We start from the raw sequence: 50,546 nt of genomic DNA, 5'->3' as shown, positions 1-50,546 counted from the left end.
CTTGTAATTTCAATCTATTGGTTTGCGTTCTAGTCTCTGGAGCAACAGAAAACCCTCCATCTTGTTTGTTATGTTCGTGTTTTGTGCCTTCAAGTCATTTCCAATTTATGGCGACCTTAAGGCAACCCTATGATGGGGTTTTCTGGGCAATTTTCTTCAGAGGGGTTTTGCTATTGCTATCCTCTGAGGCTGAGAAAGTGTAACTTGCCCAAGGCTACCCAGTGGGTTTTTATGCTTGAGCAGGGAATCAAACCCTGGCCTCTAGAGTCGTAATCCAAGGCTCAAACCATTGCCCTGGTGAGGAGCTTTGTCACCATTGCTTCCTATGAGGCTGAGAGAGTGGGATATGCTAATACAAAAGTAGAGCTGCATTAACCAAGCATCTGGTATTAGCAAGAATTTGTAGGTGAGACATTGGAGCCAAGAGGTTGGAGCTCCACATCTTGAGGTTGACCATCCCCAAGAGAGGCCTCCATCCATCTGGTTCCAGAACAATCACCAACCTGGGCTCCCTTTTCTCTTTAGTCGGAAACGCTGTGTTTATTTTAGCCGCCTCTCACAAGCCACCACCTGGCTTCTCCTGCTATCAAGCTCTCCCTTCGACATGTTCCAACAGGGCTCTCCGCAGCTTTCCGCCCACCCCAGAATTGGAAGAGGAGGAGGAGGAGGAGGACAAGAAGAAGAAGAAGAAGGCGAGAAACTCTCTGAGCTGAACAAACAACCACAAAAGTGCCACCTCTTTTCCTCTTGTTTATGAATGTTTGAGAACATGGGAGCATCAGAAGATGTTGGAGTAGAAGAGCAAAAAGCCCATCTAGAAACAAGGAGAAGGCGGTCCAAAAGTCCATTTAGGAACAAGAAGAAGACCTAAAAGACCATCTAGGGGAAAGGAGAAGACCCAAAAGGCCATCTAGGAACCATAGCTTGGGAAGTTACTTTCTGAAATATAATTCCTTCCAGTTAAGTAGTTACAGTTTTTGGAAAGTACCAAAATGCATTCAAGATTGAACAGTGGGAGAGAGATAAAGATTTAACCCATGTGGCAGTGAATCTCCTAGGGCATCTTCTTGCAAAAGCCTTGCTGAAGTGCAGCGTGCGCCATATTGCCAAATTATTATGAAAAAGTAACTTGTTCTGGTATGTGTCATGGGAGCAGGGTATGCTCCAAGCCCTTTTGGGAGTGTTTGCAAAGTAATCTGTTAACATAACTCATTGCAGTGTTGAAAAAGTAACTTGCCTCATTACATCACTTGCTGCTTGTCTGTTACTTTCGGCTACTTTTTTGAGTGGTCAACGCAAGGCAGAAAACTTTGGAAATCCCTGTTTATACTCTCTGTGGCATGATTGGCGGTGTCTCCCTGTCATGCGACACAAAGCCACATACCTGGCTCTGTGCCTTACTTATGGGTGATTATATATGCCTTGCTCCTTTGAGCTCTCTGAAGCACTCTGCACATGCTCCATTTCAGCACTTCCAGAATCTCTTTTCCTCTTGTTCATGAACGTTTGAGAACATGAGAACATCAGAAGATGTTGAAGACCAAAAAGCCCATCCAGGGAAAAAGAGAAGACGACCCAAAAGGCCAAGGAATAGAAGACCAAAAAGTGTTTTGGACTTCAGTACCAAGAATCCAAGACTATTGGCCAAGATGGCAAAGGATTATGGGAACTTTAGTCCAAAAAGGCCAGAGTTTGGGAATCACTGCCCTGGATGGACCTTTTTCCTGGCCTGAAAAGAGGATGAATGCTGGTCCAGGAAGACTCCAGATGCAACCATTTTCCAGTTTTGCAAGGCTTCTTTGTACAGTGGTTTAAGATCCAAAAATTTCTATTTTATGACAATGCGATGTGGACTTCCAGCTGCTTTGGGGCATCTTTCCCTCTGTTTCTTCTTCCGTCCCCAAAGTCCCCGAGACACAAAATAGCCATCAGACCCGCCACAGTTGCCCACCTCTGGTACACACATTAGAGTTTTCTTTTCTCCTTTTCTTTTTCCCATAAATGCACACTTCCCTGGAAAAGCGCATGGCTTCCAAAAGCAGGAAATGTGACGCTGGAGTTGGGTTTCTGCCCTTCGGAGGCTGCTCCTGCCAAGTCCTCTCCTCCGTTGCTTTTCCCTTTCTGCAGGAAAACAGAGAAAGCGGACGAAGGAGGGAGACTTGGGGCTCTCTTTCCTTCTGGCTCCTGGAAGGAACTGGAGGCCAAACCATCTGGTTTTTGTTCCTTTGGCTCCTTTGGCTTTGAGGAAGAAAAGAGAGAGGCCAGGGAGGGTTCGGTTCCAAGGCAGGAGATCCATGGCTCCAAAAGCACCAATATATTTGTTCTCTGCTCCTTCAGAAACAGTGGACCCAAATTATAAGAAAAGAGATTCCACCTAAACATCATGAAGAGCTTCTTGACAGTCAGAGCTGTTTGGACAGACTCAGGAGGAGGAGGATGGGCTCTCCATTTCTGGAAGACTTTAAACAGACGTCAGATGGCCAGAAAGAACAATAACATCCATGATCCACAAAACAGTGACACCTTCATTGGGCCAACCAAATGCAACCCCCCCCCCCCCAAACACCCCCTTTTTTCTTTGGAGGCCTAAAATTCTAAATGCCTAAATGCTCTGCTGAAATTTTAAGTGCCTGCTGCAAATGCAATGCTGGGCATTTGGGGTAAAGGATTCCTATTTAGGGGCAATGGCCTGATTTTACCCCTTAGAGGAGAATCCAGACAATTAATCTGGGATTGTGTTTGCCTGACAGTGTTCCCAGCCAAGGTAAAACTGCACCTGGAACATGATCCTCTCCCTTGGAAACGATTCAGATATCTACCATTGGAAATGAAAGGGCAAATCCGGTTTGTTTTTCAGGTGTGTGTTGTTGGAGTTTGTGTTTTTTAAGAGCCTTCTGTTTCTTTGAGAGAGGCTGGTTTGTTTTGCTTTGTTTTCTTATGGCTCCCCATTCACATGAAACACTCAGCAGGCACCTTTCCTTTTCTTCCCAGGTTTTCCTCCCATTTTTGGTCCAAAGAACAACACCAAAGAACTTGGTGCATTAAATGGAGTAGAAGCGTCTCCGCATCAAAGCGAAAAAACATTATTCCTTTTTTAAAATTTCAATCGACTGGTGTCTTCAAAAGATTTCTTGAATCCTGTCCCTGTAAGGATCCCTGTAAGGATCCCTTATGGTGAATGGCATACCCACCAATTGTTCCAGTTTGGCGTTCCCAGTTAATCCCTTGCCATCCCACTTTCTCAGTCGCTTTTAAAAGGTCTCTGTTTTTAAAAATGTCCCGGTTATCCCAAACTTTAAAGGAGTTCTGTTTAAGGTGCAAGGATTGGAGTGGAGACAGGCACTCAAAACAGTATATGAGCGTACGAAATACTACTACTACTACTACTAATAGGTGAAGCCTGGATGGATTCTGCACTGCCACACTGAGATGGAAGTTTCCATTGTCATTCATTGTGATATTTCTGCAGAAGACGTTCAGAAATGTAAGCATTAATCTGTGTGCATTTTTTGTTTGTTTTGGGTGGATTTAGGAGAAAACATCTGACTCAAATAGACAGAAGAATCCAGCGTTAAGTGAATTACGGACTCTTCAGGGGAATCCATGTTCTGGATGGGAACAGAGGGCAACTTGTCTCTATAGAAAACCAATTAGCCGTCGGTTAAATTTAAACATATTTAAGGGGAAGCGCGTGATATCAAGCCTAATAACCCAGTGCATCACCAGGATTATTATTATTATTATTATTTTGACTGTGTTTCCATCCTGTTCTTGAGCCAAGGAATTCAGGAATTCCTCCACCGTCCCATTTTCATAACGTCCCTGTTTCTTTCTAATCCTCCCACTTTCCCTCTTTGTCCTCATCTTACTTCCATTGCTGCAAAAATGAGTTCAAAATGCAAAAGGAGTTTGCACTCCATTTACTTTATGGAGGAGAGAGGAGACGAAGTGGGAAAAAACTTCTTGCTTTTCCCATTTGGCTCAGGCAAAAGCAAACTTCTGCAGCATCTTCCTACTTCTGTGTTCTTCCTTATGAACAGTTTTTGCCATCTTGACCATGTTGTTTGGCCACATGTGGCCCAGTTTTCATCTGTGCAACGTTGGAGGGCTTGCAACCCGGGTCCCTCTTTGCAGATGACCCTGTTGTGCCTTGCAGATGCGACTGAAGCCTCAGCAGAGGAGAAGAAAGCAAACAGCAGCCGCCCTGCCAGAATAAACGAGAGAATTACCTCTGGAAATGTTATTAGCAGACCAGACGAAGCCGATAGCCAAGAACCATGCTCTCATGCCTTAGATATGTCCCTCTCCTCTGATCCCTGGAAGCCGTCTGCAACAGAGAGCACAGCCTTGTGAGTCTGCACACTCTTTCCTCTCTTTTTTTGCACTACAATTTGCACTTTTTCTGCTGAATCACATGCTGGCAGAACATGGGGGCAGGTTTGACTTTCCCACCGATGGATGTAGCTTTCACCTGAGCTTGAAAAAGTTCCTTTTTGGGACCACAACATCCAGGGGAAATCCTGGACCTTTCAACAACATCTGTGCAAAGTCCGGCAGCTGTTTGAGCATGGTGCCAGATGTTTGCACATGATGCTGTGCATTTTTCAGGATTGCACATCTGTCCCTGGGAGGGCTTTGATGGCAAGTTCCTGCATGGCAGAATGGGGTTGGATTGTATGGCCCTTGGGGGTCTCTTCCAGCTCTTTGTTTCAGTGATTCTAGTAGCAGAATTAGCCTTGATTGTCAATGGCATGTTGATTACGCAACACAACCTAAGTGGGGAATGTTCATGTTCTGCAACCTGAATGTGCAAAGAAGCACTATTGCCAATTTCGGCAGGGGCAAATGGATATGCATAGATTGGGAATGCCCATTCTCATGTGCCAATGGCACCACACCCACAACTGGCATCTTTGCCACCTTGCATTGAATGCTGAATCAGCTCCTTGGGCAAAAAACTTCGAAATGCATTTAGCAGGGGAAATCATGCATGCGTAACACAGAGAAAGGATCCCAGCAATCCTGGAAGAAATGCAGTTAGTAGTATGGGGCACTAGGAATGTCATGTTCACAGTTTTCCAGAAGAAAAATGCATGATTCCAGCAGCAGCAGCAGCAGGCATGTAAGTGAAAGGCACAGAAGGCTCACACTTTTGCATGCCAAATTGGCTGTGAACATACCTTCCAGTATTTCAAAACCAGGACATGTGTGGCCAAGCAGCACCATCGGTTAGTCAAGAAGGCAAAAGGAATTGATGAGGAAGAGCCCAGAAGCAAGGAGAGGCTGCAGCGGTTTGTTTGTGTTAATGGAGTTAATCCGAGTTAATAGAACACAAACTACTTTTGCATTTCGAATCCAGTTTGCAGCCATCGAAGAAAGCAGTGTCGACAAGGGGAATGTGGGAGGAAAAGAGAGAATCTGGGACAGTTTTAAAGCTTCTGCAAAAGTGGGAAGGCAGAAGATTAACGGGGACAGTCCCTGCCAAACCAGGACAGTCAGAGGGTAGCATACTTCCACGTGAGGATATTTATGTTATGCTGAGGGGATGCTGGATGTTGCGTTCGGTGTTTGTTTGTGGAAGGTGTGGAGAGGTACTTACTACAATTGCATTTGCCTCCAGAAATTTACCTACATGAGCTTTGTTTTTAAAAAAATGTTTTCATTTTCTTTGAGGTTTTAAAAGTTAATATCTATGGGGTGGGGTCAACTAGATGAAATGCAAACGGAGAAGGTGCCTCTCCCAGGGTTGGGAGTCAGTTTGCAAAAAGGGAGAATCCTGATGGAAAATATTTATAAGATCTTAATGGGTTTTTTGTTAAGATTTCCCTCCCACTTTCCTTTGCTTTTAGCTATCTGACTGGCCTTTAGCCAAGGATCCCTTAAGTTTAAAGAATCCTTTAAATTAAACCCACGAGGACCGACAGCAAGTACATCAGGGCCTGGAAGAGTAGAGGCATTGAATCCAGTTTGCATGGTGAGTTGACACTTGGGTAAATCCTATTGGTTTGCTCTATTGAATTACAGTACAGAGTTGGAAGGGCCATTGAGTTCAAGAAATCTTATTCAAGAGCTGGTCTGGGCTTATAACCATGAACCAGTGGCCTCAAATTACAAGAAAAGAGGTTCTACCTAAACATCTTTCCTTGACTTGAGCCTACTTCTAATCATATATGCATGCTCCCATCTTCTTTCTTTCAATGAGTCTCAAAGGTGCTACAAGGTCCCTTTGCATACCTTTTCCCCAGACTAACACCGCTGTGTCTTTCAATTCTAAATACAACTGTTTTTTTCATTATATCATTATAGAGTGCAAAGGGATCTATCTTGTAGTGCCTTTGAGACTTCAGCTGAAAATATTGTGACCTAAGATTTCCTAGACTTGGTCCAATCCTAAAATGCAAAGAATATTGATCTGCAAAGAGATCTTGCAGCACCCTTGAGATCCACTAAAAGAGAGAAGGTGGGATCAGGAGCTTTCCTTCTACTTCTCAAATGCAAAAGCATGTCAGTTTGCAAAGGAATCTTGTAGCACCTTTGAGACTAACTGAGCTAAAGATATTATAGCTTAAAGCTTTCCTAGACTTGTGGGACTTTATCACACGGGGGACACATTCGTCATTAAATAGATATTAAAGTGTTATTACAGCATCCTGTGAACATAGCATTAATGCCAACTAATTGTGCGAAAGGTTTTCACACACACACACACACACACACCACAAAAGAATACATTGGTCTCCTTCCTCAAATGAAAAAGGACATCAGTTTGCAAAAGGATCTTGCAGCACCTTTGAGAGACTCACCGAAAGACAGAAGATGACCTTTCTTAGACCTGAGCCTATTTGTACATAGGCATGCATGCATGCTACCATCTTTCTTTCAGTTTAGTCTCACAGATGCCACAAAATCCCTGATATTCCAGAGTCGCTCGGCGGCGAGGTCTTTGCATCCTACAAGGCTGACTTTGCTTTGCTATTTTTGTCCTGGTTTTTGGAAGCATTTCCCCCTTTTCTTCTTCTTTCTCTCTCTCTCTGACTGTCTGTCTCTTTCCCTTCCCTTCCCTGGAGTGGCCAGAGAGGCATTTTGGAAAGGAAAGGGGGGGAACCACCCCCTTTTCCCCTCCCTCCCTCCTTCTCCTTTTCCTCCTCCTTTCTTCCACACCCAGCTTGGCTTCTGACATCAGCAGAGGAGGGAACCCAGAGCCAGACCTGCAAAACAAGCCCCACTCTTCTCCTCTCCTTTGGCTACCTCCACTGTGGTCCCAGTGGCCCACCGCACACTACCGGCCTGTGAGTAGCCACAACTGGGAAGGGTGAGAAAGAAAGAAGGAAGGAAGGAAAGAAGGGAGGTGGAGAGGTGGAGGGAAAAAAGAAAAAACTTCTGGAGAACTCCCAGGCGCTCGCACATTCTTTGCAGCAAGAAAGCCAGATGTGAAGTGGAACAGATGGAAGGGGAAAAGGGGGGAATTCGTCCTGGGAAGGCTTGTTGGAGGGCCTTTGCTAACAAAGGATGGAAAGAAGGAAAGGAGTGTGCCATTTGGGAGGACAAACAACTTCAAAGGCAACGCTTCCCTCCCATTTTAGCCCAAAAGAAAGAAAGTATCAGAGAGCTTTTTTGCAGCTGTTGCTCTTCTCTCCCAATCTCACTTTCTCTTTTTTTCCTTTGCAATTTTGTTTCCAGGCCTCAGGAAAACATAAAAGGAAGCAAGAGGTGGCTGGGATTTTAAATGCCATTTTAAATAATAATAATAATAATAATAATAATAATGATAATGTTTCCCTCTCTTCCTCTCCTCCCTTCCTCTGGTCCTGTCTTGAGAAAGAAAGCAGCAGGCTTGGGTTTTTAATTTTTTTACTGTTTTGAATTTGGATTGCAAAAGGTTCCAAAATTGGAGGGAAGGTTACTGCCGTCAGGATTGTATTACTGCCTCTTCCTTGGTTTCTCCTCTTTCCCTTCTCTTTTAATATTTGAGATGCAGAAAGATTTAAAAAAAAATTAGTAGAATTGTAACTTTAATCTTAATTGTATTAATCAGAATTGCCCCGTTTTGCATGGGTTTCTTTCTTTCTTTCTTTCTTTCTTTCTTTCTTTCTTCCTTCCTCTGTGGATTTGTCTTTTGCTGACCTGGCTGCAAATAAACTTCACCCAAAAGTATAGCTAAGGGTGAAATTTGTACCCCAAACAATAAATTTATAAAATTACAGTAACTTAAACTTGAGCATTTAGAGCTAAGAGGTTAGGAGTCCAAGGAAAAAGAGTTGGCAGAGATGTCCGTGGGGAGGCAACAAATGCAAGAGGTCTGGGTGTGAATGATGGGCACTGTCTTTCTCTCTGCAATGCTAGCAGTTTGGGGAGAATGTAATCAGGGCGACAGGGGACTTATTTTTGGGGGACCAAGGCCCTCATTTTGCTCTTCTCAAACCAAGAGCTACTCTTCTGGGTGCATCATTTAAGAGGAGTTAAATCCAGATGGGTGGCACTGATGATTTTTCAAATGCAATTTGGCTGGCTTGCCTTCTAGTGGGCTGACATGGGATTGCCTTTGTGTTTAGCCAAGGTGGATCCTCACCTGTCCTGTTTTTCCCTTTCCTTTCCGCACCCTTTTCGGCACCTTTCTTAGGGTGGGATCAGGCGCAGAAAGGGAATAACCCACGTTGCAAACCGGCTGAGACTGTGTGACTTGTTGTGTCGCTTTATGTGCAAAACCAGACCTTTGAAGGTTTCTGTATGTACCTTCGAGTCACCTTCAAGTTTTGGTGGCCCCATTAATTGCACAGAGTTTGCTTAGGCAAGGAGTATTCAGAGGCGGCTTCACCAGTTCCTTCCTCTGAAATGGAGCCTACAGTATTCAGTATTCATTGGTGGTTTCCCATTAAATAACTTCCATGATCAGATGTAACTTGGTGCCTTTAGGGCATTTGTCTGTCCATCTTCAAGTCTCCTGTTGACTTACACCGACCCCATGGATTTTGTAGGGTTTTCTTAGGCAAGGAGTCCTCAGAGCTGGTTTTGCCAGTTCCTTCCTCTGAAACTGAGCCTCCAGCAACTGATATTCATTAGTGGTCTCCTATCCAAGGATTAACCAGGGCTGAGCCTGCTTTGCTTCCAAGATCAGACTAGATCTGGCCCTTTAGAGTATTTACAACTTGCAATTTTCCTTTCCCGATGACATCGCATTTCACTATAAACCCCACCAGCATTGTCCCTGGCCCCTTTTTCTCCAGTCCTTATAGCGAGGAGGACAAATCTCCATGCAAAAGTGTGTGTCTTTGCATTATTTATTTCTACTTGTTGGCTGACGTCTTGTTCAGCAGTTGCAAGATCTTTTGCAGGAAGTATGGAAGCTGGGGATTCATGTTTATGGGTCAATAACAGCCAAACCTGAGCCCTTAAACCACCCATTGCAACTTGGGAATGCCTCAATAGAAGGCTTTCCAGAATTTTGGAGACGGGAAAGAATGAACTGCAATGCCCTCTGGTTATGGGATTTCTTGAGGCAACTGACTGTGGCAGGATCCTTGGGGAAGGTCTCTGTCCAGTCACATATTCTTAATACACAATGTGCCATGCACACATTTTTGTGTGCATTGCAGACAAGCATTTTTCGAAACACCCCAATCTGCAGCGTTTTGGAAGTGGAGGATGCTACCAGGCTGCGAAAGTAGAGTTTTTATGGGGTTGGCATCATTAGGCACAACTGTGACAACAGATATCTATCTTGAAATATCTTCAGGGCACAAACTGGTGGATTAAAACGGCAAGAAAGAGATTAGGAAGAATGTCTTGACTGTAATTGCTGCTGGAGAGCTCTAGGGTATTTGTTCAAGGTAGTAGCCATTCAAATCTCTGACAGGGGGAATTTTTCTTTTTGGAGAAACCACAACACCCAGAATCCCCCACCCAGCCTTGCTACCTCATGCATCTGAGGAAGTAGACTCAAGTCTATGAAAGCTCATGCTACCAACTTCTCTGTTTTCAGTGAGTTTCAAAGATGCTGCAAGATCCCTTTGCAGATTGGTTTAAACCCTGCTTTCAGCGCCTTAGGTGCATTCCCTTTTAAAGTTCAGGCTGAAACCCAGAGCGGATTCCCTCACCTCATACTGACCTGGGAGACAGGTGTGATCATGGAGGACATGATCCCATTCCCAATTCAACTCCAAATCATAGGACCCTAGAGTTGGAAGGGACCCCAAGGACCATACAGTCTAACCCACTTCTACCATGCAGGAATACATATGATCCTAGAGTTGGAAGAGACCCCAAGGGTAAACCCAACCACCCTCCGCAATGCATGAAGATGCCACCAAAGCACTTCTGACCGATGGCCATCCAGCCTCTGGTTATAAACCTCCAAAGAAGAAGACTCCTCCATCTTCTGAGGCAGCGTCTTCCATTGTCGAATAGCTCTTACCATCAGGAATTCCTTTCTAATGTTTAGGTGGAACCTCTTTCCTCATTATTTGCATCCATTGCTCCATATCCTATTCTCTGGAGCATCAGAAAACAAGGTTGCTCCATCCCCAAAATAACATCCCTTCCAATATTTAAACTGGGCTAACATGCCCCAACAATCCTAGAGTCGAAAGAGACCCCAAAGTCCATCCATTCCAAACTCATTCTGCCATGCAGGAACACACAATCCAAGCTCTCCCTGGGACAGATTGCCATCCAGCTTCTGTTTAAAGACCTTCTTAACCTTCTTTTCTCAGGCGAAACATACCCAGCTCCCATACAGCTTCATGGTTTCCAGACCTTCCACCATTTTGGTCACCTTCCTCTGGACGTGCTCCAGCTTGTCCACATCGTTCTTGAACTGTGGTGCCCAGAACTGGACACAATATTATTCCAGGTGAGGTCTGACCAAAGCAGAAGAGAGAGGGGCTATTGCGTCCCTTAACTCAGAAACTATGCAGCCTAGAATCACCTTTTTAGCTGCTGCATCACACTGTTGGCTCAGGTTTAGTCCCTTCAGCATTTGTCTTTGAGAGAGTGGTAGACATCATAACGTCCTTTGCCTCGGGCAGAAAATTGTCTTGGGATGCCGCATCCCAGGCTTCGTTGGTCAGGTTGCTAGCTTCTGTAAGACCTTGGAGGAACCATGAAGAGGTGGCCGCCTGGTTAATTATAAGCCTGCTTCTAAAAGTTGTTGGAATTGCTGGCAAGGCACTTACAGAGCCGTTCCGAAAACCTGTTCCCCTGCTCCACAACGACACAAAAACACGGACACATATAAATTCCTTTAAAAGCCCTGAACAATCACTTTCCAAAAGGTTTGTGTGAATGAGCAAACAAGTGGGTTCCTTTGCATTGCATACCTGTCTCTTGGAGAGGAATATTGGAGGAAATACTCACAGCTTAGGATAACTTCAAAGCATTCCAAACAACCCTTTCCTCCACCATCAGCCTCTTTTTCCTTTAGTGGCTCCCATACTTGGGTCCTCCACAAGTTTTGGACTTCATCTCCCAGAATTTCTGACTGTTGGCCAAGCTGGCTGGGGCTTCTGGGAGTTGGAGTCCAAAACATCTGGAGGACCAAAGTTTGGGAACCGCTGCTTTAAGGTCATCCTTGCATGGTGTCCCTGGAAAGGATTTGGGTTGCTTTACAGGGGTCTTCTCCACAGTGGGACCCAAACTGTAGGATTTCTTCCTTGTGGGAATGCAACGAGGCTGAATGTTAAAATATGAACAAAATAAATTTGTTATCTAGGCACTGGAGATGTTTAGTACTAGGACCTTAGTGCTTGAAGATTGTGTGGTGTGATTATGACAGCGGGGCCCTTGGTATCCACCAGGGTTTGGGTCCAGGACCTCTATGGATACCAAAATCCATGGATGCTCAAATCCTATTATATACAATGGGACAGTATTATTATTAAGGGCCCTTGGTATCTGCTGGGGTTTGATTCCAGGACCCCCTAAGGATACCAAATTGATGGATGCTCAAGTCCCATGATATATAATGGGGTAATAAAAAGGGTAATCAAATAGTGCCCCTTCTATAAAATGGCAAAATCAACGTTTGCTTTTTGAATTATTTTTTGGGTGGGGGGAATATTTTCAAGTCATGGATGGTTGAATGCATGGATAAGGAATCCATGGACACAAAAGACCGGTTGTATTATTGTTATTAGCTGCTGGAATCCTATATGAGTAGGATACGAAAATCCGACTGTACTATTGATATTAGGCACTGGAATCCTGTATGACCTGTTATGTTACATAACTTTATGTATGTCTAGCTCTGTAGCAGGGGCTCTAAGAAACCCTGTTGTTGTTGTTGCTGTTGTTGTCGTGTGTCTTCCAGTTGTTTCTCACTTTTGGTGACCCTATCATGGGGTTTTCTTGGCAAGATTTGTTTAGAAGAGGTTTACCATTGCCTTCCTCCAAAGCTGAGAGAGTGTGACTTGCCCCAGGTCGCCGAGTGGGGAATTGAACCCAGGTCCCCAGGTCATAGACCAGTGCTCAAGCCACTATGCCATGCTTCACTAACCCTGTAAGTGAATTGCAAAGATGCGTAATGGCAAGAGGTTACCTCTTCTTTATTGCTGATGTTTTAAATGATGGATAAATGGTATTTTTCTATTGTGTCCTGACCTGGATTACTCTGAGAAAGGGAGGGAGGAATGAATGAATGAATGAATGAATGAATGAATGAATGAATGAACACAGCGGCCCCTTTGTGTTTGCTGGTGTTTGGTTGTAGGACTCCCCATGGATACCCAAATCCATGGATGCTCAAGTCCCATTAAATAAAATGGTGTCCTTTATAGAAAATATCAAAACCAAGGTTTGCTTCTTGGAATGTATATATTTAAAAGCCGCTGAAAAAGAGGGATGGCAGGGGATTAATTGGGACAGTCACTGCCAAAATGGGAGAACTAGACAGTAGGAACAAGCAATAGAAAGACGTGGAACTGGACATGCGGAGCACATTGCCTAAAGAATGGCCAGCACATGTGTGATTCACACATGATGTGTTGCGATTTACAACAAAAGTCTCTCTGTTGGTGGACACTGTCCCTTTGCCCCTGAGCCACAGAAGCCTTTCTATTCCCACTTAAAAGATCAAGTGTTTCCATGCAGTGCAATGAAAGGATTGAAGCCAACAAGGGCATTTCCAAGTGTCTCGCTCCGTGGAGTGAATCACGTAAACACTAAGCCGCATGTACCCCATGAATGCAGTCTCTCGCTTCAGTCACGGAGGATGAAACAACAGGCGCCACAAAAGTATTGATTGCTACACAACTTGGAACAGAATTGCAAAGGAACAGGCAGAGAGAGAGAGAGAGAGAAAGATAGATATGGATTGTGCCAAACAGAAGAAACATTTTCCACAATGCAAGCATCTGACTTCTACAGAACCTCATGCAGAAATATGGGCCTAAATCCTATTCTGTCCCCACTAGAGTGGACCTACTGAATCAATGTGGTCTCCCTGTGCGTTGGCTCATCGTTCCACAATACTTCCAGCTTTCCAGGTTTGGCAGGGACAGTCTGGATTAATCTCCTCCTTCCCCATTTTCCCCCAGTTGCTTTTAAAATGTCCCGGTTCCTCTCCATCTCTCTTGTCCTTCTGCTTCCCCCCTTTGTCCTCAGTTTACTTCAATTTCTGCAGATTGAATTCAAAGTACAAAAGTATCAGATGAACATCACAAGTCCCTAATGTACATCAGAAGTTCCTAAATGCACATAAGAAGTGCCCAATGCTCTTCTGAAGTGCCCAATTCACATCAGAAGCACCTAAATGCACATCAGAAGTAACTAATGCACATCAGAAGTCCCTAGTACACCAGATGCAACTCAGAAGTCCCTAATGCATATCAGAAGTCTCTAAAGTGTATGAGAAGTGCCTGGTGCACATCAGAAGTGCCCACTGTGCATCAGAAGTACCTAATGGACATCAGAAGCACCCAGTGAACATCACAAGTCCTTAATGTGCATCAGAAGTTTCTAAATGCACATCAGAAGTGCCCAGTGTGCATCAGAAGTACCTGATGGACATCAGAAGCACCCAATGCACACCAGAAGTGGCTAATGCATATCAAAAGTGGCCAGTGCACACCAGAAGTCCCTAATGTACAAGAGAAAGACCTGATGCGATTGCAGCACACTTGCTGGTGGCAAGTGTGTATTTTTACATTTCCCTAATGGGCTTTTGTCTCTACTATGATTTTATCAAGTTTTGAAATGCAAGCTGTGAATGGAGAAACTTGGAGTAGCTCTCTTGGCTCATGAGCGGTGTCCGCACCATCCTGATCATGAGACTTGCATAGAACCTCAGATTCGCACTCAGCTCCCTACTCCAAACCTAGGAAAACGATCTTTGCGATGTTTGCATTGTCTCCAAAGTTTCAAATTGCCAGCCGTCGCCCTGAGCAAAGCCAGCCCCACCTCTGGGAGGAGAAGGAGGATTTGGTCACCGGAGCTCCCTGTTTGTGTGCATTTCCTGCAAGGAAAACATCCAGGTGTCGAAACAGGTAGAGCTCAAATTGCAATGTATCTTTTGTGTCTTGGGTGTATTAAATCTTTCCTCTCCCTGGATTGGGCCCAAGTAGTGGCCAACTCCCAACCCTCCTTGCCTTCCCCACAAAGATTCGGCTTTCTTTTTTTACGCTCCCAACAAATGTTTGGAACTATTGCTATTTTGAAGCGTTGCAAAAAAGAGACTCCTCAAAACTATTTGGAAAACAGGCTTCCAGCCTACATTCCTCCGTCCGTTTGGTGTTTTGTGTGTTGTTTAGACACTTTCCAAGGCCATTGCACTGTCCCACAGCTGGAAGCAGGATGCTGGGAAGGATGGACTTTCTCACCCCTGGAAGTGACCCAGGGACCCAGGTTCGAGTCCTGACTGAGCCACAAACCCCACCGAGAGACAGTTTTAGCAGACAACCAGTGAGTTTTCCTTAGGGCTTTCCTAGGCAAGGGATCCTTGGAAGTAGTTTTGCCAGTTCTGAAATACAGCCTCCAACACTTGGGAATCTCATTGGTGGTCTCCCATCCGAGGACTGGCCAGGGCTGACTCTGCTTAGCTTCCAAGATCAAAAAGGATCTGGTGCCTTTAGGATGTTTAGACATTTTGTGTGTGTGCCTTCAAGTTGCCCTTTGACTTATGAATTTCAGAGAGTTTTCTTGGGCAAGGAATCCTTGGAGGTGGTTTTGCTCTAAAACAGAGACTACAGCACCTGGGATTCATTGGCGGTCTCCCCTCCAAGGACTAACCAGGGCTAACGCTGCTTGGTTTCCAAAGTCAAATGGGATCTGGTGCTTTTAGGGTTGTGCGGGAGTCAATACAGAGCTGCAAATACATTTATACACATCCACATCCTAGCATAGCATCCTTTACACAAATAATTTGAGATTGCAAAAGGTATGTATTTTCCTCTCTGGTTTGCAATAACTTGCAGAAGGCATATTGCGATGAGTGGGAATCAGAAGTTTAATTGATGAAATAGCTTGCGTTGTATTGTTTCTGAAGGGGGTCCTGAAGCTGGACTAGATGTGACTCTGGCTTTTAAAAATGCCTTGGACAACGCAGTTTGGCTCCATGGCGTCCAGCCGCAGATGTTCCCCTTTCCTCCATTTCTCCTTGGAAGCCCTTCAAGAGGGAGAAGGGATGGAGATCCTTTGGGAACATCGTTCTGGCTAATTGGCTAATGACATCCTTGTGAGAAGCGTCAGGCGCATCATTCCCTGGCGCATGGAAATGCGGCTTAGCGGACAAGGAGCGTTATGTTTGGGGCCCATCATGTGCCACTTTTTGGGTCTGGACCAAATTGGAGATGCCAATGTCCACCTCACAGGACTAGATTGCATGCATCCTCTGTGCCTTTTGATCTTGTACCCTCCACATATGGTTGGACTGCAACTCCCATCATGCCCAGGCATTGCAAACCATTCAAGCTTGACCAAGGGATGGGTCATTTGTGGCCCTCTAGAGACTGCTGGGCTGCAAATCCTTTCTTCCCCAGGCAGTGATGAAGGGAAAGTGGGAGTTGCAGTTAATATATTGGAGATTAACAATTTGCCCATCCTGCTCTGGTTGAAATGCCTGTGCTAAGTGGGGATGATGAGAGCTGCAGTCCAGAAAGACCTGGAGGTACACACTTTGCTCATCCCTGCCCCTAATTCAGCCAGCTGTGTTGGCTGATGGGAATTGTAGTCCACAAATATCTGGAGAAACTACATGTTGCCTGTTCCCAGTTTGGTCGGGGATGATGTTAGCTGCAGTCAATAAATAAACGTTCCCTTTGACTATGCTGGTCAGGGATGATGGGATTCTGGTATTCTATGTTTATTGTTCCTGTTGTGCCACGATGCTCACCAACTTACTCAGACCTGCGCTTACCCTAATCTAGCTATTGCACAGGGTTGTTTTGGGGTAAAACTGAGCTGGAGAACAGCCCAGAAAAGGATGACATGAAGATATAATGAATCACAACTGATAGTTGAACAAGTGGATTAATGTGTTATGGATTGTGGTTTAAACGTCAAGTTGAAAAGGTTGTTAAAATGGGTTTAACCGGTTTTGCAAACTAGTTTAAAAGGCCAATTTGACTAATTTTAAAAAAGGAGAGAAATATGGATTGGGACAATATTGTGCAGAAATAATCCAGAAAATAATCCAAGATCTGATTTGGAAAAACCCTCCTATTCACTTGCATTAGCTGTATATCTTTCTTGCAGCACTCTGAACCCTTCTTCCCCTTTTGTTTCTGAACAGAAGTAACTTCTCCTAGAGGAACTCCATTTTTCCTGCGCAAGAATGCTGATCCTTTTGGCTTTTATCATCATCTTCCACATCACCTCTGCCGCCTTTCTCTTCATCTCTACCATCGACAGCGTAAGTTCAACCCATAAACCTGTGTGAGGTCTGTGTGTGTGTGCGCGCGCGTGCATCACAAAGTTAGGAAAAGATCCTTTTGGGGGAGGACTACAATCCCCAGAATCCCCTAGCCAACCCTTGGAGAAAGAAAGGTTGAGAACTATAGAATTAGGGTGCATGTATAGGTGCATCTAATGTAGTTTGACACCAGTTTAAGTGCTATGGAACCCCTGGGATTTGTAGTTTTGCAAAGGTCTTGAGCCTTCCATGTCTTACCAAACTACAAATCCCAGGATGTAGGACGGAGCCGTGGCAATCAAAGTGGCGTCAAAATTGCATTATTTCTTAGGTTGTAGATTGCACCCTAAGATGGTTTTGGGAGAGCTCTCTGCCTGGAATCCCAATTTTGGTGGAAAAGTGGGATATAAATCCCATAATAAAATAAAAATAAGCTGTTGATCCCATGCAGTTGAAGCCCTGGGGAAGGCTGCCCCTAAACATGGAGGTTCCACTCTTGTGGGAAGATAATGCAATCCGAAACAGCACATGGGACATTTTTATGGAGCGTTGTGTATTTCTGCATGGCAAGGGGTTGGAATAGCTGGCCCTCGGGGGTCCCTTCCAGCAATAAGATTCGCAGTGCATGCTTGTTGCAAGCCCCCCGCGCATGCGTCACGCCATCTTTCTGTGCGTTTTTCTTACGCTCCTTTTGCAGGCCTGGTGGGTTGGAGATGATCTGTATACAGACGTCTGGCATCGCTGCTTCAATGGAACAAACTGTACGACGCTCGATGACAGCTTTCCCGGTAAGTTGCATGCCAAATCTGCCCCACTTGCAGCGACAGTGGACCTCAAATTGCGCATGATGCGCATTGCTCCTCTCCACTCTTCTCCCTTTCGCCTAGGGAGGAAGGTAGATAGCATCCCTTCCAGGTTTCCTGAATTTGGAAGGACAGTTCCCATGAATCCTTTGCAGTCCCACTTTCTCAGTGGTTTTTAACATGTCCCAGTTTCTCTCTCCTTCTCCCACTTTCCCTCTTTATCCTCAGTTTATTTCAGGACGCATCCAGTTTACTCCAAGATGCATGATTGAAAAGTTCTAGATTTTATTGCAGGCCAGCTAAAATAAACTGACCTGGGGAGCTGAAATTAAAAGGTCCTGGGAGCAGACAGAAAAGAAAGAGAGATTTGGAGAGGGAAAAATGGAAAAATGAAATATTAGCACCCTCTACAGGTGGAAAAACGAGTCTTTTTGCACCACACAAATACAACAGTCATAGATTCCACTTTAACTGTCAGTGGCTAAATCCTACGAACTGCTGGGATTTATAGTTTAGGGATGGGCATTTAGGATTCTAGAACATAGGAAGACTTTGCAAAAAGGAGCTTCATTGTCAGGACTTTGCTAACTATTTGCCTGTACCTAATAGACCGGAAAGAGAACGCTCTGCAGACCTTCTCACTTTTGTGCATTCAAGCATCTTTCTTCCCTCCTGCTGCTTTTTCTTAGGGGGAAAAACAGTTTGAATTAAGTCCCTTTGGCTCCCAATTGTGTCAAAAGTTATCCTCCTCCAGCGCTGCCCAAGTTCCCTGCAGGAACAAGAGAAGGAAGGGAGGGTCCCTTCCTCGACCCAAATCCAAGGAGTTCCTCCATCCGGAAGTTGTATTTTAGGGAGGAAATGGTTTTCTGGGGAGTTGGCAAGAGACGGGCGGCCTTTTTGCATTGCACACAAAAGCTACCGGGGAGGTTGGTGGAAATGGCTGGCAGGATGCAGGTGGGCCTTGAGAAGGAAAAGCCAAGTGGAACATAAACCGTGGCAAAGGAAGCAGGCAGAGGGAGAACTTGTAGCACCCCTGAGACCAAAAGAAAGGACGAAGTTGGCAGCATGAGCTTTCGTAGGCTTGGGTCTTCTTCCTCGGATGCATGGAGCGTCCAGGAGAAAAGCAGGATCAACTTCTGGCAGATGTTGACCACAGAATTGCACTGGAGGACCTGAAGATTCCTAGAGAGGTGTCCTCTCCAATAAAAAGAATAGTATTCTTTTATATGTAGTTTTCCCACAGTCTTTTACCCCTGACCCCAGTGAATTTGGAGGGAACATTGTACTTTGCTACAGAGGCAGCAAGAAACCCTGTTAGTAAATTGTAAAGATGTGTAATGGGATACCAACAAGTGTTCCCTGGTTGGTGTCCTGTTGTGCATCAGTCACTTTGCCGGCTCCCCTCTGTACTAAATGCATATGAATATTACGGATTGCCCAATTCTAATCCACACAGGCATCAGTCCATTTAAGAAGACGTAAGTCCCTATAAGATTCCAGCCATCCTCACTATTGTTGATGATGATGATTATTCCTGCAGACTACCAGTCGATCCAGGCCATCCAGGCCACGATGATCCTGTCCACCATCCTCTGCTGCTTGGCCTTTTTCGTCTTCATCCTCCAGCTCTTCCGCCTAAAGCAAGGGGAGAGGTTTGTGCTGACCTCCATCCTGCAACTCCTCTCCTGTGAGTAGTTCCCTTTTTAAAGGAAATGAATACCTTACTTATTGGTCTAGAGCAGCGACCCCCAAACTCCAGATGTTTTAGGCTTCAGCTCCCAGGGGCCTCAGCTGTCTTGGCCAATGCTTCAGGATTCTGGGAGCCGAAGTCCAAGATCTGCTGCAGGGATAGCTACCCAAATATTTCTCAGGCTCCTCATCGTAAGCCCGTTTTTCCCACAGTGAAGGAAGACGCTCAGGGTCTCATTTTTAAAAAACCCTAAATGTCATGTTTTTACATAGAATATTTTTTGTGTGTGTGTTGGGGGAGCAATGCTATGGAGCCTTTGAAACCTGACACAGCTTAGGATGGAGATAAGGATCATGCAGCCCATGGAGTGCTGTTGGATTACAACTCCCAGCATCCTTGGTCAGCAGAGCCAATGCTATGGAAAGCTAGGAGCAGGGACTGGTTTCTGTGATGCCATTTGGGTTGGCAAACCCACTCTGGCTTTTATTTTGGGCATCCTAGGAGCCAAATCCAAGGGGCAGAAGCCTATCGCGGTAGTAGATCTCGAGTAGGTCTGTTAAAAGTTCAGACCACAATCCAGGACGGATGTATTGCCCTATCTATCCCTGGCGTAGGGCCTCAGCTGATCTTGTTTTGTGATGCGTTTTGTGAGGCTTTCCTTCTCTGGGTTTCTCCGCAGGCCTTTGTGTGATGATCGCCGCTTCCATCTACACCGACCGCCAGGAGGAGATCCACAAGGGCAACCATTACGACTTCTTCGAAGTGAAGGGCGGCCAGTACGGCTATTCCTACATCTTGGCATGGATCGCCTTTGCCTTCACTTTCCTCAGCGGGATCATGTACCTAATATTAAGGAAGCGCAAATAAGAACAGACGCAGGTAGTTAAAGAACAACACAACACGACACGACACACATATATGCAGTACTGGAATCCCAGTCACTCTTTTGTATATAGTCAGAAAGTGGTTTTGTAGGAGAAGTTATTGTTTTTATTCTGAAGCGTCCCCGTCTCCCCTGAGCCTCATCCTTGGAATGAAAGGAGGACTATTGGAATAACAAAATGGCGGGCAGATTGGACACATCCCACCCCTTTCCCCGCCTGGGAAAAAGAGCAACCCAGCAACCCAAAATAACCATGGGCAGAATGCACTACCCACATTTTTATGTCTTTTCCTCTTGTCCTGCAGCTTCCAAAGCGACTCTAGGCATTAACAAAATAGGGGAGAGGGGGGTTTGTGGATAACCCTTGAAATAATAAATTACAGGTGGCAGAGTGCAATATATGGAACTCAAGGATTATTAGGGAGGACCATTGCAACCCAAGGGGATTATCTGGGTTCTCTCTTTCGATTTAGGAGTGGAGAGCCTTAGTCCTTAGGTTCAAATGTGGCCCTCTTAGGGTTTCCTCCACTCTTTCCATGACCCCATAGACTCCTTGGAAGGGACCCCAAGGGTCATCTAACTGAAGCCACTTCTGCCATGCAGGGATCCGCCACCAAAGCACTCCTGAGAGATGCCCATCCAACCTCTGTTGAAAGACCTCCAAAGATGGAGAGCCCACCACCCTCCAAGGGAGTTCGCAGCTGGGGGAAATAGCTTTTCTTTAATTAGAAAAATCCCATAGTAAGCATAGGGCATACCTGGGTATGACTCAAGGGTAAGGCATGATGTGTGTAGGGCAACTCTCACCTGCAGCAGGTAGAAGTAAGTCCTTTGGGCAGGTAAAGGCAAGCTCAGCTCCGGAGGGTATGGGCTTCCTCTGTCAGGCAAACACTGCGTCCATTTGCATGACAAATCCAGCTCTTGCTGCTCTTGGCTGGGAAAGGTTTTGCTTTGGAAAAACAGAAACAGAGCAGAGACTCCAAAAGACCAGATTTTTAATTGAATTAGGAAATGAAAAGAACAAGCAAGCTCAACCACAGAATGCTTTTGCCTCTGAAGAGCTGCTGCCTCTTCCAAAATGCCAATTTCAGGCTGCTCAGTCTCACACTGAACACTGTTTGCGTATTAAGAATTTCCTAAAGAAATGTTAAATTTCCTAAATTCCTAATACACGAGAACAATGTTTCTTGGGCTGTTTGGTCCTGGCAATAGCCCCCAGCCCAGTCCCATGCGCTGCCATTGTATTTGTGACCACTGGCTACCATTTATGACCACTGGTTACCATTGCCCCCCCCCCCCCCCCTTTCCTAGAAACTAGCCAGGGACCAGCATTGGCCCCTATTTTGAGGTCAGTGCCTTAGGAAAACCAGTATTTTGTACACAGTCCAGTTGGTTTGCTGGTAGTTCTATTCCAGCTTTCCAATCTGGGCCTGGGAAAAAAATCTGTCCTAGAAACTGCATGGTGGGTTTTGCAAAATGAATGAAAGGAGGTTTGGGGCTTGTTAGAAATTCGGGTTGCATGTAAGGTTGCCAGGTTTGGTCCAAGAGGATAGTTCTCCCAACTGAGTTTTGTTGGCATCCTTAACTATACAAAATGGTGTCTTTCTAGAGGCAAGAATTTTGAAAAGACATCAGTGGTTGCTGTTAAGGCTGGAGTCCTAAACCACTTGCTGGGAACAGACCCTTGGCCTCAATGGGCCTTCCTTCTTAAGATCAGTATCTAGAGTTTGCTATGGTCATCTTGTCTGTTAAAAGAGCTTTTAGGTTTACTTTCAACCTGTGTGCAGCCCAGCTTCATTTGTATTTCAGTGAGGTGTTTTGAGGTCTGGAGGCAGGAGAACATGCCATTAGCAGAAGCCAAATAGTGGCTGCCTTCCTCTGCAGTCTTTTGAGGTCTGAAATGACAGGCCTTAATTTTTGTTTTTAAAGGACCCCTTAGTCAGAAACACAAAGCAGCAGACGCCTAATCCTGCAGATTACATTATAGAGAACTAGTGAAAGACTCACTGGGTCAGCCCAGCTCCAGTCTTGGGTTTAAAATGCACTGCAGAAATAATCCACCTTGAGTCTGCTTTAACTGCCCTGGCTCAGTGCTAGGGAATCCTGGGAGTTGTAGTTTATTGTGGCACCTGAGCTCTCCGACAGCAAAGTCTCACAAAACTACAGTTCCCAGAGTTATCTAGCATTGAGCCAGGGCTGTTAAAGCTGTCTTGAACTGGATTATTTCTGCAGTGTGTTTTGGACCTTGGTTCTCTCTAAGCCAGAAGCAATGGGACTCTGGTCTTTTCTCCCTCCTTGTTGCAACCTTCAACCTTCAACCAAGGGTTGGCTCTCAAGAAACGTTGGATTGCAACTCCCAGCATTCATCACTGGCCGGGGCTGTTGGTAGGGATGGAGGACTCCAATGCCTAAATTAAACAAAACAGCCTCCCGGGATTGTTTGGATGCTCCTGCATTAAAGAAGAGGGGCCTGAAGCAGCATGCCTTGGCCGTTTTGTTCCAATGCAAGCCCCCTTCCTTCCATAGATTCTTGACAGTCCCCCCACTTTCCTTGCTTCTGCCTGCCCCAATTCTTTCAAACCTACTTCGGTCATCTTGCAATCCTGCCCAGACCCCATTCTATGTCCAGCCCCAGACAGGCTCTTTAGAGACAAAGCACCGCTGATCCCCAGTTCCAAAGAATGAAAAATCATAGTCTGAATTTACAAAAATCCCCACATCTTTTATTTGTACATACATATATATTTACATACTTCCATTTGAGGCGCCCTTCATGAAAACAAGCAAATTGTAACAGAAACCAATAATCCTGCCAAATCTTACTTTAAACAAAATACAAGGAAACCATCAACCGGACAACCCTTTGTTTCCGCCTGGAAGAAGCGGACGTCGTCAGGACCTGCGCTTCCATCCCAAGAGAACAGCCAGACATCCTGGATTGCTTTTTTAAAGAGGACGATCTTTCTTTGAGGTTGCTCACTTTAACCCTACCGACCGTGCCTCTGTCCCTTTGTATTTTATATACCCATGGTGTATATGGAAATAAAAGTTACAAAAACATTGCCTTCGCCTTTTGGTTCTGGTCTTGGCAACGTCACAGAATCGTAAGAATCCATCCTTGGGTTAAATGGATCAGGTCCTGCAAGTGACCGCAGGAAGACCCCAACGCCACCACTGCAGACGGACAGCACTATGGGCCAATCAGAGGAGAGACGCCGCCGAGCTCGAAGGATACTCAGGCTAAGTGAAAACCCTGCCCCAGTTTGCGCACCAAGAGCCTCGCTAGACCTGTTGCAACCAGACATCACAGGATCCCAAAGAAGGGACCTCAAGGGTCACCCATCCCAACCGCCATGGCATTTGCCAGGATAAAGAAGCTAAGTGAATGCAGTCATGCTGGCCTCCACCTTTGCCTGGTTGCCTAAGTCACAGGAGAACTGGTCTGCAGGTTCTCACCTGGGAAATGACTGTTTCCATCTCTTCCTACCTGAGACATCTGCAAAGCCCTTCTCACAGGTCTTCTGATAGAAGATGACAGCCTCACACCGTAAGATTTTGGGGCTGCGAGGAAGGAGTCAGAAGAAGCTGGGAACGGACTCCTTCACACTGAAGAGCTCTCCCTCAGAAACCACCACTCAGGGTCCGACCGACTCAGAAAAGACATCACCCGCACCAAACGTAAACTAAATTTGTGGTGCACACCTTCAGTCTAAATTATGCCACAGACTTCTGGACTCTAGAATTTTGAATCCCCCCTTTTCTTTTTTTGTCTTAAAGAGTTTTGACGTAGTTGGGAAAGTAGGTAGGAGGACACAAGACCAGCTCTGCAACAGCAGAGAGGAAGAACTGGAAACTGCAGAAGAAGAACCGGAAATTTAACAAATGTACTGTTTTAAGTTTGTTGGTAGCTGCCTTGAGTCCCTATACTGGGAGAAAGACAGGAGCTAAGTAAGTAACAATACTAACAACAGCAACAACAACAAGAAAGGAACTGATGGGTTACACGTATGTGCCACCAAGAGAAGACTTAGCCCACTGCTGAGTGCCCCAAAAGCCTCCCCTTCTCACCCAACACCTGGCAGAACCCGCTATTTTTAACCGGTTAAGAGCAATCGTTTGTGAATAGTTCAGCAGCCCTTTTAACACCTTTATAGCACTTTAATTGCTGTGGCTCCATCCTATGGAATCCTGGGATTTGTGATTTTGTGAGGTACTACGAATTCTCCTACAGATGGCCAGATAGTCCTTCCCCAAACTACTATCCTCAGTATGCCATAGGATGTCAAAGCCACGGCAGTCAAAGTATCGAGTAGCCACAGACTGCAAGCCTGTGGTGAGGCAGCAGTGGAGGAAGAGGAAGAAGAGGCAGGAGGAAGGGGAAGCGGGAGGAAGAGGAGGAAACAGTGGAGGAGGAGGAAGATGAAGCGGTGGCAGAGGAGGTGGGAGAAAGAGGAGGAAGCAGCAGCAGGAAGTGAGAGGAGGAGGAAGTGGCAGTGGAGAAGGCAGGAGGAAGAAGAGGAGGAAGCAGCAGCAGAGGAGGAGGAAGAGGTGGGAGGAGGAGGAAGCAGCGGCGGCTGAGGAGGCACCTGCCTGCCGCCAGTGAAAGCTAAGAGGAGTGGAGTCCCATTGTCCCCAATGGTGGAGCGCACCATCACTGGTGACAATGAGACTTGAGCATCTGGATTTTGGTATCTGTGGAGGGGAGGATTGGAAACAGATCCCCTGTGGATACTGAGGGCGGACTGTATTCAGAAGGGAAAAGAAGAAAGGAAATTACCCCATTGGAGAGGCCAGTGAAGACATGGATGGAGAAGCCGGAGGAGGTCCAGATACAGGGCTGGGATGATGGCAGCATAAATCAATAAATAAAATCCCTAGGATGCCAGGCTTTTCAGGGCTGAGAAGGCAGGCTCAGTGTGTATGTGTGGGTCTCTTTTGGATCTTAGAAGCCAAAAAGGAAGCTTATGGACATTCAAGGAAGGCTCCCAGCATGCGAGATAGTGAGATTTTTAGCAGTCCAAAAAAGAAATCTAGGTGTAATTGGCTTCCATTCTACTGGCTTAGCATGGAAAAATACGACAGCCATGCCACCACCACAGAAGCAATGACTGTGGATAGCAGAAGGCTTTCAACATCTCACCTTGCCCCAGAGTTAGCTTTCCTGACAGCTTCTCTGTGCTAACACCCAAGGATTGCAACATCCAGAATCCACCAGCTGGTACAGAAGGAGTTACTAGTTTGCCCACGGTAACATTAAGGAGGTATCTGTAAAAGAAATAACGCTGGACCTTGCCCTTGTCCCAGCATACGGAAGAGCATCGGTTCTCACCCTTGGGTGATTCACAAGTCTCCAGCTAGTGTGGCAAGGGATTCTGGGAGCTGAAGTTCAAAAGATCTGGAGGGTCCACGGTTGGCAATTTGCAAAGAGGTGTCCCCCCCTCTGTCCACAGAAACTACAGAGTAAGAACGGATTTGATGTCGCTGAATGGTCCGTAGCGCCCATAAATGTCTTTGGCCCGCATGGCCAGGTAGCACCTGGAGGACTCTGGGAAGCTGCTCAAGGTGCAGGCCATGGGGAGCTTCTTGGCAAGGATCTGGTTGGTCTCCTGCCAGCTCCGGAATTGGCTGCCCTTGAGGAAGAGGAAGAGGTGGAAGCTCTCCAGGGGAGCGCAGCGGGGGTCAGCCTTCTGGACGTTCCACTTCAGGGCGATGCCTTTGGGGTTCTCGACCCGAACCACCGAAAGGTCCAGCTTTAGAGGCGGCAGTGTGTTCCGGAATGCAGCCACTGGCTCCTGGTGCAAGCGGCTTTTTGGGAGGGGAGGGAGGTGGGAAAGGTCGTCGTCAGCCTGAGGGGAAACCGAGGCAGATTTCAGCAAACCAGAAACGGAAAGGAAGCGACCCAAGGCCTTTGGGCTCAGGCGGGAAGTCCCACTGAGCTCAATAGGACCGGTCGTTGTTGTCGTATGCCTGGTTTTAACTTTATGACCACCCTACAATGGGGTTTTCTAAGCAAGGTTTGATCAGAGGAAGTTTGCCAGTGCCTTCCCCTGAGCCTGGGAGAGTAGGACTTGCCCAAAGCCACCCAGTGTGGTTTCTATGGCAGAGTGGGGATGCATACTCATGCCTCCCACAGTCCTAGGCCAACACTCAAACCACTACACCAAAACCCAGAAAGGATTTTAACAACTGAACATCCAGGCTGCTGCTTCTTGAACACCTGTCCTCTCCTTTCAAACTGTTAAGACTCAGCACTCAAAGAGGAGAGTTTTGTTCACAAGGTTGATGCACAAACCTTGCAAACCAGTGTTTTTCTACACACTGCTGTGCGTCTGGGAGCCATCAGGACAGTTAGTCAGGCCAAAAATTAATCACTGAATAGTGCTAGTGTTTATGCCATAAAGTACTAAACGATATTCCAACACGGTCCCCAAGTGGCTGGCAAGGGATCTTCGTTCTCCATCACTTGGACTACAACGGACAGGATTTACACCATGGTGACACTACCCTGGTTCAGTTTTACCTATGCAGCCCCTAATTTGCCCAGATGTAGCAGCACAGGAGAGAGACAGCATGCTGTAATGGTTTGAGTGTTGGAATATGACCAGGGTTCATAAAACAAACCCTTTTACAAATTTGTCTTAAGGTCTCGGAAATGACTTGAAGGCACCCAACAATGACAGTACAAGGACTTCTTGAGAAATGCAATGTTCTCTGCCTAAAAATGGGGCAGTTAGCTTTGCTCAGCACTGGGGCAGGCTTGATCTCAAGGGAAGTTACTTTTCTATTGCCAATGGCCTTGCAATTTTATTACTTGTGTTACTGCCCTTCCTCTAAAGTACTGGCTTCAGAGTAAGGACAGTCATGTGCAGGGACTGTTACGTTTGTGGCTGTTGAGTGCCTTCAAGTCATTTCTGACTTTTGATAAACCATTTAGGACTTGTGCAACATAGATCTCATGTCCATTTATTCCATTTTCATCTCAACTCCCCTCGTTGTGCAACTGTTTTGGGGTTGCCAGGTGGCTTCCTGGGCGCAACTAGCATTGCGTTTCTGCAAATAATCTTTTCCAAATCTAAATACCTGATTCGATGGCTGTAGTTCAGAGTCTGCGGCTGAATTGCTCGTCCTTGCAGCTCCCCTCTCTACATCATTTCCTATTGATATACTATAGGTTAGCATCACATTTTAAACACTGGCTCGCTTCTCCCATACAATATTTTTTACAATCCCCTCTTTGTTGGACTATCACTTTAGTATCACCCATTACCGCATCCACAAAAGCTCATCCTAAAGTGAAAACCAGGTAGTCCCTATTCTTTTTCTCCTCCTCCTTCCTCCTTTTAAACATTTTGTTAGAAATGGCTGCATTTTCTGTTGCCTTCTTCAAAAAGCAAGCATGAAACAGCAATGACATTTCACTATGCCAGCTGTTTAAACTCCTTCAGTTATACTTCGGAGTATTATTATTATTATTATTATTATTATTATTATTATTATGCTGCTCACTAGAAATTTGCTTTCTCTACTGTCAGGACCCTTTCCCCCTGGTTTTTGTTCTTTCCTGTCCCGGGCGCTGGGCATTTTGCACCATCATCTCCTTCATTTACATCCCACCTTTCCCCCGTGACTGAGATTCAAGGTGGCTTACGAACTAACAGGACTGCAATATAATTAAAACATGCAAAAAGTCAACATTAAAATGCAAGAGTAAGGCAAACCAGTACAAATAATAATAAATTAACAGGTTTTTAAGCTGTTCTGACATTCTTTTACCTGTGTCCGGATTGCTTTTTTCATCTGTCAGGTCAATTATCAGCTGCTGAAATTAGAAGAGACTGTAAATAAAACTGGGACTTATCTCCCCGTTTTCAGAGCTGACCAACCGAAGTCTCACAAGGCGGAGGACCTGGAGGCCTCTGCTCCTGGCAGTTCATTGCGTGTTCCTTGGGATTTCCCATTCCCCGAGACAATAAATATTGTCACCTGGAACTCAGTCTTCCATTTTTCTTACTACCTCACCAAGCATCATTCTCTTTCCTAATGAGTGACGTCTCTTCATGACACGTCCAAAGTACAACAACCTCAGTTTAGTTGTCTATTTTATTCCACCCATAAAAATGCAAGCCTTCCCAAGCATTTATAATTCAGACTCTTTCATAATGCAACTGGGGAAAAGGATTTGAAGACAGGCCTAGACAAGCAAGATATCTGGAATCTGACCTTGGAGGTGGATGGAGTTGCAGCATCTGCGTTTGCAGCCCTCTCCTCCTGATGAACAGCTGAGGAAATGTGACAGAAGCATCATTTTTAAATTCTTAACATTCACTTGGTAAGTGATAAAGGCATTCAGCGACAGATTCAGAAGGGAAGCAGGCAACTAGCTAATACAGACGACAGGCACAGCAAGGGACAGGGTCCCACCCACAGCACTGACACAAAACGAGAGCGAGGAGAGTAAGAAGAGAGTACATTCAGGCTTCCATTCTGACCAACAGCCCATTTCTTTCCAAATAAGCATCGGGAGAAAGGGAGCAGAGGCTTTCATCCAAGCAAATGCAGCCGACTCAGAAGCAGCCTTGCTTTTCAGATCAGGAGGTAGTAACTCTGATTTTTTTTGCTCAGCAGAGGTTTTTGGCGACAACCTTTAAGTCCTCATGCATGACCTAGGAATGATGTGCAGCAGGGCTGTAGGAACATTGGAAACTGCCTTACACTACGGCTGTCGATGCGGGCTGGCAGTAGCTCTGCAATGTCTCAAGCAGGATCTATGCACAAACTCAAGCCCTCATCCATAGGTTCTGCAGTCAGTTTTGTAGGCTCACTGGAAGTGTTAGCCGTGTAGACAATGGGTCCCACCTGGTCCAATATTGCCAGCTCCGCAGGAGAGGGTGGGCATTGTGTGGGCCCCCAGATGTTGCTTGACAACAACTCCCATCATGGGTTGATGGGAACCACTGTCCAACACAGTATCTGGAAAGCCAGCCTCTGCTCATCCCTGCTTCAAGACATACTGGTCCAGTTCTACTCGACTGCCTGTTCAGCACCACATGGATGGATGGGGATATATATATATATTCTAGCCAAGTATTAGCAGCTTCAACATGCATTGTGTCCCCAGAAGGAAGAAAAGGAAGAGTATCTGCTACTAGCCTGCTCACCCCAGTGCATTTAGGTCTCCTCCAGTTATGCACTTGTGTTATTAGAGAGGGAGAGAAAAAGAGAGACAAAGGGAAAGAGAGCAGCAGTTTTAATGATCTTGTTCTGTTAAAATCTGCTTTTAAAAAATAAATTCAGAAAATGCCCATTTTATTTCTTTGTACCTGGAGGATTCACAGCTGCCACACCGGGATTTTTGTTCATTTCATTCAGGACAATGACGCCATTAGTTCTGGTAACAAAACACATCAGCATCAAGACACATAAAGCAGCCGCATCCCTCCCTGTTTAAGATATTCAAGTCGTATTTATAGACACCCATAAATTCATTTTACGCCGTGACTGTCACTGCCACATTCCTAAATTACCCCTCACTTGTACAGAATATCCATCAAGCAAGTCACAAAAAGCTAGCAGTGAAAAACTCAGGAACAGAGGATGATATTGTTAGATATAGAACTGTCAAAGTTTGGCTTTTAGCTCCCAGAAGCCCTTGCTGTCAGCATGGCCAATGCTCAAGGATTCTGGGAGCTCAAGTCCATCAACATGCAGAGAGCTAAAAATGGAGAGCCGCTTGGGAGGGATAGTCTCATGGAAATATAACACACGCATGGAAACATGGCCACCGTTGACCAGGCTGTCGTTGCTCCTACCTCTCCTTGGTGGTTTCCGGAGGCATCTTCCTGGGATCTGAAGGCCCCTTTTCTGACGGCCTCAATCCACTGCTCTCTTCGCCAGGATGAATCGCAGGGCAGTTTAAGATTTTATTTTGTGAAGTGACCCCTGGGAGGTTGGCCTGGAGGCAGGGAAAAGAAAAGGAATTCTCTGCCCATTTGTCTGTAGGAACATGTCAGCATCCTTCTGGATGCGAAGCCCTTGCAGCGGAACAGGAGGCTCTCGGTGAAGATTTGTGTGGAACAAGATGGACTCTAAACCCAGCTGCTAGTCCCAACCAGACTGGACCCACTGAAGCGACGGAATTTACACCAGGGTTAGGTTACCATCCAGCAACTGACTGAAAGGGTTCATTGACACAAGCAATTAAATGTGGTCCAAGGGAGGGAAAGGAGGCCCTCCAGATGTTGCCAGACTGCAGGTCCTAGCATCCCCAGGTGACAACGTTTGGAGGGCCACCCGATTCCCCCTGCTAATAAAGGCCAGTACTTCCCATGCCTTGGAAATAACCTGGGAGACCTAGAAAACTGACCCGGGAGCATTCAAACCTCTGCTCAGCCATGGAAACTCAGAGGGGAGCCTTTGCTCACTCTCTCGGCCTCAGAAGAAGGCAATGGCAAACCTCCTCTGAAGAAGGAAACCCTATTTTTTAAGAGCTAGAGGCATGTCATAGTTTCAGTGTTAGACCAGGGTTCAAATCCACCTTATTCACAGAAACCCACTGGGAGACATTGGCAAGTTACCTCCCAAGAGAAAGTTGATGCCAAGCCTCCTCTAAAGAAATTCTTGTCAAGAGACCCCCAGAAGGTCACCATAATTCAGAATCAACTTGAAGGCACATAGCAACAACGTTAAACCAGAGAATGGACACTTCTTTTTTTTTTTGGGGGGGGGGGGGTTAAGCATCCCAATCTGCCAGCAGCACAAGTCCCATGGCCATATTGTCCAGGGGACTGTGGGAGATGGGAATCTAAAAAAGGCAACCTTTCCAGTGTGTTATGTGTGTAAATAAAACATGCCTAAGTAAGCCTAACCTCATAGGTCTGTTATGCATTGCGATAAAAGTTTCCATGCGTGTGTGTGCCTTCAGGTCGCTTGTCAATGTATGGCGACCCCATGAATTTCATAGTGTTTTCTCAGGCAAGGAATACTCCAAGGTGGTTTTGCCAGTTCTTTCCTCTGAAATATAGCCCCCAGCATGTGGGATTCGTTGGCAGTCTCCCATCCAATGCCTAACCAGGGCTGACCCTGCTCAGCTTCCAAGACCAGTCAGGCCCCCAATCTGGGCACTTAACTGCATTTGTCTGCAATAGTATTATGATTTATATGGTGCCAGAAAGATGCCAAGACTTACTTTGGAGGATAGCTCTTTCTTCTGTAACATTATCACCCCGTTAATACGTCTGTTGAGGCGAGATATATCTTTCTGCCAAGAGAAAAATATAAACAATGTACATTGGGCTACAGAAGGGCTTCTCAGCCATGGAGGCCACATTCAGAACTGCACTAAAGCATCACCAGATACCCGCCTAAGGATTTCAAACTAGTAAGAGCACACTGGCTGCTTATCTACCAGCTCTTTGCTGCTCCAGAGATTGCCAGTGAACCCTTAGCCTGGACCTCCAACCACAGGGGAGAATTATGTGTCTCTCCAGAGGCTGTCATTGGCAACTCCCAGCATTCCTCCCTAGGGCCTGATGGGAGTTGCAGTCCAGCATCATGGTAGAGGCTGTATGGTTTCTCGCTCCTTCAGTTTAAGCCATAGTAAGAGCCTGCTTTCTTGTATGCACAGGCAAGGGTTCGACAACAGAGCCGCATGTGATGCTTTCAAAGCAACACTGCCTGCCACACAAATGTGCCCTACCTGAATTTTGATGGATGCTTCATTATGCTTCTTCTGGAAGCACTGCGTGTGGTTGATCCGCTCGTGCAAATGCTGGAGCTGGTGGTCCCAGGTCCTCATTGAAGCAGCCATATTCTCCTGAATAAAACCCTTCATCTGCAAGAAGGAGACACACGTACATACTTTAAATCAAGAAAACGCACATCTCACACATGAGACTGTATGTGGCAGCAAAAAGTTTTAAAAACCCCTCTTCTAAGCAAATTCACTAGCTTGAAGCACTCTGCTTTTCACAGTAAAACTACCTCTTTGTTGTTCCGTTTGCTTCCCAGATTCATTCTGTATCATTCAGGATTATAGCACTGACTCTTCCGCTCATAGAGCTGTGTGATATAAAGACCAAAAAGGAGGCTCTTGGTCCTTTAAGAGGAGCAGATTTATTATAGTGTGGGTTACAATCTCCTTTGTGGACAGTAATCCAGAAAAGCTCACAATAAAATAATTCTGTTCTTAAAGGGACCACAAGTCTGCTTCTAAACATTTTTTAAAATACGTACCAACATGCTATCCATTGAAAAACTATGATACGACCCCAAATTGCTCCCCTTTTATTGAAATGCATGTGATACCATCCCACCTGCTCCTTGCCCCAAACCAAGACTCTGCCTGAATTAGATGCACAAAAAGGACAAGTTCCATGAAAATTGTGCTGTCCTTGCGGATGCACTCAAGGGCTACAGGAGAGAGCCTTGCTTCCCGATGAGGCTGGAGGTTATGAGAATAGTCACTGAGAAGTATCTGAAGAGATGCCATGCAGAAAATGGAGCAAGTCTGTTGGCTGCTGCTCCGAAGACTAAAATGGGAACCAGGGGATTCAAATGACAAGAAAAGAGATTAAACCTTAAACATCGGGAAGAACCTCTTGACTGTAAGAGATGCCTGACACTAGAAGATGCTGCCTCGGAGGGTGCTGGGATCTCCCTGTCTAGAGTCTTTAAAGGGCACCTCTGTCTTCCACACCAGAGTAAACCAATTCCCAGCCAACGCATTCACAAAGGACCAGAAAGGAGATTAAATGCCGAAAAAGCCTTCCCGACAGGAAGAGCAGTTTGCTAGTGTGACGGTGCTCCAGAGAGTGGAGGTTTTTAAGCAGAGGATGGGTGGCTATCTCTCAGGGGTGCTTTATGGCTGGATGCCTGCAGTAGCACAGGGCTGGAGAAGGGACCCCTGCCCACTCTATGATGCTGTGAAATGATGTGGAAAAATGTTCCAACCACACTGGTTAGAAGTCCAAGGTGCTCAGTGCACAGCTGTCACCAGAACTGGACAACCACTGGCTTATAGCAAAGGTCACCCCCCCCCCCAAGAAACATCCCTCCCTCGCATCCTCTTTGCAGAGGAACGTAACTGCGGCATTCGGCATTACCTGTAGACTCTCCCAGCCCCAGGAGGGCTTGAGGCAAGCTATCAAGACAAAAAAAGGAGGCGTTACGCAAAACCGAAGGGAACAACTCCAACAACAGCCATTTCCAATCAGCTGAGAAGCAAGCCGAGAAGAACTGGAGAACCCAAGCCGCCCCCACAGCGAACAGCCTTCTGCAATTTGGTTTCAGTGCAGCCACCAAGAGAACGCATGTGCCAGCAGCGCCACTGGACCTCATGGCACAACCACTGCCTGCTATCTGCCAGACAAAGCAGCTTACCTTCCCCATCCCAGTCTGCTTTTGATGTGAGCTTCTCCAGCAACCCTCTCCGGCTTCCTCTGCTTTTCTCTTGCGTTTGCAAAAGGCGCCTTTGGAGTCTTCTGATGTTCTCTTCCTCTGAGGATTGTCTTGGGCAAAAGAGGAAAGATATTGGCAGAGTGAGCCAGGAGGGCAGCCCCAGCACCTTGCAAGGCCTTGTGCTGAACCCGGTCAGTACTGAAATAAAGACTCCTTTCCAGGTTTTAAGGAGCCCGGCATGTACAGCAGGATTTTAAAAGGCGAGGGAGGAATAAAGGAATAAGAAGTCAACTCCTTGCCAGCAAGGACTGGGCCTCAATCGAATTGCCAGTGCCAACCAGAGAAACCTGAACAAACACAGTTGTGGCTGTTGTTGTGAGCCTTGAAGTTGTTTCCGACCTATGGCGACCCTATGGCCAACTTATCAAGCGTTTTCTTGGCAAGGTTTGTTCTGGGGAGGTTTGCCATTGCCTTTCCCTGAGGCTGAGAGCATGGGACTTGCCCAAGGTCAGTGAACAAACACAGTATATACCGCTAATTCGGTATTATTATATGATCCAAGACCTTTCCAATGTGGGGTAGTGGTTTGTGTGCTGGACTATGACTCGAGACCAGGGTTCAAATTCCAGCTCAGCCATGGAAGCCCACAGGGCAACCTTGGGCAAGTCACACACTCTCAGCCTCAGAGGATGGCAATGGCAAACCCTCCTCTGAAGATACTTGCCACGAAAACCCCACAATAGGTTCGCCTTGGGGTTGCCATAAGTTGGAAATGGCTTGAAGGTACCCAACAACAAATATGGCCCAAGGAGGGGGTGCATGACAATGTCTGATGCTTCCAATTTTAAAAGTAACATCACCCACTGAATAACATTTTCTCACTCTTAATCCCCTGTGGAAATGTGCCCCAAATGTCTAAGCAGCTTAGAGGCCAATGCATAAGGAACGGTACTGGAAAATGGAGGCATGCGTAGGTATGTTAGATGCGGTCCTCAAAGTCCTTTAAATATGTTTGTTCCTTCCAAAATAGTCTCCCAAACCCATGTTTACCTGGCACGAATGCAGTAGTATTTTTCTCATGAAAGCGAAAGTTGGTACTCTCCTGTTCCAAAACCATCCCTCCGGTGTTCCTCCCGGTGCTTGAGGAAGGGGTGTCTCCTGCCGGAGGGGAACCGGAACGCCGTGCCTCTGAAGCGTCCAAGGTGCAGCCGATGGGCTTTGCATCCAGGTGTACCTCCACTGGTTTGCACAGCGAGGAACTGGGTTCATTTTCATACCAGCTGTACAGTATGTCCTGCAAAGCGCTGGAGTTCAGGAACTGGTTGACATCGGCGTTCTTAAGATCTTTATCCTGACTGGAGGCACTGCTTGGCGCTATTTCTGCTCGTTCCTTCACTTTGTTCAACATTTTCATCTGCCTGCGGCTGCTCGGAGTCATGGTTTTTCGGGCGCGCATGGGCTTCCTGACGTCTGTGCCTCCGTTCATTTTGACACCTTAAAGATACAAAACAGCACCTCAAGGTTATAAGCAAACAATGTCCTGCCCCTTTCTAATATCATGATTTAAGGAACAAATCAAAGAGTACATTTACCAGAGTTGCTACTTTGAGCTAGCATTGGATCCTTTTACCAAAGCTCCAGTTCTGATTGCTACTGTTTTGGTTTCTGAGCCTAAAAAGAAGAACAGTGCTTGGATTAGGATTAAAACTTGTCTTTTTAAAAGTCATTCTAAGAGTCACTAAGCTGATAAATAACAGAAATAATAATGATGATGATGGTATGCTGCCCTTTTCTCAAAACTGGGATTCAAGGCAATTACTCTGATGTTATGGACTGCTGGTCTTGTTTAATTTAGTATACACACACACATATATGTATGTTTGTACACAGTTGTCCCTCCACATTTGCGGCTTTGACTTTGGTGGATTTGCTTCTTTGTGAATTTGATTAATATGTTCTCTAGGAACCTCTAGGTCCTCCTTCATGACTCTATGACCAGCTTTCATCAGGTGTTGCAATGGAGGACCTACAGACTCCTAGAGAGAGCACTTTCTAGGCATTTGTAGGCCCTCCAGCACAACTCTATGGTCAACCTCTGATAGATGTTGATGGCAGAGTCGGTGCTGGAGAACCGAGAGATTCCTAGAGAGCACTTTTCAGGCATCTGTAGGGTCTCCAGCGCCATTCTATGGTCAATCTCTGGTAGACGTTGACCAGAGAGTTGCACTGGAGCACCTTGAGATTCCTAGAGACGTATATATGCGGTGGCGGCAGCGGATAGAGAAAAGTGGCGTCTGTGAGGGAGAGTAGCCGCATAGTATCTCATAGAGGTACCTTGAGGTTGCCTAGAAAAAGGCAATGTCCATCCTTTGGAGCGTTTCCCACCGATCTTGGAGGCGTCCAGGAGCAAGGCTCTGCTTTTGGACAGGATCCCTCCACACTCCCTTTAAAAAAGCAAACAAATACTTGCATTATCGTTACAGATTGTGGAATTACAAACTGGTGGAAGTAAGACTTTAAACACTGTGGGGTTCTTTATGCTGGAACTTCTTAATCTATATTCACTGGTTTTTCACTATTGAATTGCTACTAAGGCGTGAGGAAGTTAAGTCTAATGAGGCGGGAAATACAGAATACACAACAAAGAGAAAAATATACATACTGGAGTAATAAAAGGGTAATATTGATCACAAGAGAACAATTATGATCTTCATTGTTATTATTATTATTATATTTATGTATATCTTGCACCTTTCTCAAAACTGGGAGCCAGAGAGGCTTGCAAGGACAACCGAAAACACAGAGAAGTGTGACGTTAAACCAGAATTGAACTATTACAGCATTAAACCAGATTGTGTATGAAAGAATGAAATACAGTTAAAAGAGATAAAAGCGTTTCAGACCCATTTAAAAGAATACAAGGCTATTGGGAAGTTAATGGCAAACTAGGAGGAAGCGGAAACTATGGCAGAGGTTTGATAGAGAAACTACCCTTTTGCTGTTGCTGTTTAAAAGCCGAGGAAAGGAGATCATGTCTGTCTTTCTGTGGCTGCTTTTTGGAACAAACACTAGAGGGAAAGGGGAAAGCAATAGCAAATGCTTCCAGAGGCTTCGGGATGTTTGGGTCTTTTACCTGAATGCTGGCCAGGTCCAAAGGCTGGAGGCAAAGTGCCTCCAAAAGGAAAGCGCTTGCTTTCTCAGCCTTGGAAAGCACTGGAGACAGAGAGGAGAAAGAAATGGCATTCCTCCCCCGGATTGCCAGCCTTGATTCTCTGCCATCAAGGCCATGCCTCACCTTCCTGGCAGAGAGCCCCAAATCCAAAAGCGCAAGGCAGAAATAAGAGTCCCGTTTCACAGGCTTCAACTTCTCAGGGTCAATGCCAGGGAATCCTGGGGACTGTAGTCCTAAGGGAGATTGAGCCTTCCCTGTCAGAGAGAGATCTAGTGCCACAAGGAACTGCACTTCCCAGGATTCCCTAGCACTGAGCCAGGGCAGCTGAAGCAGCCTCAAAGTGGGTTATTATCCCTGCAGTGCCTTTGGGGCTGTGCTTAGGTTACATTGCCAGCTGCGTTGGCCTCTCATTGGGGGCAGAAGAAGGGCATAAATGGCATAATAATAACAACAGTAGAGACCTAAGTAATTACATTGGCCTGACATTAGGGTCAAAAGCAGGCTGCAAATGGAATTAAGAAGTAGATCGGTTGGCCTCCCTTTCAGGGCAAAAGAAGGGTCTAAATGCAATAATAATAACAATAATAATAATAATAATAATGGAGTAGATATACATAGAAAGCAGGCATGGGGCGAACCACAACTCCCAGCATCCCCCATCCTGAAGGGCCAATGGAGTGTGTCAATCAGAGGGGGATTCTGAGAGCTGCCCCTGAGGCATTCCAGCACCAGAACCCTCAGCATCCCCTGTTCTGAAGGAACAATGGAGTGTGTGCTCATCTGAGGGGGGTTCTGGCAGCTGAACTCCCAGCATCCCCCAGCCTTAAGGTACAATCCTAGCTGAGGGGGATTCTGGGAGTTGTAATTGGGTCACTTCAAGTATTACAACTCCCAGCATTCTTTAGTTTGAAGGAATGATGGAGTGTGTTTATCTGAGGGGGGTTATGAGAGCTGCGAGTGAGGCATTCCAGCACCACAACTCCCATCATCCCCTATCCTGAAGGAACAATGGCGTGTGCTTGTCTGAGGGGGGTTCTGGGAGCTGAAAGGGGGGCACTTCAGCTATTACAACTCCCAGCATCCCCCATCCTGAAGGACCCCTGGGGGTGTCTATGTGCGTGGGGGGATTCTGGGCTTTGTAGCTGCTCAGCCATTCTGGCTGGACGCGGGGGATTCTGGGAGCTGCAGTGCTTCAGTGTAAAAAGCGCCACCTTCTCTCTCCGCTCTGAGGCCTCCGACTCACCTGGCTCCCTTCTGCGCACGCGCGGCCGAGGAGAGGGAGGGGGGCCCTGGGAGCCCCTGGAACGTTCGCAGAGCCAACGTTCCAAAACCGTTGGAGGCGCCGGTTGGGGGCGGGAAGCACAGAGCCAGCAGCAGCACTCTCGCCGTTCAAATGCGAGAAGACAGGAGGAGCACTGCGCACGCGCCAAACCTCAGCACGGGTTGGGCGGGAGAGAGAGAGAGAGAGAGAGAGAGAGAGAGAGAGAGAGATAAATACAAAGGCGGGAATTGGAAGCTTCGTCTGTCACTCATCAGAGAGAGCCCGCCCTTGACTCTCCTGCCTCGCCGCCATTGGCTGAGCTGAGAGAAACCTCCCAGACCAATCTGCCTCCCCTCCAGCTACCTTTTTTTTTGTCAAAAAGGTCGCCAACCAATCAGAAGCGAGTTTTTCCTTTCTCCCGCCCTTCCCTCCAGCAACTCTATTTCACCTTAGAGGAAAGCGAAACAGGGGCCGCTTCGGCCAATCACAGCCGCTTTTCAGGGATTGGGGGCGTGGCTTCACAAACGCGCCTTCTCTGAGGCGATAATTTATGAGGGGAAACTCGCTTGAGTGTAACGTGTGAGTGCACAAAAGATGCGTGTCACAGGATTTTCTTTCCCTCAGGGGACGACAGAGGTTATAATATAAAACCCATTTTCTCTGTCAGGTTTTTCAGTTTTCTCACACTTGTCCCCAACTCCATTGAATTTGTAAAACAACGCATCATCACACAAGGCTTGGAAAAGTCGCTTTTCCCTCAGATGAATGCTGCTGAGGCAGTGAGGCCTTTGCTTCCCCAGAGACCACAAAAGCGCTTTCCTGTTGTGTATCAAACCTTTCAGGCCGTGTGTATAAAGTATAGAATAACAACAACAACAACAACAACTATAATAATAATATGCTAAAACTTTATTTTTACCCCTCCTCTCCATTCAGGACTGAGGCGGTTCAGAGTAAAATCCATACAATAGAACAATAATCCCAATTATTCCCGCCTTCTCTCCCCTAAAATATCAATTAAACATAGTTAAATATTAAAAATGACACATACAATTAAAATACTCAAACGGGGTCACAGGGCTTCCTCCTCATAGGAGCATCGCCCTAACATTCAATACAGTAAGTGGCTGTTTACGTACACAAAAGTTTGCTGTTTGTGTATACAAAACATAAATGAATTCCACATTTAGGCTTGGCTCCTATGATCTCCAAGGTTTCTCAGCCTTCCAGATCCAGGGATTTTTAGTCCATGGATTCAACCATCCATGGCTCAGAAACATTATATATATATATATATATATATATATATATATATCCCCCAAAGGCAATTGATTTTGGCATTTTATAGGAGGGTCACCTTTATACTATGCCATTGTATTTAATGGGACTGGAGCATCCATGGATTTCGGGATCCACTTGGAACGAAACCCCAGCAGATACTAAGGGTCCGCTCTAGTAATAGTAGTAATAATAACAACAACAATAATAATAAATAGCCCATTGTATATAATGGGACTGGAGAATCCATAGATTTCGGTATCCATTGAAGGTCCTTCAATCAAACCCTAGCAGATATCAAGGGCCCAGTTTAATAGTAGTAGTAATAATAATAATACCCCATTGTATATAATGGGACTTGAGCATCTATGGATTTTGGTATCCATTGGGGATGCCGGAATCAAACCCTAAGAGATACCAAAGGCCCGTAATAATAATAATAATAATAATAATAATAATATATAATGGGACTTGAGCATCCATGGATTTTGGGTATCCATTGAAGGTCCTGGAACCAAACCCCGCAGATACCAAGGGCCCTACTGTACTAATAAGGATAATTATAAAGATAATAAGAACATCCCCATTATATATAATGGGACCTGAACATCTATGAATTTGGGTATCCATTGGAAATCCTGGAACCAAACCCTAGGGGATACCAAGGGATAATAATAATAATATAATGCATTGTTTATCATTGTTTTTGTTTTTAAAGAGTTTTGAATGTTAACATTTTAATAATGTAATGTTTTTAATTGTTTGATCAGGACCCGGAACAATGGATGCAAGCGACAGGAAAAGAGATTCCAGCTCAACCTCAGGAGGAAGACGCTGGCTCCCTCAAAGGAGAAGGATGGAGTCTCCTTCCTTGGGGGCCTTTAAGCAGAGGCTGGATGGCCCTCTGTCAGGTATGCTTTGAAGGGGAGTTCCTGCATGGCAGAATAAAGGGGTTGGACTGGATCAGGGCCCTTCCTGGGGTCTCTTCCAACTCTACGATCCTGTGATTCAATATGATTCTAATTGCGTAATTGTTTTTTTAAACTTGTATTTTGCATGTTTTATAGTGTTTTAACTTGGACTGTTTTGGGTTTGTTAGCCGCCTTGAGTCCCTGTACTAGGAGGAAAGCGGCATACAAATAAACATAAACATAATACAGTAATAATGGGACTTGAGCATCCATAGATTTTGGTATCCATTGGGGATCCTGGAACCAAACCCCAGCCCAGTGGATACCAAGGGACCACCGTATAGACAAAGGATCCAAAATCCAGAACACTTCTGGCCCTAAGCATTTTGGATAAGGCGAGGGGACTCAGTCTAGAGATTGGAGAAGCAGATATCATACCCAAATATTATTATTATTATTATTATTATTATTATCATCATCTTCTTATATCCCTCCTTTCTCTCCATATAGGGATCAAAGTGGCAAATAAGATGTCCTTGGATTGCAATTCCCAGCATTCTGAGAGTTGTACTCCAACAACATCCTCAAGCCCCCTCTTTGCCCATCCTAGTGTATTCTTCTCATTTCCCCGCTTTTCTCTCCTTTCCTCCTGTTTTGATCCAACCCAGGTCTCTGGATTTGTTGCTCTGGGTTTCTAGCCGTGACCTCGAAGCTAAAAAGGTGCCAAAGGAGGCCTGGGAAATGCCCCCAGCCCCATGGGTTGGAGGGTGTTTTTTAAGCAGGCGGATGACACAATCCGGGGCTTTATTTTAATCCAAAGGTCTGCGTCGGTTTCCTTGCCAGCTCCTTTAAGCCACCGATGATTCATTAATTCAAATGGCTCAGTTCCTGACGAAGATTCTTTTAGTCACTGGCAATGCACTCCTACTTTGTGGATGGGCTTTCCTGCCAAGTTCCTTTACGTAATCATTGAAAGGTTGGCCTTGCTGGGTATGTCCGTATCCCCAGACCTGTTGTTGTTGTTGTTGTTGCATTAGCAAACTGTTGCATTTGTTCCAGGGACAACCTTGGCAGCCATTCACACGTTGAATCTTATCACTTTATTAAAAAAAATGAAATGCACGTATATAGAATGGCTTAAGGAGACTTATATATATGTATGAAAGGGATCTAGGAGTCCTAGGAGACCACAAATTGAACATGAGTCGACAGTGTGATGCGGCAGCTAAAAAGGCCAATGCGATTCTAGGCTGCATCAATAGAAGTCTAGTGTCTAGATCAAGAGAGGTAATAGTGCCGCTCTATTCTGCTTTGGTCAGTCAGGCCTCACCTGGAATAATCCTGGGTCCCGTTTTGGGCCCCAAAAGGATGTTGAGAAGCTGGAGCCATGTGTCAAAAGGAAGGCCACCAAAATGGTGGAAGGATTGGAACCCATGAAGCCCTATGAGGAGAGACTTAGGGAGCTGGGGATGTTTAGCCTGGAGAACAGATGGTTAAGAGGTGCTATGATAGCCCTGTTTAAGTATTTAAAGGGGTGCCGCATTGAGGATGGAGCAAGCTTGTTTTCTGCTGCTCCAGAGAATAGGACCTGGAGCAATGGATGCAAGCCATAGGAAAAGAGATTCCATCTCAACATTAGGAGGAACCTCTGGACAATAAGAGCAGTTTGACAGTATGAGACACTGCTTTGGAGACTGATGGAGTTGGAGGTCTTTAAACAGAGGCTGGAGGGCCATCTTTTAGGGAAGCTTTGATTGAGAGTTCCTGCATGGCAGAAGAAGGGGGTTGGACTGGATGGCCTTTGAGATCTCTTCCAACTCGATGATTCCATGACTCTGGGTTTTGGTCCCTGTTTTGGCAACCTTTTAGGGAAGAGGATGGTCCCCTCCTCGGCCTCGTCGCCCTGCAAACCTCGACAGCCTTCTGCTTGACAAGCACAATCTTTTTAATTGGCGACATTTCTCCAGGGCAGAGACTGGTCAAGCTGGTGGTGGGCCTTGTTAGAGCCTGAGGACGGCGGCAGCCATTTAGGCTCATTTCTCTCTAATTAAAAGACAGGGGAAGAAGTGACCTTTCCTCCGTCCAACAGAGCGATCAGATATCGCCCGGAGTGAAATGAAAGACACAGGAAGGGAGGCAGGTTTGGAAGGGAAGTGTGAAGGCCGGGACGGCATCAAAGCATCCCTTCTCCAACGATGCTGCTACTTGCAAGAGATTAATTAAACACTGAACCATGTCTCTGTGGAGTTTACCACACTGGGGCTGATTTGGACATTAAAGACAGATTAAAGCTCATTTAAAGCATCCCGCAAATGAAGCAGAAATGGGGAGTCATTGCACGAATGATCACCACATGCAATTGCGCAAATAAAGCAATATTGGAAATCCCAAAAGTAAAAAGATGCGCGTTAATGCTTCTTTAGGACCACTTTAATGGCGGGTTCTGTGCGAGGTCGTGTGAAACCGTTTTGTGTAATTCCGCGATATAACCTGTATATTGTCATGAATAAACTGTACTTAAAGTGGTGTCAAACTGCATTATTTTTCAATGTAGATGCACCCGCTAGGTCTCCGCTCTCACCGCTGTGCTGTCTCTCAGTCTTATAATGCAACCTTTTACCATTTCTTGCCGCTTTCGGAGTGTCATTTGTCCAAAATAATGACTTTTCCAACAAGGAGCACTTGTCACTTAGGTCCCTTTATGTGGTCCAGACTAGGTTCTCCTTTTTCCTCTGGTGGCTCTCTTCCCCTTCTGTTCTTCTTTGCAATAATCTTTCCCTATAGTAGGGGATAAGGATATATATATATATATAAATATCTTTTGAATCATTAACTCACTTCCTCCGGCGGCGAGAGCATCTCTCTGACAGCCCTTTTAAAAGTCATGGCAGTTGTTAAGAGCTTGTGGGCAGCAGCTGGCTCTCTAACTAGGAGCGCAGAGAAAATGGGCTTCTTAAAAAAGACCTTCTCTCTCATTTGTAGCCTCCAGATGAAACATCTGGACCCAGCTAGAGGCTGGTGGCATCCGTGGCGGATGGCAGGCGGTGAATTCAGGTTTCAATAACTCCTCTAATAATAATAATAGTAATCATAATTTATATCTTGCTTTTTCCCTGCAAAGCTGGAACTCAAAGGCCAAATGGAGCCAGATTAAAAAGCCAGCTAGGAGAGAGACCCTTTGCAATGATCCCTGTGTCCTCCCCAAAGACTTAACCACGTTAGTCTGGAATATTGCCTTTGCCCTTCCCCTTCTTTCTTCCTTCCTTCCTTCCTTCCCCTTCCCCTTCCTCTTTCTTTCTTTCTTTCTCTTTCTTTCTTTCTTTCCTCCCTCCACCTTCTTTTTTCTTTCTTTCTTTCTTTCTTTCTTTCTTTCCTTCCTTCCTTCCTTCCTCTTCCGTTCCGATTCAACTCTAAAGAAGAAAGTCTTAAACAAAGGGAACAAAAAGATGTATTAATGTCCTTTTGCCAGACCTGATATTCCGATCAGGCTTGGCCCACAAACAAGCCAGGACTGCTAATCCACCAGAGCAACCGGAGATCTCTCCTGTGCAACATCATCTCCCTTGCAAATGTGGTGCTAATTCAGTGCTGCCGGCGTGAAAGGCGTTCCAGATTAACTCTGATGGAGAAAAAGCTGATAAATCCTTGTTCCATCATTTCTCAGAATAGTGGATGATGGTTCCCATCGTGTCAGCGGGGCGGCAAATCCATGTTTTAACCTTAAAGGAGCTGTCCAAGGTTGCATCTGCAGTGCAGAATTGATGCAGTCTGACACCGCTTTAAAATGCCACGGCTCAAAGCTGTGGAACCCTGGGAGTTGTAGTTTCGGGGGATATTTCCCTTTCTTGGTCAGAGAGTTCTAATGCTAGAAGAAAGGAATCACTCAGAGGTGTTTTTGCCAGTTCCTTCCTCTGAAATCTCACCTGCAGCAGTCCTAACTAGGGCTGACCCTGCTTAGTTCCCAAGATCAGACAGGATCTGGTGCCTTTGGGGCATTCCCTAGTTATAAATCCATTGTGCTACTCTTGCTTTAGTAGTAGTAACCAACAGAATTTAGTCCGGTGATAGCTAATTGTATGCTAAAACCAAAAAAGAGAAGAAGCCAGGTTTGAAATAGGACATGATGCAACATTTTGCATTAGGCAAAGTGCAACAGTTCACATTTTGTACCGACATCCGCTGCAGAAAGCAGGAGGCTTTGACCGGTGCCTGACTGCATCTCCCTGTGAAATAAGAACTGTATATAGACAGTTTCACATTATATTCTATTTTATAATGCTTTCCAAACAACAGCGAGAAGAGCCAGAGCTTGCAAATAATGCAACCTGATGGCTTGCTACTAAAAAGCAGCGTCCTTTCAAGGCTGCCGTTCTCTGTTTCGCTCTTCCAAGGCCAGCTCCTGATGCTTTTCCGTGGGAGGTATGAACCTTCGTTGCTTTCCCAGCTTTCCAGCTGGTTAACTCTTTCGGCAGAAGGCTTCAAGAGAAATACTTGTGCAGAAACTGGCAAAAACAGATCCTGTCCCGGAGTAACCAGATATCATAAGTGCAAAGGAGGACAACGCAGGGCATGCAAGGAAAATGTAGATTGCCAAATAAAAGCTGAATACATTCATGTAAATAATAAATCCATGCTTCTTGGTCATGCTCACAACGGAGGACACTTTGGAATGCCTCCTGGACAGAAGGCTGAAATGGAGGATGAGGAGCTGGCAGCCTCTGATGAAACCTGCCAAGAAACCCCCATGATAGGATTGCCATAAGTTGGAAAGGACTCGAAGGCACATGTACTTCCACAAATCAGTCCTTCTGCAGGTTTTTCCTAATTCATCTTGACATTAGGTGGAGCTCTATAACAAAACTTGGATGGTTTCAAAGGATATTTTCCTCTCCATTTGTAGCAGATAGATGTTGTTTTAGGATGCAAGAGGGACTTTGCATCTTGGGGCCAGTTGAACAGAACTGAGAGCAGTCCAAAACACGCTGCAGAAACAATCCAGAACGAGACCTAAAAGTTTTGTGAGACATTTAGCCTTCTCTGCCACAATAAACTACAGTTCCCAGGATTCCCTAGTACTGAGCCAGGGCCTCAAACTAGATTGTTTCTACAATGTGTTTTGGACCAAAAAAGTTCTTGCTCATGACAGGCTGCAATCCAGTATCCTCTCTCGATAAGATATACGTTTGCATGCAAATATATGTTATGCCAAGACTACAATCCAGAAGCACAACATTGGCACAACACAAGTCAATGGCTGGGTGTGTTGCAGTTGTGTAGCGTGTATTGTGCATTGCATGATGGTACCTGGTCATTCACAATGCACAACCGCAGTGCATATCTAAAATGTACAATGCGCAACTGCGGCCTCATTCTCACTACGTTTTAAACCGGTTTGCAAAGTGGTTTTGAGAGGGACATATGGCATAACCTTTGCCTTCCGCTTTTAGGGTAACACCATATATGGTAAGAAGAGGAACAAAGTGTGCACACTTCAAGCAGCCAATTACCTGCTGACAGGACTGATAAGCAGGACAGACTAATCAGAAAAGTTACACGTAGACTGTAGGCATTGTGAAACAAAAGGACTATAAAATGCTTGTGTCTTGGAGTCACCATTTTGGTGAGCTGTCCACCCCGATCGGTGAATAAACCTGTGTTTTACTTTGGACCATACTCGGACTCCGACTCTCCTTTATTGCTGGGTATCCTAAGAACCTTCCCGGATGGGACTCCGTTCCCTTACAGTTTGAAGTGGTTTAAATGATCCTGGTTCACACTTAAACAGAATCACTTCGGGGGGGGGGGGGCATGTGCTAGACCCATTTAACCCACGTCTTTTTGATGCTGATTTTTTCCAGCGTCTTTTTGGATAAATCAATTCCGCGCAAGTGTGAACCAGATGTGGATTGGAATTGATTTAAATTTGCTCTTCGGCCAGTGGAGCGGGCCCATTTTGAATTCATTCGTCAATGTGAACCACAAGTGAGTTATTTTTTGCAGCAAGAAAATGCAATCGGGGCAAATGCAGTATGAACCACGCTCCGCTACCGAACCGATCCATCATTCGGATTGCAAAGCGATTTATTTGTAAATAGGAATGTGGCCTAAATTTGCTGGACTTTGGAAATCTCCCTCTTGCAGCATGCCTGCCAAAGATCTCCTCCCCAGCATACCATCTTTACTAAGGACTGAAACAACATGCAGGCATCTGACTAACAGCTCCAATTGTTGTTTTTCTTCTCCTCCTGTTTGGTTTGTAACCTCTTGCCTGATGATGAAGAAACCCATGGAGCTCCGAAAGCCTGCCTCCTGCAACAGGTTATCCATGCTCAAACCTTTGCAACTACCTCTTGCTTGCAGGCATTAAATCCATTTATGCGCCTCATTTTGATGAGAGCAAGGGGCAGTTTTCCCAAGGGGTTCCCAAAAGTTTAGTTCCAGCTGGATAGTTGCAACTTGTTGGAGGTGATCTTTCTCTCCTCTCCTCTCCTCCAGATAAAACATCAATAATGTTTTAGCCCCCCACGGTTCCCACGCGGGGCGCCTTTGCAGAGATGGACACCAGCAAGCAATGCAACTTTAATGTGCCCTTTTGAAACTCCGCAGCGGGGATGGTGTTTGACAACCTTCGCCGACAGGAAAGAACAAGAAAGAGGTGAGGCAAGGAAGAGGAAGCCCAGCAGGGCCAAAGCCACAGCATCCAAAAACGCCAGCCCCAAAAACAACCCCCTTCAAGGCTGCGTCTCCGGCCTAAAGTTCACAGCCAGCAGGAAAGGAGAGATTTATTCACACTTTGCAAATGCCTGCAGTGCTCTAAATCATGGACAAATCTGGGATGGCAACTTGTTAGTGACATAAGAGTCTGTTTGTGTATATGTGCCTCCAAGTCGACTTATGGCAATCCTATGGATATCATAGGGTTTTCATAGCCAAGGAATACCCAGAGGTGGTTTTTCTGGTTCCTTCCTCTGAAATGCAGCCTCCAGCACCTGGGATTCCTTGGTTAATCCCATCCAAGGATTAACCAGGGCTGACTCTGTTTAGCTTCCAAGGAAGGCAATGGTGGCAATCTGGCCAATAATACCTGATGAAAGGATTGTCACAAGTGACAATAATACCATCTTCAGCCATTGCTGCTGTTATCTTGCTTGCTTTCCCCGTTTGTGGCACGCGTGTTTTGCAACCGGTGTGTGTTTGTTTGTGCCACCTGGAAAAAGCAACCCTGACTACTTCTTGTTATTATCACTGAAGCACCTTTTTGGCAATCCGGGGTTCAAATCCATTTCCCCCCAAGAGACAGCGATGGATCGTCTTAATAAAAGGCACAATTTGTGTTGCTTTCAGAGAGAGAGAGAGAGAGAAGGCTCTTTCTCTAGCCATTTAGAAGCCAGGCTAGGCCAAATTAACGGAGTGGATATTAATATATTCCTGAGATTATAATCAGCCAAGAAGAATCTGAACGCCTGCCAGGCATTCTTTGGCACTTCTTTGAGGTTTGGAAAATGAACATGAATCAGTTCCCCTTGTCTTTCCTTTTTTAAAGATATTCTTTAATTTGAGACTCTGAGAAACAAAGATGACAATGCCAATGCTGATAGAGAGAGAAATGGTGTTTGTTTAAGCTGATCCCAAGGAACGAGCGACAGACGCAGCGGCTTTGGCACACTTTCCCAGCCAATAGTTCAGAAGTTCATCTTCTTGGGTTGCATCCAGAAGCTTAGGGAAAAATACTGTGTTGGGCTAGGATTTGCCCAAGGCAGTTGGTTGCCAAAAGGAAAATGATGATGATGATGATGATGATGATGATGATGATGATGATGATGATGATGATGTCTTTGCTTGCTAGAAGAAGGAAAGCAGAGATGGAGCCAGCTAGTTTGCTGTGTCAGGGAGTTCCACAGTTTGGGAACTACCACCAAGAAGACCCTCTCATACATCCCACCAAACACGATTGCAAGGTTGTTGGAACAGATAGAAAAGACTTTCTTACAGAGCTAAAAGCCTGGAGAAGGTGATATGAGATATCACGGTCCTGAAGGCTAAACAACAGACTTTGTTGCTATTGCAGAGTCTCACACGATCCCACAAAAAGCTGAATTGCTATGGTGGCACCTCATAGAAGATTTCCAAAGTGTCAAAGGGCTGTGGAAGGGGGAACAAACGGCTATAGTTGCATAGTGTAAGACCTAAATTTTCCATCCTTCATCCCTCCAGATGTTTTGGGACTTCCCCTCCCAGCATCCCTGACCATTGTTATTTTGGCTTCTGGGAACCGAAGTCCATAAACGTCTGTAGGGCCAAAGATGGGTGGAGATGCTGTCTCAAGACGCTGCAATTTATCTTTTCTTCCCATGCTGATTTTAACCTCTGCAAAGAAGAAAAAACCGATCACAGATGGGACAGTGTTACCTAGCAAAATTATTTTGGAGGAAAGGGGTGCGTTGCCTTTATCCATGTCTCTGTGTGTTTCTGCAGGCCTTTGTGTGCTTTTCATGCTCCACTAGCAAGGGCAAGGAGTAATAATACAACAGCCTCCATCTGTCCTGGGAGTTTGCTGCTGCCTTAAAGGGAGGAAAAAAATCCCATTTTTCCTCATCCATAATGAATGCCAGGGAAGTGTAATGGAGGGGACACGCTCCGTTCCTGTCACTTGGCCAAAAAGCAGGTGCCCGCCATGCCTTCGCCTCCTTTTCTCTTTTGCTGGCTTGGATATTTATAGAGCAGGAGAACTCTCAGGTCATAGAAAGAGGCTGCAAAGTGGACAGTTACCCATCTGTCTGACCCGCCGCACGATGGAATATCAAACGACCGTGAGCTCTGCGGCGGTTTAATAGATCCATTGTGGCATGCGCTTTCATCCGTAAAGAGCCTCTTCCGTCAGCGGCATCTGAATAATTGAATCGTAACCCGCTCCTAATGAGGCTCTTGCCTTGCATGGAAGACAGAGTCACCCCCTGCTTTCTTCCAATGCCCTCCTTTGTCCTCTTTTGTCCAGAAATCCCTGCCCCAATGCCCCATGCGGGGTTGCCTCTCGCCTTTCCAAAAATGCACGCAGAAGGTGGTCTCATTGATGTTCTGTGGAAACCCCCGAGAGAAGGTCAGGTTTCTGGTCCTCATGGGGACCGATGTAGGCTTGGATGTAGGTTGGAGTTTTGGATCCTGGGAAAGACCCGAACCTTTCAGGCCTTGTATCAATCCTGGCTCCTCTAAAATGGCACCTTCCCAATTCTCCAGCAATTGCCATCCTTGTTTGGCCCTTGGAAGCCACATATCCATTTCACGAGCTGCTTCCATTTTCCTTCTCTCATTGAAGTAGGAAAGACAGAGGGAAACAATGGGAGAACTCAAGGAATCTCAAGATTTGATCAGGTAATTCACACCTGTTCTCTTCCCTTAGTTCAATTCCTGCTGCCTTCCCAGCACTGAAATTTTTGCAGCGCCTTGTATTGCAGTGTTTACGCAAATCCTTTTCTTCTGTCATGTTTTTGCTCCCAGTTTTCCTTGCAGACTGTCACTCTGCAGGGGAGATGGGGAGACGTCTGTGGATTCGAGCTAAGAACATCCCTGAGTTCTTCAAGATCTAGGTCAGGAGCTGATTCAAGTGTAATAATTTATATTAAAAGTAGGACGGGGCGGTGGGAGGGGGAAGGAAAACAGACACACACAGACACACAGCAGCCTCCCTCTAAATATAGATGGCATGAAATGCAATACGTCATAAACACGAAGTCTGAGCAAAGCCCCCGAATCAGGGAAAGAGGTCTGGGTTGCCCTTTCCTTCCTTCCTCAAGTTTTGGGAGCAGCTCTTGGAAGCTGCATTGATCTGAGTCAAAGTGCATCCCCCTTTTTCTTACTTCCTCTCTCCTCCATGGGACAACTTCTGTCCTTTAACATTTCCAAAAGCAATTTGTTTTGCAGCATTTTGGAAAACAAATGCAGTGTTTTGGAAAGGCCCTTTGCTGCCCGTAAGTGCAAAACATTGAGCAATTAATCACCTGGGATCTCAAGTTCTGGCAACTAACTATGCATCTCTCTCTTGGGGTTTGTAAGCCGATTATTTTGGAGTCTTGACCTGAGGACTGGCTTATGTTTCTACATCTCTTTGTCTTCCTCTTTTGCCTTTGGTTATTGCCAAAGCTTGGCTCCTTGTGAGATGTTTTGGAGATCTTGCTATGCACCTTCTTTCTGCTTTGGCAAACTCCTTCAATTACCTGTGGCCTACCTGGACTGGCTGGTCTCACCCGTAATGGCTTTCCCTATTATAGCCTATCTCTCCTGGAATTCAAGACCAGTGAGGTTATAGCACTCTGGAG

The 50,546-nt window shown here is 45.8% G+C and overlaps 2 protein-coding genes across 13 annotated transcripts; one reads left to right on the top strand and one right to left on the bottom strand.

Moving 5' to 3' along the window:
• Positions 1 to 5,942: 5,942 nt before the first annotated feature.
• EMP2 (epithelial membrane protein 2) lies at positions 5,943 to 30,032 on the top strand. Of its 6 annotated transcripts, XM_089540354.1 has the most exons (6): positions 7,171 to 7,289; positions 16,721 to 16,840; positions 17,538 to 17,628; positions 19,184 to 19,330; positions 20,013 to 20,212; positions 28,021 to 30,032. In XM_089540354.1, the coding sequence occupies exons 2-5, from the start codon at positions 16,763 to 16,765 to the stop codon at positions 20,198 to 20,200; spliced, it is 504 nt and encodes a 167-aa protein (XP_089396480.1). In that variant the 5' UTR covers positions 7,171 to 7,289; positions 16,721 to 16,762; the 3' UTR covers positions 20,201 to 20,212; positions 28,021 to 30,032. The 6 variants fall into 6 exon arrangements, with proteins under 6 accessions (XP_089396476.1, XP_089396480.1, XP_089396475.1 ...); XM_089540350.1 differs by lacking the exons at positions 7,171 to 7,289; positions 28,021 to 30,032 and adding an exon at positions 5,943 to 5,974 and having other exon boundaries at positions 20,013 to 23,279; XM_089540349.1 differs by lacking the exon at positions 28,021 to 30,032 and having other exon boundaries at positions 7,172 to 7,289; positions 20,013 to 23,279.
• ATF7IP2 (activating transcription factor 7 interacting protein 2) lies at positions 22,914 to 39,141 on the bottom strand. Of its 7 annotated transcripts, none has more exons than XM_089540346.1 (14): positions 39,096 to 39,141; positions 38,027 to 38,215; positions 35,946 to 36,055; positions 35,204 to 35,282; positions 34,662 to 35,105; positions 33,594 to 33,721; positions 31,912 to 32,046; positions 31,402 to 31,473; positions 30,026 to 30,168; positions 29,537 to 29,604; positions 28,437 to 28,495; positions 27,990 to 28,032; positions 27,297 to 27,370; positions 22,914 to 26,062 (listed from the first exon to the last, which is right to left on the bottom strand). In XM_089540346.1, exons 4-14 carry the CDS (start codon positions 35,226 to 35,228, stop codon positions 25,670 to 25,672), a joined length of 1,584 nt encoding a protein of 527 aa, XP_089396472.1. In that variant the 5' UTR covers positions 35,229 to 35,282; positions 35,946 to 36,055; positions 38,027 to 38,215; positions 39,096 to 39,141; the 3' UTR covers positions 22,914 to 25,669. The 7 variants fall into 7 exon arrangements, with proteins under 7 accessions (XP_089396472.1, XP_089396465.1, XP_089396467.1 ...); XM_089540339.1 differs by having other exon boundaries at positions 27,990 to 28,035; positions 39,096 to 39,140; XM_089540341.1 differs by lacking the exons at positions 38,027 to 38,215; positions 39,096 to 39,141 and adding an exon at positions 37,995 to 38,014 and having other exon boundaries at positions 27,990 to 28,035.
• Positions 39,142 to 50,546: the final 11,405 nt, after the last annotated feature.

The sequence above is a fragment of the Sceloporus occidentalis genome, unplaced genomic scaffold, assembly GCF_023333645.1.
Source record: "Sceloporus occidentalis isolate IW3139 unplaced genomic scaffold, rSceOcc1.0.p SCAF_10, whole genome shotgun sequence".
Lineage (NCBI taxonomy): Eukaryota > Metazoa > Chordata > Lepidosauria > Squamata > Phrynosomatidae > Sceloporus > Sceloporus occidentalis.
Note: the sequence above shows the minus strand (reverse complement) of the source record. Positions and strands in the feature narration are given on the sequence as shown.

Bases quoted from the DNA above. Each gene is read 5' to 3' on its own strand.
- EMP2 (XM_089540354.1), top strand. From the start codon at position 16,763: ATGCTGATCCTTTTGGCTTTTATCATCATCTTCCACATCACCTCTGCC. The intron at 16,841-17,537 runs GTAAGTTCAACC...CTCCTTTTGCAG, and splicing joins TCATCTCTACCATCGACAGC to GCCTGGTGGGTTGGAGATGA. The intron at 19,331-20,012 runs GTGAGTAGTTCC...GTTTCTCCGCAG, and splicing joins CATCCTGCAACTCCTCTCCT to GCCTTTGTGTGATGATCGCC.
- ATF7IP2 (XM_089540339.1), bottom strand. From the start codon at position 35,228: ATGCTAGCTCAAAGTAGCAACTCTG. The intron at 35,106-35,203 runs GTAAATGTACTC...TGTATCTTTAAG, and splicing joins AGCTCAAAGTAGCAACTCTG to GTGTCAAAATGAACGGAGGC. The intron at 29,605-30,025 runs GTAGGAGCAACG...TTTTGTTACCAG, and splicing joins CCGGAAACCACCAAGGAGAG to AACTAATGGCGTCATTGTCC.